This window comes from Apaloderma vittatum, unplaced genomic scaffold, assembly GCF_000703405.1.
Source record: "Apaloderma vittatum isolate BGI_N311 unplaced genomic scaffold, ASM70340v1 scaffold20523, whole genome shotgun sequence".
Classification (NCBI taxonomy): domain Eukaryota; kingdom Metazoa; phylum Chordata; class Aves; order Trogoniformes; family Trogonidae; genus Apaloderma; species Apaloderma vittatum.
The window spans coordinates 1-72,089 of record NW_009708926.1 but is presented as its reverse complement, the minus strand read 5'-3'; the positions used below and the strand labels follow the sequence as shown (position 1 = coordinate 72,089).

The 72,089-nt window shown below is 40.7% G+C and overlaps 1 protein-coding gene across 1 annotated transcript; it reads right to left on the bottom strand.

The window, feature by feature from the left end:
* Positions 1–45,836: 45,836 nt before the first annotated feature.
* Positions 45,837–71,908, bottom strand: RDH10 (retinol dehydrogenase 10 (all-trans); the record flags this gene model as incomplete). The annotated part of the gene is made up of 5 exons (XM_009866744.1): positions 45,837–47,229; positions 50,357–50,488; positions 50,838–50,983; positions 52,281–52,379; positions 71,670–71,908. Coding segments are annotated over 5 exons (740 nt in total), but the record flags the coding sequence as incomplete, so codon positions are not given.
* Positions 71,909–72,089: the final 181 nt, after the last annotated feature.

The following is a 72,089-nucleotide window of genomic DNA, read 5'->3' as shown; positions in this document are numbered from 1 at the left end:
GCTCTCTACCATTATTCTGTTGCCCTTCAGTCACATCCCATGAACGGCCAGGAAAATTCAAATGTTGTCAGAAAAGTTGCAATATAAGTAGTTAGGCTTTCTCCATGGGTATCTTACAGAGAGAAAGACATAGTTCCGTGAAAAAGAAAACGGATCTCATATAAACCTGGAACACGTTAGGGAACTAGCAGATAAAGAGGGACTGTGAGGCAGAGGAAGTTTTGAGGACTTGGGGAAGGAAAGTTGAGCTCTGAGAGCAGCTGGGGGTCCTGGGTGGGAAAGCACTTATGAGCAGCAAAAAGTAGGGGCCTAGGTAGGGGGACACTTGTGAAGAAGTAGAAGCAATAGCGTCTGCTGTAAAGAAATATTCAGAGCTCTGGGATGGATAGTAGGGAGGGCAATACCAGAGGCAGTGAAGTGGCTTGGGAAAGGTGTGAGGCAGATGTGGGGATTGAGGACTTGGTAGTGAGAAGCACGAGTTTTTGAAGAGATTGTCAGCTTCCAGAGCAGGAAAGGTGAGAAACCTAGCAATGAGCAACTGTGTAAAGGGCTGGCTCTTCAGCAGTGCTCACACAAACACCTCAACACCTCTATTTGGAAGATCAAGGATACTGGTACAGTGCTGCTGTCCTGCCAGTTTCCTCCTCTGATATTTGAGTTCAGAAATACAATAAATCTGAGATCTTACTTTCTATATCACATTTCATTGGGATCGGCATGGCTTGAAGAAGAATGAGATGGAGAAATGAGACTGCACCATGTTACAAGCATTAAGATGTTTTTGTTGTGTTGCTATTAAACATCCTTATCATTAAACACCTTGAATCGTATCTTTTATAACTTTCCTATAATTGTTCCATATTTACTTGCCTGACACCCATATAGTATTGATCCATGTTTACAGGCAAAGAGTTAATTTGTTTATATTGTAGAACTTCTTCCCTCATGATCTGTTTCTGTTGAGATAGTGGCCAATATTCCTTCAGAAAGTTCCAAAGCAGTTTTTTTCTGGAAAGCAACACTGGAAGCTGCCCTGTAATTTGTGTGATGTGCCACACAATAGCCAGTTCTATGAGTAAAACAGTAGTAACAGATGTACTCATATTCAGAGCAATTCTAGAATGGTTGCAACAGGGCAGGTTTAGGCTGGACATTAGGAAGAAATTCTTCACAGAAAGAGTGGTCAGACACTGGAACAGACTGCCTAGGGAGGTGGTTGAGTCGCCATCCCTGGATGTGTTCAAGTGTCGTTTAGATGGGGTGTTGGGTGATATGGTTTAGGGGTGACCTTGTAGTGTAGGGTCAATGGTTGGACTTGATGATCCCAAGGGTCTTTTCCAACCTCAATTATTCTATGATTGTATGATTCTATGGAATTAGGAAGTTTGGGTTGGTCTAATTAATCTCTTGATTTGGGGATTTCAGTGACCACTGGTTAAGATCAGACTGTTCTGCATATCATATGATCAACCTGTGATCTAATCTTGAGTGAAACATTGCCTGGCTCTGCTTCTTACCAGCTATGATCAGGGCCTTTTTGTCCAAGTCACTGTGCAAATAAATAACCTGAACAAATAGCTCTTCCACAAAAAGTTCACAACTCACACATCAGACCCGGAAGCTAAGAATGACTATGAAAAGGTAAACAAGGTAGGTTCAAAAACAGATGAGGTAGCAGTTAAATTGTGTAGGAGGAGCAGATGTCTCAACTTCCTTCTCTCCTTGCAGTGCTACGTGGTAATGGTTTTTGGATTACCATATATAAGAAGAAAGGTGATCCTGATAGTTTTGCTAATGTGCGTTAGATAAAATGGATATGAGAAGACAAGAGATTCTTGTGTGTCGTTCCCTACCCATTGAATTTTTCTTCTTGTTGTTGCTAACCCATGACTAAGTAAAATACAACAGAAGCAGTCTTATGCAAGGAAGGATAGGAGCCAAAATCACCCCCCTTAGTCACATGATGAGTAAGTCTTGCATTGAGAAGGACCCCAGGGAGAGGAGGAAAAGAGAAAAATTGGGATGAAGAAATGTAGCAGGTTACTGGAACAAACAGAAAAGTCGAGAGGACAGTAGATGAAACCCCTTGTTGCCACTAGGAGAAATTACTTGGGTTGAACCAACAGTGATTTTGCTGTGCAGTCAAGATCAAGGGTGGAGGGAGGGCTAGTTGGTTACTAGATCTTACAGAGTTGAGATTGCACATCTAAAACTGCGAGGGACACTATGAAGTGGCAGAGAAAGAGTTATCTTATAAAAAAATGCAAATATCTCAAAATGTGAAGAAAACCAGAAGAAATTAGGAAAGGGAGAATTCGTTCACTGGGGAACACAATGGGTGATAAAAGTGAAAGATCCTGTAATGGGGGAAGTTGTTACTGAGATGAAGCTAATGCTCAGCCCGTAGCTGGACCATAGAAAAAGGATAAAAGGAAAGATGCAGGCAGTGGATATTTTAAGACAAAGGGGAAAATTAGGCCAATGGATGGAAAGAAGGAGCAAGTAGAGAGCAGGTTAGCTATCAGATACAGGGGGCCCAGAGCACATGGTAAAGGTATAGTGGATGAGTAAGTAACAGTGATAATCTGAGGTTTACCGAGATGCATTATTTGTTTGGTAGGGTGAAAAGTATAAAACTTCACAGACTAGAAAGATTCCATCTCCATGCATTAAGGGAAGGAGTACCTTGTGCAGCCTTCTGAAGCTTTAGCAGCTAGGCATTACTCTAGACAAATGTGGGATACATGGTCTTTTACTTTAGGGCAGCCTGGCAATTTTGTGTGCTGTTATTCATCTCACCAAAATACACATTGTCTAATAATATTTAAGTTGTATAAACATACCTTTCAAGGGAAGGAGTTGCTGAGAGAATCCAGGCATAGAATTAGTATGAAAGCAAATCTCAGTATTTCATTGCAATGGCAGCAGAATGGGAAGTGAAGGTAGAGACGTGGATTCTTTCTGTCCCAAGGATTAAGAAGAGAGCAACTTCCAATTTTCTAACCAGCAGTCACTGACATGACTCAGTGTGAAGAACAGTGCTGTAGGGCCTGCAGTCAGTCCCAGTGTTTTAGATGTCACCTTAGGTGACAATGTCTGTGAAAAGTGCCTTTTTATATTTCTGTGTGATTAGTTTTGACTGCATCTTTGGTGGAAGTGATTAAAAAGAAAAATCCATTTTTCAGTTCCGCTTTACATTTCACCTTCAAGACAGAAGTGACCTCAACTGTTTTATTGTTCTGGGTATGCTTCCAAAGTCAGCCACCTGGTGTATGAGAGTTTCATAATCAACCTTTGCTAAATTAATTACAAAAAAAATCATTCGTCTTTTACCAAAGCAGTTAGGGGGGAGAGAAGAACAATTCTGAATCCTAAAGCAGGACTCATGAACATGAGAGAGAAGCTGGTCAATAAAGAAAGCACTTGTGCAGAAAAACGCCAGCTGAAAATTGATCCTTCTTCTATTGCTGATGTTTCATAATCATCCTGTGTTGCTCTACCTGTTTATCATATTTCACTACCTATGTACAAGGCATCAGCGGCGTTGTCTGAGATCCAGCCTTGGAGTGTCAGTAGTGTCCTGCTCTTACCCTCCTGCCATTGCTCGTACCTTCTCCAATCATCTACAAGACACAAGTTTGTCCCTAGGAGCTCCGGAAAGCATGGACTCTAGGAAAGCGCATGGGGAAGCTGGAGAGACTTTACAGGCCAGAGAGGCAAGACTCCTAACAGTATAGGATGTTCTTCATGCAGGTGGTGAAGCTTGCATTAACACAAATGGAAATCACTCGTATACCCAGGAAGAAGAAAATATCCCCAAATCCGTGCCCAAGAACAGCAGTTTATCACAGAGCTGTTGTCTACCTGCTCCGCTAGCTCTGGAGCCTAAGTATCTTCAGTATACAGGAAATTATTTAAGTCTAGTATATCAAAATACATGCCTTCCTTCATTTGGTGTTAATAATCTTGCATCAGTGGGGTTTTTGACAACTCATTTTTTCTTTAGGCAGCATTAAGTGCCTTGAAACAGTTTTCAGAACAAGGACTGGATCCAGTGGAAGGGGCTATGAAAGTTGAAAACGGATCACATGAAAAGTAAGTACCATTTAAATCTCCTGCATTCTAATGCCTGTGTGGCGTGGTAGATAAGAAATGTTAATTAAGAGCTTAGCTGCCCTTTTAAACCTGTGCAAAACTATTTCCTCTGGAATTTACGTACAGTTTGTGACAGTTTGAGAGGATAAACAAGATTTCAGGTTTAGCATTGCTGATAATGTTTACTAATGAGCTGTGAGACAGTCAGTCCTCCTATGGAAATCCTAAAGAAAAGGATTTTCTTTTCATTGTATGGATTCTGTGTAAGCAGCATAACATGATTTTTGTCAAATGTGTTGTAACACTTGATACTGCTTGTAAATAAGGACAGCTATCTGCCAATAAGTCCTTATGTCTGCAAGATGAATTTTACCCTAGAGATTTTAAAAGTTAAAACTTCTTTCAGGTTTTAAAAAACTGTTATATAGAATCTTAGCTTTAAGTAGCAGACAACAGAACCAGGTTTCACACTGGATTTGCAATTATTTAAGAAGGTGGTATTGCCTCTCCAGTATAGATTTTTTTTCCAGCTGCTAGTCTGTTTATGTAAGAAGGTAGTCTTGTGTTACTAAATAAAATAGGAAGTAATAGAATAAAAGAAAAAATACTAAAAGTGGCATTTGGAATTTTCAATAGATATATTGTGGCTATTTATAAAGTAATTTAATCAGAACCATTTTTCCATATGATCTCATCAGCGCAGTATTTGAACATAAATATTGTTGTTTCACTTTCAAATGTTACCTTCCCGAGTGACCTTTGAATCTCATGTGCCATCTGGTAATAAACATGTCTTAAAGATGTGCAACCCTGGACCTTACCACTCTTGTTAATGTATTAATCTTTCAGAGAAGTCAAGCATCTGGGAGAGAAAGCAGACAATAAACAGACTAACTCAGGCACCATTGCTCAGGACTGCAAGGATTCAAAGGCTGTCGTCTAGGAGCTTCCCAGCACCCACAGCTGCCACTGCATCCTTATAAACCTGTCAACACGCAATAGGGTGTATGTGTACAAGGAAATGAATGACTAATACCATTATTTGAGTCTTATGTGAAGACAACACTCTTCTAACACAAGAGATAGTATACATGGTACTGTTTACTCAACTGGGGAAAAAAATGAAATTGAACATTTCCCTTAGAACTCAAGATCAGAGCATAACTCAATTGCCCAGGGGCATAAGAAATCTGATCATGTTACTAGAGGTTAAAATAACAACTAATTAAGAAAAAGTGTTAAAAAAGGGAAACTTTAAAATTGATTAATATTGAGGAAAACAAATCAGCATTGGTTCAGTTTTACAATTTTTTCGTAGTGTAGTTTTGAGTTCAGCTTACTGTTTTTTAAATAATGCTTGAATATTTTAAAATTAACCAATGACAGTGCTGTGAGAATTGTAGTTGTTGTCTTCATATACAGTCATACAGCTTATCTTTTTATGCAGACATTATGCATTCTTCATTCTATATGAATATGTATGACTTTAAGATGCACTACTCAGAGTTGTATGCAAACAGAAATTTAAATCATGACAAGTATTTGCTTAACATGGACAGATGTTAGTTATGATCTGTCTCGATATACTCCAGGAAAAAAGCAGATATGGTATTTGATTTTCCTTGCCATAGTCAATTAAAGAGGCGTCTTGCCTCCCCTTCAATTCTGCTCTCTGTTGTGTGAAGCACATCTACACCCCATTCAGTGTGTTGTATCAACCCACCATTTGCATCAGCTGAGTGTTTCTAATCTCTGCATTCGGACCAAGAGCAAAAGGTAGGACTGCAACATTATCAAGCCAAGGATGGAAAACTGTTGATGTAAAGATCATTCTTCTGCGAAAGGAGTGGCGGCATATATAAGACCTGTGGCTGCTCTGTACCAGCATATTTCTTTTAAGTGTGTGGCCAAATGCAGTAAAACCACATCAGTTCATGTGTACAACGACAGTGTTGTCTCTTTCTTTATGATTCACAGGTAGACAACTAAGAGAATGAAGTGGGGAAAAAAAACCCAACCAGTTAACAATCTAACTGACTACCACACTAAAGCCAGCGTTCAACCTGCTTTTCCCCATGTCACCACCTTTAACGAACTGTGTTACACCAGTTGCCCTGGCATTTAAGTCATTTATTTGTCCCAAATACGGATATTTTATTTTATGTAAACCTAATGCAATAAACACATAAAGCTTCCACCAACTGCACAAAAGTCACAACAACATTGCACAAGATTTTAGAAGCATGTGAACCAGGGATCACAACCCAAGTGACTCATGCAAGAAAGCAGACAAACAGCAATGTAAGGAAATGGTGCAAGGTACACTGGCATTGATTCACCTCTGGGACAGGCTTGCAGCATAGCATGCATCATGCTCTTACAGAATCAGTGGTCACTAAAAATTTGGAGTCCTTTTTCCTACTTCATGTTTCTCATGGGCATGATTCACTCTCCCTCCAGCAGATGAGGAGACTTTGTGCTGAAAGTTTGCAGTTTTCTAGGGTCTGACTCCTTAAAAGAGTCAGGAACAAGCTGAACCTTTCAGTTCCCACAGAATTGGGAGTTTTCCAGGGGCATTTGGCACCTGGCAGACTCAAGTTAATCAGGCAGCAGTGTACCAAAATAATTAGCTCTTGCACACCATCTTTCTCAGGGATATGTTACCTGCCCAACTGGCAACTGGAGCAGAAATTCTAATACTCATTCACCTTAGCAGCAAGCTCAGAGAGCTCAGAAACAGGCTCAGTCTGTGCTTTAGTGGTACCTGCCAATATGCAGAATACAAATGTCATTACTGTCACCTCCCATGGAGAGCAAGAACAAAAGGAAGAGGCAAACCATTCCTTGGCAACTCTGTCCTAAGGGCAAGAGGATGAGTTTGCTGGGGAGAATGTGACAAAGAGACTGGCAGTATGGTCTCCCTGGCATTTATATAACCTCTGTGGTGCATTCCTTGTCCCCTCTCTACAGAGAAACCCTTTGTACCAGTTTGCTCAGAAGCTCAAGGTACAGCTTTATCCTCGGTGCAGTTGTCTAAGCACAGCCACAAAAATGTGCCCATGAAATTTCAGATGAGTTGCTTTGTTGCAGGTAGCCTCTGCACTGAGCACCAGGCTTGTTCTGGTGCATGTGAAGAACATTCAGGGTTACCTCACCCTAAATGAGCAAATTGCAACCAAATGCATGGAACAACTGTCTAGGCCCAAGGTGGCTCATTCAGCCCCTCCAGTCAAGACAACAGTAAAGAAAAATCATCTCTAGGAAACTGTTATAATCCCAGGTACTTTTGCTGATCAGAAGCATGCTTGATTCTGACTCTGATATAACACAAGTCAAGTGACTGAGTTTATGTGCTCAGTCTTTTTTCTCAAAACTATAGAAACATGGAGCAGACCGGGGGGAGGAAGGTCATATAGTAGCAGGATTTCTATTTTCCAAATGGAGAATTGACTAATGATTGTAATCATGAATCAGAAAGTTCTGTGCAGTCTGAACACACAGAAGGCAGTTTTATAAGCACCTCCCAAGTGACAAGTTAAAAGTCTCACTTGTAGACACTCCAATGAAGGCTAAGGCAGAGCTTTTCCTGGCATAAATCTAAAGGAGTTCTTGCTCCCTACAGGTACACAGAGACCACCTGTAAATCACACCTGAGAAGTTTCTCATTGAAAATCCTGCAGTATTCACACTTACATATACTGAAATGCACTTTAAATGTAGTTTGGCATTCTCACTAGCAGTCTCCCAAGAGCCCAAGGAAAATTCTTGCATCATAGATGTTGCAGCAAGCTGGTGAACTTGTCTCCAATCTTCGGTCTTCTTGGTTCATGGCTGTTTCTCTTCATTCCTGAGTTGACAGTGTCTGAAAGCTGCTGAGGAGGGCTTAAATTCAATGATTTAAAAATCATTTGCTTTTCTTTCAGTCCCGTTGGAGTGATTTCAGAGGAGGGCCAAAAAGATGATCCAGGGGCTAGAGCACCTCTGCTACGAGGACAGGCTGGGACTGTTCAGTCTTGAAAAGAGAAGACTTCGGGAGGACCTTGTAACTGCCTTCCAGTACCTGAAGGGAACCTACAGGAAGGCTGGCGAGGGACTTTTTACAAGAGTCTCCAGTGACAGGACAAGGGAAAATGGTTTTAAATTGAAAGACAATAGGTTTATATTGGATCTTTGGAAGAAATTATTCAGTCTGAGGGTGGCAACAGTCTGAAATAGATTGCCCAGAGAGGCTGTGGATGTCCTCTCCCTTGAGGTGTTCAAGGCCAGGTTGGAAGAGGCCTTGAGCAATCTAGTCTAGTTAAGCGCATCCCTGCCCATGGCAGGGAGGTTAGATTAGATGATCTCTAAGGTTCCTTCCAACCTAAGACGTTCTGTGATTCTTTTCCTTCAGTAACCTGATGTTTTTCTGATCCTGCTTCCTAAAATTAGGTAAGAGTTTGTAGATGGGGACATGTGGGACAGAGCAAACCTTATATTTAGTTTTGTTTAGTAATTAACTAATGATGGACACTGGAAGACTGGGTTTCTGACAGCAGTTAATATTTGGATTATACCTTCTTTTTCACAGAGACTTTATCAAACTTCTGTTTGCAAAGTACCAAGAACAGTTTAGTTCATTGTTTAACACACATCACACACCTCTCACCCTGGATCTCAGAGCACTTTCAAAGATGATCAAATGCTGTATTTTAGAGATGTGGATCTGAGGTGCAAAACTGATGTTTAGGAAGAAGGTGGGAATGAGGAACAAGGCTTAGGATAGGCAGCCTGCCTGTTTAGCCGACTATTGAGGGCACTGTGGTGAACCCTGTGGTCAACTCTTTAAGGACTTGGAACACAAGCTGTCATCAGTTCTCCACCTATAATATTAATCAGGAGCAATTATGCTGAAGAGGAAGTAGGACCCTCAGATATCCTCTCAGAAAATCTTCTCAACACCTTCTGAATGTCAATGAAATAAGAACTTTCAGAGGAAAAGGCTCATCACTGAGTGGCTTGGGGCATCTAATATGAGTCGAATGAGGAGAATTTGCACAGTAATTTTACATCTGAGTTATCATGTCCAGTTCCTCACTGGCCTCTCAAGAGCTCAACACATGCTGGAAGTGTCTGTTCACACATTGACACATGTAGCACTGATTTCCAGAGGGACGGATGCACTGCTTCCAACAAATGCAAAATGCAGCAGCAAGAATGCTAAAGAGATGCAGAAGAAGGTGCAGATTTCTGTCTCTAGCCGTTACAGCATTCACCTCCCATCACCAGTGGAGGTGAATTTACCCCTCAGCTCAAGCCTCCACTGAATTCAAGAAAGAATTATGCTGGCGTATAATTTCCCCGATCAAAGTCACAGTTGTAGGATTTAAAAGATTTAGTGTTCAGTAGCGGCATTTTTAAAGGGTCTTTGGATAATAAGTAGAGAGGAACCTCAGGAGTGCTTGTTCCTTCTTCCATCTCTCTCCTCTGATGAGTGAGGAAAGGGCTGAGCCACAACAGATTTCAAAAATCAGTAGGGGAGTAGTCGGGCTGAATGACTGCAGGCCTATGGAATCGCCTTCTCCTTGGCCTGAAGTGACAATGAAATCAAATCCTTCCTAAAGCATATGCAAAGCCCTTGATCTCTCTGACAGTACTTTACTATATGTGTTTTACTGGTGGGTTGTTCTCCTCTCTCTGGCCTGCTCCAATTCCCCATGAAAGAGCAGAAAGTTTCCCATTCCTGCAGCAAGAGTCGAGCAAATTTTTAAAGATAGACTTTTTTTTCCATTTAATAGGCAGAGAGTTGCTTTTTTGTTTGTTTATCTCAAAACACAATATAAAGAAAGTATATGTGGTAAAATCTCTTTATCCTCTCTCAGACACATCCAGCATTTCCTCACTCTCAGCTGCACCCCATAAGCAGGTAAGATTTTCTTGGCTGAAGTGAAAATGGCTTTTGCAACCCCTGAGAAAAATCTGCGAAGGAAAGAAGATTATTTTAAGTGATGGCAAAGACAGGAACTGTGTCAGAGCCCTGAATACCACATTGCCTGATGATTTTGTGTGCTCTGGAGAGACATCGTTCTGTGACTATTGGGAATGGATAATGACTGTCATTCACCAGCCCTGAAGCTCAAACATGGCAAGTTATCTGCACTGAGCAATATTGTTTGGTGAGTATTTTTAGTGTAGCTCCCCAAGGACATCTCCAGAAGACCTGGAAGGAGAGAAGCATGTCCTGAGTAACAGCTTGCTCTGTCTTTCCCTCCTAGCAGCCAATGGACCTCAAGCTGAAGGGGTGAGGGACGATCAGGATGAGGCACAGGGAAATGCTGCTTCCCCTCTGGGTATTTGCCTCTCGTGCAGGTCTCTTTCTGTTTGCAGCTGCATTCCTGAGGCATGATATGAGCTGAGCAACTGTGTACGTTGGTAGATGAGATGTGTATGAAGTGTTTTGGTGGTATGATTTCTATTATTCCACATGAACGGCCCTAGCTTTCGTTTTTGATCATACAGCTTGTTATTTGCTTTATGCAGTTAGTCATGGTTGGCTGTGCACCTTTGTGCTTGGTGTTTTAACTCCATAGCACTTCAATACAAAGGAAATTTAAAAAACAATGAAAATGTTTTTAATCTGTTCTTAATTAAATAGAACTCAATAACTGATTTATGAGAAGAGGGAAAGCAAAATGGAGTGGTTACTAACCTGAAAATATAATTTATTTAAGGGCCAAACTTTCTTTTATTTATGACAACTGGGACCTAAGGGAGCCTGAATACCTGTGAAATTTTATCTGACAGCACACAATAAATAGGAGGAAAATTAACCTGGATAAAACAGTTTATGCCTCTCACAACAATATCATTAAAATATCTTTGTGCACATCACCTAAGCCTGTTGTTTACTTTTGTTTCTGCTTGAGAGAGTCCAGTGCAGAGCCACAAAGATGATGAAGGGAGTGGAACATCTCCCTTATGAGGAAAGGCTGAAGGAGCTGGGTCTCTTTAGCTTGGGGAAGAGGAGGCTGAGGGGTAACCTCATTATATTTATAAATATGTCAAGGGGGAGTGTCAGGAGGACAGAGCCAGGTTCTTCTCAGTGATGTCCAATGACAGGACAAGGTGCAATGGGTGCAAGCTGGAACACAGGGGGTTCCAAAAAAATATTAGAAAAAACTTTTTCACTGTGAGGGTGACAGAGCACTGGCACAGGCTGCCCAGGGAGGTTGTGGAGTCTCCTTCTCTGGAGACTTTCAAAATCCATCTGGACGCGTTCCTGTATGACCTACTGCAGGTGATCCTGCTCTGGCAGGGGGGCTGGACTGGATGATCTTTTGAGGTCCCTTCCAGCCCCTGACATTTTGTGATTCTGAGATTCTGTGATTATATGTGCAGCACATGTTTTGTTTTTTGTAATACATTGGTACCTGTTAAAAATCATAGAATCATAGAATGGCCTAGGCTGGAAGGGACCTTAGAGATCATCTAATCCAAAAATGTTCTAATCCAAAATGTTCAAGAGCAATAATAACAAAGTCAACGTAGTCTAATTCCTTCTTTTAAAATGGCCCATTTTTACCCAGTGCCCCACCCCCAATCCACTGTAGTTGAATTGGGCTGGAGACAGATTTGGGTTTTAAAAATGTATTTAAGACATTTAAATATGTTAAGGAAAAAGAAATCAAAATGTGACACCCATCTGTGGTGCAAAATTGAATTACCTATTGCCTAAAATATACATTGTTTTTTTTGAAACTGAAAAACTGAGCTCCATCCAGGCTCTGCTGACAACAGTAGATGTTTGTCCATTGACTTCAATAGAACCTCAGTTTAATCCAGTATTGCACCCCAAAGCCATGTAGCTAGATCAAATGTGCCATAACCCAAGTACTTAGCTTTCTTGCCTTGTATTATCATAAAATGACAATTTATTGCAAACCAGACTTGACCTCCTCCTATATGGAAACAAAATATGAAGAAGTGCAGAAATTTTTACTTGTCAGGGAAGATGTACCAGTCCAAAATGCAGCACAGTAACGATACTCAACCACCTCTTACACACAGCCTTATTAACCAAGTTCCCAGTTGTCATATCACTAGAATTATTTGTGATTGAAATTTCAATTCCAATGGTAGCTTGTAAAGTTGGGAGCGGTTTACAGATGCACTAGAAATAGTTTATGCTGGTGTCTGGTAAGCAGAGACTACAGTTCCCATGTACAATATATAGTAGGACTAAACAATTAAATGAGCACAGAAAAAAAATAGTTCCTCCTAAAAGAAAATTCACCAGGCCTAAGGCTGTGCAGTCAATTTATGCAGCTCACTTCAACAAAGCTACTCTTATTATTGTGAAATATTTGTTGCATGTGATCAACAGAGCTCAGAGAAAGGTGTTGCTACTATTTCAATGTTTCTTCCAACTCATAGACAAAATAACCCAGGGCCAGAATGTTAATAGCACTGACCTAGTTAAAATACACCAGAAAGGATAACATTTTCTGGTGTCTTCCAACAATCTGATCCCTGCTGGGCACAATTACCTCAAATATCACCTTTGGAGTCCTTTTTAAACTCCTTTTGAAAAACCAGCAGATCTGTGAGCCTGTTGTGAAGACCTACGAAAATAAGTGGCTTGCTGAGAAGGAAGGACCCTGTCAAGGCCTTGATGCCCCTATGTACAAAATTTTGCAGCAGATCGTGCAGGCATCTGAAGGTAAGTGCAAGAGACTTCTGTCCATCCCCTGTGCATCAATTTTGCCCCTAACTGCTGCGTTTGCACAAGAGCTGATCCAGAATTTTCCACACAGATTTAAAAAGATTGTGAAAACATTTGTGTTAAACAAAAGTTTGTGCAAAATCAGAGACTTACTAATGTCCATGGGATTTTTTTTGGCTATTTTCTTTTTACTTTTGGTTTGCCAAAAACCCCTCACAAACCCTTCCCAAATAAATCATGGTTTGCTTCCTTTCTGCAAACAGAATTCCTTCTCGTTTTGTTTCAGTTGAAGAATAAACACAAAATTGCAACTTTGCAAAATCTAGAAAAAGGGAGAGTACTGGCGTTTTTTGAATGGAGTTAAACATTTTTTTTTTTCTATTATATCATTATATGTGCATACTTTGCTTAAATTTTTTATCTGTACTTGTGTGTTTCTGTGTATGTGAATGGATTGAAGCTACATATATTTGTGTGTGTGTGTCTGTGTGCATTTATACATATGATCTATCTGCCAATTTGAAAACAGAATGCTATTTTAAAAAGCACCCACATTCTAGGCACACAACTGTTTGAGTACTTTACTTGGGGGAAAACTAGGTATGGAAAAATCTCTGTGCACCTCAGATGTAACACAAAACATCTTCAAGTCCAGAGACAGCCAACTTCTCAAAGCAGAAGATTGCCCATGTAAATCTCTGTTTCTGGATGTGTTCAGAAGCACTTTGATTGTACCCATGTGAAATATTTCCTACTCCAAACATTTTGAGGCTCTGAAGATAGATGCTCCCTTTCTGCTAAGGAGAGGATACCCCATCCTGTAGATGTTCAGGGATTCTTAACAGTTTGGGCAAGATACAAAATACTGGTGAAGGAGGAACTCCTGCCAACAAAAATCTCCTTTTTATTTAGTAGCTAAGGCTGGAAAATAAATTCTTGCTTTGCACCTTGCTTCAGAGGATGTCCTGAGCCACCAGGTTGTGGTCTCTGCTGAAGCAGGGTGCCATCCATCTGTCCAGCTGGTCATCTTCACTTTTGACAGGTCTGTTCAGCATTCACTAAATCAGTGAGAAAGGAAAAGTATTCCTATTACCTGGTGCTTAGGGTACTTGCAGAGTGGGATAGAAGGAGAGTGGTGTTCTGTTTGTTCCTTAAAAAAGTGAAATATCAATATTAGCGTGTTCACTTTTGTAATCTCTGAACCACTGAATATTGTATTATTCTGTACAGAAAGGAATGGTTTCCACGGAGATGCAAGGTAGCCCAGTGACTTCCATGTTTTGGTGGCTAAAGCATTCTTTGAAGGTGGAAAAGTATATTCTACCTGCTAACCAAAGACGTTGTCAGTGCAACAGAAATTCGTAGTAATCTCACCTTGTGCATCTTACAATTCAGTGTGGTCTGCAAAAGAATGTGGAAAATACAGCAGTTGAATATGATGTATTTATGCCACCCTCCTCATAAGAAAACAGAAGTCTTCTGAGAAGGAAACTACCTTCCTTCATGACTTGAGTGATGAGCTTCCCTCTGAGCGACAGGTGATGTAAGCCTGAGAAATGTGTGGCCATGACAGTATCTTTACAGAAAGGCTCATTCTCATGGATTCTTGGAATCGGAAACCATCTATTGCATCTGAAGTAAAGAGAGAACTATGTTCTAATAAATATCTTTGGTTTATTTTCCTTCTTAATCATATTAAAAAAGGGAGTCTTTTGCTTTTGTTTTTAATCCAGAAGTTGTATTATCACATGGAGCTCCAAGCTTCTGTGGCCTCTCAGCTCTGTTTTTGCTTGCATATTCACTTTCTTTGCTTTAATCTTTTATTTTTGTGTTATAACTTGGATCCATTCAAGTTCATTCCATCATATTTTGGAGAGAAAAGAGTACAGCAAAATTTGAGAACAAAATGGGTGAGTGCACCGGAAATAAAATTAGCAGGTTTATTTTATTGTTTAAGACCTTTACCAAGGAACAATTTGTGCAACATTACTGAAAGCCAAAGAAATCTTAACATAAAGAGTCAATAGTTTGATAAAACCCAGACCTCTTGTGTTATGCAATTAAAGGTTAGACAGAGTGATAAGAGCTTTAATTTACCTTTGGGAGATATTCATCAGATTTTGGATTAACTTAAAATATGCTTCCTGTGCATTTCTTGCCAGGTGAAGGTCCTTCAGTGCTTCCTCTGGTGCAGAGGAAGAGAAAACACTTTCCCAAAGTGAGGTGCACTCTACATATGCAGATATGCTATCGGGAGGGTTTTTCCAAACTCCATAATTCTGTGATTTTCCTTTTAGCAGCCAGGAAAGCCAGTGGTACGAATTCCCACATGTGCTAGTTTGATGTGAGTTCTGTTACTATTAATTATTTATACAGCACTGTGCGTGTGCATGGTTCTTTATAGACAAAAGCTAATATCCCCCAAGAGCTTGCAAACCAAATGGCCCAGTGGTGCAAACAGTTCTTTCTGTTTCCTAGGATGTACTACCTGGAATAATCCACTGATGTCAGCGGGCTACGTAGGCACTGTAAGTGCTCTACTGGGTAGGAAGTGTTCGCAGGATTAGGCTGCAGTTAAACCATGAAGGGATCATGGGTGATGAGGGAAGGGAAGGCAAGTGTTCCAGCAATAAGACCATGCTGTTGCTTTAGTTATAATGAAGGTGTTGAGAGGTTAGCGCATTTTTAATTTTTTATGTTATTTGTGATCCTGTTACCAGCTTTATAGGCCACACAGAAGAAGTGAGCTGCTGAGGAGGAAGACTCACGTCGAAAGGGGAGAGAGAGACACAGCCCGTTCTCTGAGGAAGAGGACTCCAGAGGTATGGAGGAATGCGCAAGAAGAGATGCTGACCATATGCTCGGAGAGTCTCCATCCTCTGCTGCAGCTAGCACATGTCTGCTACATCCTTGAGAGTTGTTTTTGCATTTTTTTTTTAATTGAGGGCATTTTCAGAATTTTCCCAGTGCATTTCCAGCTCTTGGCAAGACTCAGGCACATCTGTGACATTTAGCTGATAGCCTCCTTAGTGAAGGGAAGGTTGCCAATGAATCCTTGTGCAACTGTTTATGCTACAAACCAAAGCACACAACTGCCAGTTTCACTCTTACAACACAGAGAGCATTTTTCCTCCTTAATTGAAAGTGTGGAACACAACAGAGATTTTAAATACCGAGAAAACAACGGGCTGAAACAAGTAGTAAGAGAGATATCAAGGATGACAGGCAGTAGGCCCTCTGCCCAGTGAGACACACAGCCAGGGCATGCTCTATTTTTAAAATCAACCTAAATATTTTAGGAAGACTATAAGATTTGGTGGGGCAGGGGAGGGGTTGATCCAGGGCTGTAGGGCACTTCAGAGAAATACAGGGATGCTGCCTTAGCAGTAAAGGCACAGACTAGCTGTGGGGTTGGGATAAGGCCCTAGAGAATGCCAGTGGTACCAGAAAGGGCTGAGTTGCTTGCCTGGTCTCAGTGGAAATCTTTCCTGGGAGGCTTTTTCAGGTGAAGGCTTTTGCACAGAAGTGTGGGATTGTAGCTCTGCGGGCACAAACCCGTGGCACAAATGGCGTGAGCAGCAGACTGGAGCATCAGCACCTCCACCCCACCAAGGGGTGTATAAATGGACCAAGTGGCCGGAGGAAAACCTTGCCTTTGTGGGATAGTGTGTGAGCCTGTAAACTCACTGCAGCTTTGCTTTTCTGACAGCTTCAGGAGTTAAAATCTGAGAGAAAATAATTTTGATTATGAAACTAACAAAGTAATGGAAATTAGCAGGAAAAGTCAAACAGGAGACTAGCTTTCAGCCACTTTCTGCAGCATGGATATTTTGAGTTTTTGGAGTTTTGTGGGAACCAAATGGGTGCCACAATGGTTAAATGAACTGAGAGACACCTCGCCCCTACACTTGGAGGGTGAGGATGACACTTGCACAGAAACAGACGTCACCAACCCTCACTTTTCTGAATCCCCCCTCAACTTAATCCTTCTGTGGTTCGCGAGACTCCTCTCTTTCCTGACTTAGTCTGCGATACGTGACTAAATTCGTTTCCATACATTTTTAAAGTTTTTAAATAATTCTGACAGATCACAAAGAGCACTTGAAGCAAACAGATACGTGTAGGCAGATCCATAGATTATGGAACTAGGATACTCTAAATTTTCTCTGCCCTTCTTGGTGTTCAACCTGTTCCAGACAGTATTACTGTTTTCTCTTACAAGTTTCTCACATTTTTTCACCTGAATCTTTATACTTTATTATCAATATACTTTGAATTCTACATAAAAAGAACTGCTGATGTAAACAGGCAGATCTTCCCAACTGACAAATCTTTTACATATGACAAATCTAAAACTAACCAGGAGATGATCTAGTTCTAAGCTTGTTTTCCTTGCTGTACAGACAGCTTTTGATGTAAGAACCTTGTTTATGTTTATTCAGTGCATCTGACACTTGTGATCAGGCTTTTATTGGTACAAGGTACTCCAAACTGTCAGTCACAGCCAAATGAGACATTGTCCTCACAGATAATTATCATGCCTCTCCCCTCGTAGAGGCATATTTTCAAAGTTGGTTATGACTTCCAGTATGAATGGCGTCACACATACTTTAGCTGTAACGCATGCAAAATAATATTAGATGCACCGTCAAGAAGAGTCATGCTCTCTCCTGCTTGCAGTCAAAGATAGGGCTGATGATTCACAGGACTAAGTAGTCGCTCTTAACACTTGCCAACCCTCAACAGGCAGCTCTCAGTACTATGTAGGTATTTGACATGCTTGAATCAATGCTTAACCAGTCTAGTATTTCATTAGTTGTGACCAGATCTTCTGTAGTGGAGTGGAGGGTCAAGAAAAATTAGAAGAAATGTAGTAGCTCTGAGTGAGGAAGGGAACGGTCCTTCCAACTCAGCAGATGGCTGTAGTGCTCCTGCCAACAGCCCTGGGAGCATCACGGCCCCATTGACACAGCCAGCAGCCAAGGAGAAAATTCACAAGGAATGACTGCCCTCACCTTCTTCCTTCTGACCCTGGAGAATACATGTGACATGGAACATCACCCTAGACCAGGTAGATGCAGACTCTGAGTGTGTTTCAGCTTCTCTTAACATCACTGTCAGACTGTAGCTACAGAATTTTACATTAGCTTTTGTACTGAATTGCCAACAGAAATCCCAGAAGATTTGATCTCAAACATATCCTTAAAGAGGGAATATTCTCTGGATGTAATTTAGCTGCCATTGCCCAAGCAGTTCCATAGATCCCTTTCACCTGTGACATTAAATACATGGCGCAAGCACATGAATGGATTTACATACATGTTCCTATAATTAGCTATGTTATTAAATTCGCTAATAAGTTGTTGGGGTTAAAGGGGTTTGTTTGCCATCTGTTTAAAAAAGTATCTCTCTTTCCACTGAACTCTGGATATAAAAAACCCCAGACATGTGGGCATGACTGCCTTACATACATCACTGGGATTATTTCCCTTGAGTTAACCAAGCATGATTCATATATCAGTAGAATGTTGTGCAAAAATGTGCATAGCATTTTTTCACATAATGTTCCTTTTCCTTCCCATTGTAAATTATGAATCATGTAAACATCATGAATTACAGAGTTTTGTTAGTCTGGAGTTTTTATTTTTTCACTGTGACCCTAAAAACTATGTAATGGAAGAGTAATTATACCAGGCAGTATGGTAAATTCTTCCATGAAAATTAATTTTTAATCCTGCTCTTCTCACTATGTAACCACATAGTCATTTGCTTCAATTCCCCTAGAAAACTTGCAATAACGAAACCACGATTTTAGGGCCCAGATTCACGTACACGCACACACACGTACACATTCCCATTGACTTTGAACAGAAAGGAAAAATTGACACTGGTTAGAAAAGAGATTCATATTAAATTTTTAATCATTACCCTCAGTTATGTGGAAATTGTCTTAGAAATGTGAAAACAAGCTGCATTCTAAATTGATTAGAGTAAGACCCTAATTCACAAACTCTTCAGTAAAGCTCTGTCACTCACTCAGGAGTCCCATGAAAGCTTATGCTGAGAAAGCATGTGAAAACGACAGCATAAAAGAAAAGAAATACCCCAAACTGAAAGATTCCAGAATATGGGAAACCCTCCAGTACAGTAACTGCGCAGTACTCTAAGTTGGTGTTTCTACACAGAGCCTTACTTTTAATGCCATATTTCTTTAGAGTGATGAGCAAGCATTTGTGACATCCAATCAACATTTAGCAACAGTTCCTGCAACACGTGGACCAAGTGTTTTAATAACTTCTTTCAAAAAGTATGTATGATAGCAGTGCAAGAGCATGGTTGAAAACGAGGGAATCTGGATCTGAGAGGTTTTTCCATTTGCCTCAGGCTACCTGGAAGGACATCCAGTTAAGTCAGAGCCAGAGGGAGCCACTCCAATATTACAGTTATGGATTCGGGGTTCATTCCAACACCGTCAAGGATCAAATATAAATGTCGTAAAAAAGCGATACAGAAGGCACAGCATAAACCAAGAGGAGAACGTAAAGGGAAGGCAGCTGTTAGGTATATTGACACGTACAGTCTAGCTTCAGGCTTCCCATAGAGTCATCAGAGAGGGTTAAGCTTTCAGCGTGGGTGCTCTGAGTCACTGCCCGGAGGAGCTCCAGGGGTGATTATTTATACAGCACATTAACCGAATAGGAGTATATAGGAGGTCTAAAGTTCAGGAGCTGAACATGAATACTCCCCAGAAGGTGTGGAGTTTGCATTTCTTTCTATTTGCCACTATCCCCATGGCCCCCGTGAGCTCCTCCAAGCCACATTATAGAAGACCAAGAAACTTTCTTATTTACACCAGCCAAAAACAGCTGCTATCAGTGATCCGAATTTTCTCTGGCTATGACCTCCTCTCTGGCAGTGGTAAAAAACAAGTTGTATGTTGGCTGTTTGTCCCTGCACAGAACAAAGTGGCCAAGATAAACTAGCCGGGTATTCTTTGCCTGCAAGAAAGGAAAGAAAATTAAAACCAAAAAAAGAAACTCCCTACTAAGGACACTCATCCATCTGTTTTTCTTTAGGGATTCTTTAACATTAGCTAAATATCACTTATTTACACCTGAAGAAACTAAATGATCTTGTTCCCATGAACTCTCTTACAAATGCTGTCCTGGCCTGTGATTTATATAAAAGTAGCTGTTCCCTTAATTTTATTCACAATAGCTTCATTCTTACCGTATGAACCTGCTTTGTCAGTATTCGCTTTGATTTATGGAAGATTTCAAACTACCAAAATAACTATCCCTTTTCTTTTCATTAAAGCTAATCCCCACAAAGACACTTTCATCTGCTGATTAGTCATGCTTCAGCGATCCTTGCTAACCAGAGGCTAAGTTATTGATGTGTTAAAGATGTAATCGCAGAGATTCAAGACCACTGAAGAAAATTCAACGTGTTGTTTGACAGTGTCAGAATTTAACAGTGTCTTGCCTAATCGAACCAGCCTGGGTAACATATGATCAGCAGCATAGTCACATCTCTTCAGTGAGGCTACAGGCAAGACAGCCTGTGTTAGAAAGTGTTTCAAGTCTACACAGATATACTGCACTACAGATCATGAAGAAAAGGGGTAGAGATTTCCCAAATACTTCAGAGAATAGGACGCCCACTTCATTCAGCAGGAGCAAACCAAATTCTGACATTTCTCTAAATTGCACCCAGGTTTCTGAGTCAAAAATGCAACACATTTTCCACTGTAACCGGTAATTCTGAAAAAATTACCATCGTGGCTTTTATTTCCCAGGCGTTGTCTCATTTGAGTGTTTGGCTAGAAACTAACTAAGCAAACCCTTCTTGCACTTTTTTGTGCTTAGACAATTCTAATCACTGTGAAGTAAAACTGTCCTCATGGCTCTCACTGTCTCGAAGTGGTTTTAGATTTAGATGATAACAAGCTGATGAACCAGCAACAGTTTCCTATGAATACACAAAGATGATCATCCCAAATGTTTAACTTAATAGATGGACTAAGAAGAATAAGGAGCTCTACAACCTGGCTTAGAGCTAACAGAAGTCTTGAAGACTAATCCACCACCCAGCGGGGCAGGTTGTATTTCTCTTCAGAAAAGGGAATGTGACAAGCCTGAATGTCCATTTCAGCAGTCAGTACTTCTCTAACACAGCTGTGATTAACAGCTGCATGACACACATTTAAGTTTGTCAGAATACATCCTTGTCACAGGTACATCACAACTTCCTCAGTTATATACATATTCATGACTGATGCTTCACTATCCTGATCCTAATAGCTTTGTGCTGTTTAAGAAATGTAAGAAGTGCTTATAATCCTAACTGGCTTTACAGCTGGCACATAGAGGTCTCCAAGTAATAATTAGCTTAAATCTTGTGTAATCACTTTTTGGAGCATAAACATATATTCAGCTGCCATTACCCATAGTTATCCAGCTGTAATAAGATGCACTTCACTCAGGTCTCCATCATCAGTGGATGACTGCAGATTAGTGACAGCAGGAGGTCACCCTGGTTACACAGTTCGCCTGGGCCTGAAAATGGGTTAGCTCTTTGGAGTAACGTGGTGCCTGAACAGACACGTCCTGCTGCGCTGGCTGCCTTCAGGTCTAGGCCAGGTGTGCATTGTGCCAGACTGCATTGTGTCCCCAGACTGAAGGAGATGACAGCATGGAGACCCCTACACAGAAGCTCAAAGGGGGCTCCAACCCAGGTGACACAATCATGCCAAGACAGAAGCTCAGATAGCTCTGTGTCACCACTGTAGTGTCTCTGAAGGAGTCCTTCTGAACCCACTTTGTGCTGCTCCTTTTCCAGCAGCTCTGTTACACAAATAGCCAGGCTCTAACTGGGCTAACTCAGATGCTCGCTTTGTCCCATTTTCAAAACTGATGCTCAGATAAGCCTGCATTCCCTCATCACTCTCTGTGTTGGATGAGCTACAGGCTGCTCCAGGTTTCGACCCTCTGCTCTATAATCTTAACATTACTTACATTTTGGCCTGAATTGGTACAGCCATATGCCATTCCTGTCTTCCATCATCCAATATTAAGTGCTGTTCACTGAGAAACTTGATCCTCATTTCCAGGCTTTACCCCTTCCTTTCATGTCCTATGCTAGAAGACACTGATGATGCTCCTTCTGCTGTGTCCAGCATTGTACTCATAGTACTCCTTTGTATCATTGATTTTTTTTCTATAGAGTTGACATTTCACCCATATTATGTCAGCGTCCCTTGTTTTGCAGCATAAAGTCATCATTTGTCCTTGCTGTTTAGTAAATCTGTGAGCCAGATCAAAATCCCCCTTTCCTCACGGATATTAGACACAGAGCAGTATGTACAGGGTTCGTGGCAGCCAGCTTTCTGCTTTCTTTCTAGCAGCTGCTTCTTCATCTGGTGTATTTCTGGATGGACAGCATCCAGTTCCATGGCAAATACTGCTCTTCTAGGAACATTCTTGGAATCCTCTGGCTGAGCCCAAATCCACAGAGCACATATAAACTGGTCCATTGCTAATTTGTGCTGGAAAGTCCCACTAAATATAGGAACATGTCAGGGACACAGACCTCTCTCCTCCATTTACCTTTTAGCTTTGTCCTGGTCAGCTAAGACTGATGACTGTTCCACACATAAGATTTACTCCATCTAGGCATAAATTATGCCTAGGAGGGGAAGGATGTTAAGCTCTTGACCACAACTGGAGCTAGTCCTGCAGATAGCCTGCTGCATAGTACCCTCTGAGTCCTGCACCAGCCATTTGTTTGGCATTGTTATAGAAAAATAAGTCAAATTTGCCTATCAAGGCTTTACCCTTCAGTGGGGGTTTGTATTATTTGCAGTTGGGATGGTCTGACCTTAGGATGCATAGCAAATGAAAAAAAATAAAATTCCTCCAACACCCAAACTAGATCAAGTCTTCTCTGACTTCTGTCAGCTCCACCAGCCATATTTGTTCTGCAATTGCACACTCAAAGCAAGGGTTTAGTTCCTATTTTCATGCAGTCTAAATGGAAGACAGGAATTGGACTTCCATTTTGAAATACCTTTATTTCTTCACTTTTGGGAAATGATAAATTACTGTGAGCAATTGATCAGATTAAAATGTACAGAATCACTCATAACCTGTATATGTCAAATTCCAAGGCAATTAGGCTATTACTAGTGAAGAAAGACAGCACAGAGGAAAAACATGTTTTCACTGTGACCTGGCAGTTCACTGACTCAGAGACAGCATATCTGTACCAGATCTGTGAAGCAAGCCAGAATATTTCAACCAGCTGGGATGGATAACGCTGACACACACAAGACAGGGCCAATAGCTGTATCTCACAGAGTCAGTAACAGCACTCATTGTAACTAACAGGTATTGTGTTGCTCCAGAGGTTTTGAATGATCCCACTCTAGTTTTATTGTAATGAAAACCAGTCTAGTTTCATCCACATTGACTGCCCATAGACCTCTGATTGCTGCAGGTAGGTAGGGAATCTGATCACATAGGTAATCAGCTTGTATGGCAATTTGAGTGATTCTTCATCCCCACTGCAGGGTCTGGACAATCGTGCATGGACATGGAAAGGATTCCTGTTCATTCTGATACTGAGGTGAACACCCAGCTCCTTCACTGCTACTTTGCAGATCTCCTTGAGAATGAGCAATTGCTTCTTTCCCAAAAGACATCCCATTAATCAGTTTGTGAATGATAATGTATATCCCTTTGCCAGTGGCTTCAATCCTTTCTCTTCTTGTTACCCAAGATGAATTTACAGGTGTCCCAATGAGATCCCATTTCTTGATGACAGTATGACCAGAAAGGCACCTATTAGGTGGCCTTCTGAGTCCTCCTATCTTCTTCTCCTATGTAGCTTCTCTTTATGGTGAATTACCTTGGAGGAGTAGGATCCCTATCCTGTGGCACAGGTGTCACTAGCAATAGCCAAACCTCTTCAGAGTTATACATAAATACAGCCTGAACAGTTAAATGCTTTTGCCTTGCCTTCACACGTGGCCTGGCACACAGCTAGCAACTTCTCTGTGGTGGCACCTGGGAAAGCACACCTGGGGACCCTCAGGCTTAGAGTGATCTTTGCACATTGCAGGCAGGCTAGTTTCTCTGTTGGATGCTTGGGCGTGTTCTTTGTACACCTTCCTTGTTGTGTTTTTTTCTTTGTCTCTTTGGTGTTTCCCACCCACCTCTCCCACCTCCCCCACCTCCATTCCCAAAAGTGTGGAGTTTGTCTCCAGTAGTTTTCTGGTATGTCTCCTGTAGCATTCCAAAGCATGCTGGTTATATGACTAATGAAGTGGGAGTGGGATCAGCAAAAATCACTTCTCTTTTTCTGTCGCCAGTAGCTGTATCTATAGTAGTAACTCAAATTCTGCTAACCTTGAGAGCCAGAGGCATGTTCTAGGTACGTCCATACTCCTGAACTTTCTTGCCCACCAAAGCGTGGAATAGGCATATCTGGCTTACCTAATGGATCTGTTCAGTGGCTTGTGTCATCTCCTGGCACATACCGGGAAAATTTTGGGAAAATTTTAGGAAAATACTCCTTGGAATTAGCGAGAACTGTGCCAGAGATATCAACAACAGTGTAACATAAACATGTTTTGATGCCTGGGAATGTTCTTCGGTGCTATTTAATTTACTAATGTGGGAATAGCCAGCGTGTCCTACACATGCCTCATTTTGTTCTTTACATTAATTAGTCAAAGAAACTTGAACACTTCCTACCCCCATTCTAGTCTAAGAACTCCAAGATTCAAGAAGTAATTACTAAAGGGCAGTAACTCCTGTCTAGTAAAAAAAGTGCTTCTGAACACCACTTCTGTGGGCATTTGTTTTAGCAACACTTGGTCTCATGCACATGCACAGAAAGTGACAATATGTAAGAAAGAATTTGCAAAGAATCTGAGTGACTGCACAGAGATTTTTGTTTGTTTTTCAGGCCATATCCAGCTCTTGGTGATATGGCTGGAAGCTGTGACATTCTGCTCATGTTTGGAAGCCTGTGAGACAGGAATTGTGGGTCTTATCTCTTGTTCATAGTCTTTGGCTATTCACAGCAATGAAATTGTGACTGGCTATTGTGCAGATTTATGGAGAAAGTAAGGGGAATGATACTCATGGTGTGAATGTATCTTTTACTCCAAGATATTCCTTCTCAGGACAAGTACACAGCAATGACTTTGCTCTAGGGAACCTGAATCTGATGTCATACCGCTTATATAATTTCTACTGTAACCTATGAATTCACTGGTGAATTCACACACCTTGAAAAAGGAAAACATCTTACAGGATTTCAAGTGATCATGTTGAAGCCCTGCTGGTGTAAGTGCTACAGGTTAGTGTAAGCCATCTCACTCTTCGGCAGTTCAAACCCTTGAATGGTAGCAGAGGTTTTGTCTGGTGTCTCTTCTCTATTAGTTAGTAGGATAGCTGCAAGCTGTGGTGTTTCTACCTCCTCCACTCTGATTATTGCTTAGAATCAAATGCCAGAATAATTAGTTCATTGCTGGAGAACTTGACACTGCTTTTCTTAGCACATCTCATATCCCATACAAGGCAAAAATTCACAGCTCTGTGTCGAAGTACAGGAGGGCATTCCAGCTGGGACTGGGAAAAAAAAAGCGTTAACATTAGATTATTTCAAACCAATTCATGTACTGCATTTCCTCCACTAGTGTTCCACCACCCACCACCCCAGCTGGCTTCAGATTCCTCCAATGAACATCCCATTGAATACAGAGGACACAAAACACCCACAGTGTACATAAATGTTATGAAATTCAGTTCTTATCTCCATGTCAAAAGGCCCTAGGCTGTGGATCACAAATGTAAATGAGTTCAGCTAAATGCTTTTCCATTTTCGCTTTTGTTTTTACCATGGGGTTTGAAGTGTCACATTCTGTAATATAACTTCCCTTTTATAGTCACAAACAAAATGACATCTGGCCACTTTCAATAATAAACTTGGAGAGGGGACATTTCCTTTCAGCTTGTTGGGCCCCTTTTTAACCTTCAAATTCCTACAAGAGCTAGGGAGAAGGAAAACTTAAAAAAAATAAAATAATCCCCTAATGATTAAACTCACTGAAGAAAAAACTTGCCTTTGAGCACAAGTCCCATTTACTTCACACAGTCTCAAACATCTCGACACGGTTTATGTTTGAGGAGCTGTTTGCTGCTCCCACTCTCGCTCTTGCATCATACAGGAAACCCTTGCAGGAAATGAATGTTCAGTCAGCCTTCTTCTCCCTCAACACCTTGGGCTTACAAATCTAAGGCAAAAAGCATACAAAGAAGAGTTAAGGTGGGGTAAGAGCACCAGAGAGGCAGGCCAGACACCGATAAATCATATACCTTGATTTTCCTGCCTGGCACAATGCTCAGTTTTCTTTCCAGAGATGCTTCTGTCAAATAATATGGGTTTCACTGAGCAGGAAGGTTTCACTGCCTATCCCACACAGGGACTTGTCATCCAGGGTTGTGTAGGCTGAGCCTGTTTTGTGTCTATGTTATCTCAGTGGGCATTTTCAAAGAAATACAAAGAAATAAAATACCTCTCCTCTATTTCACGTGAAAGAGTAGGTTCCTGGCCCTTGATGCATCTCCAGCCTGAATATTCTCATAAGCATAGTGATGTGATACACATCTTTGTCCAAGCAGAAAGAGTGCGTATTTAACCAGACTTGCCCAACTTTTTTTTTTTTTTACCCAGGAGCAGAGAATGGTTGAGGTTATCAAGATGAATAAAAACAGGAGAAGGGATTGTGAATAGGGGAAATCAAAAGCTCTTTTCTTGTTTGGTTCTTAGTCACCAGAAATACCAGACACATCATTCCAAAGATTAGATTGTTCAAACCAAACCATGGCCAGTGGTGCAATGTGTAGTAAGTCTGGAAGAGGCAATTTAGTGACTGCATAAGGAACCACATGGCCTCTTCCTGATGAGCTACAAGAGCTTCTTTCAGAGATGATTCAGGACAAGGGAAAGATTTCCTATGGTTCCTGTAGCCAGGAGAGTGGCACCATCCCTGCCACCACAGCTGTGAAAGTTTCTCTGGAAAATTTTTATTTTCTTTCTGCCAAAAACACATGCTGAAGCTGACTTCTGTAGAAAACATTGAAATGCTAAGTGGAAAAATACCAGTTCTGACTCCATTTCTGCCTGCCTGCCCGGCCAGTTGCCTGCTCAGCTCCTTTCTAGCTCCCTTGGCAGGTGCAGGACTTCGGTCTTGCAAAGTGCTCAGAAAATCACCTTTCGGTATCAAAACACTAGGAAGTGCCACAGTAAGAGTCGCCTGGTTTTGCCAAAGCAAATGAGCAGCTGCTGTCAAAGTAAAGCTCCTGGGAACTTCGGGAACCAAACAGAAATTCAAACTTCTGGACTGTCATCATTACAAGATGGAACAAGAAAATTGTATTTAAAAAAAAGGATATTACACTTTCCCATGAACCCACAGAACAGTAGAAGGCCTTCAAAGTTTCTGTGGAGTGAGAGGTCAGTTTGTGATTTTCCTACTATGGGCCGCAGCAGCCAGGGTGAGTTCACCCACACATGTCTGCCTCCTCGTCAGGCTGCGACCAAGACAGCAGCTTTGCCCTGCCCTTTTGGGGTGCAGCATCTTCCAGGTCTCTTTAAATACAACCCTCTCCTTTAGGGGTAAATTGTGTTCCTCCAGGACTCACTGGGAGCGTATTTCTGCTCAGGAAAATGAAAGTGAACATCCTGTGGTGCATGAAGGAAATTCTCTGCATTGATCCAGAGATGGCGAGCTTTTACCTTTTCGCTAGCATGTGGCCCCTGGGGCTGTACAAGGTGTGAAGACTGTTACAGACTCTCCTGCAACTAGCAGTGTGGCTGTGCTGGTCTGGGAAGTCCTTAATTAATCTGAAACACCCACTGTAAAAGGCAGTGAGCTGGCAGATCTGCTCATGTTAACATCACCAGGTCACATTTCAGCCCTCCTCCTCTCCCATCCTTATCTTGCTATAATCCATTAAGAAGGGAAATTCTCCCTTAAAAAAAAAAAAAGGCAACAAATTCAAATTGCAGGAGTAGCAGAGTCATGTGCTGCAGCAGCTGGGGTGTTTGAGGAACACAACAGCTACCGCAGCTGCATTGTGGGGATCGTAACACCAGGGACAAGTTTATACACAGCGCAGCACGGAAACCTCTGATGCAGTGGATTGCCAGCTTAGTATGCAATGGAATATTACCTGGTAATAGATGAGAGGAAAAATCTGACATGGAGGTTTGCTGCTCCTTTACTGCCCTTGCTTACAAGGTTTGTCTCTTAGCTTGTAACCAGCGACCTGATGCTCTGCCAGAGAGCATCCAGACTGCTTCAGCACCAGCCCCTCAAACGCCATCACTGCCCTGTAGGGGCATACACGTGGCAATAGGAAAGGGGAAGCTGTTTGTAAATATCCATATCCACCTACAGAAAGGCCCACCACAGAAAAAAGCAACAGGGCTGGCAAGCCAACTACCATTGAGAAGCTCAGAAGATCACACTTCAAAACCCCCCTGAGATTTAAATTATTATTATAATAGGCTGTTGTCCTCTTCTGTTGCTTTCTGAGGTTGTGATCTGACACGGCTTATGCTTCTCACACCTTCTCTCTGCTGCAAGGGCTTCTAGGAAAAATAGTGTGGGATATCCCACAATAAGCTACAGCACGTGGCCACACTGACTTCTACGGCAAGACAAATTAAAACATAAATACTGGTTGGAGACAGCTAACTCTAACCCCCTGTCTCTGCCTGAGGACACAGGAGCTCAGGACATGTCACTGAACATGGGTCACTGACTTCAGAGCTTGTGGTTGCATACTGTTCCCATCTCCAGTTCAGAGAGGGTGGTCTGGGAGTCAGCTTATCTTTCTAGTCCATGAGAAGTTCACCCATAGTTTACATTTTCCAATATTTTCATTCTGACTAACAGTGTTATTGAACTCTGAGGACAATCTTTCTTGCTGTGGGTGACCAGGTCCCAGCCTCATCTCTGTCTCTCCCTGCTTGCAGGCTGGTGTCAGAACACTTGCTTTTTCTCTGAAATCCTGAGGTCTAGTGCTCTACACCCTGTCCTGCATTTCCCTGACCTGCTACAAAATCTCTTTCCAAAAGCTATCATTCATCAATTGGTTCCTGATGAGAGTAGTTGATCAAAGAAAAAATGTGGCTTGTACTTGACAGTATCAGAGAACCTCACAGCATATCTGCTGTGAGCACTCACCTTCACAGCAGCTGAGCTAGCTCTAGTCGTGATTAGCTGCAAATAAAGGGCTTGGCTGGGGCTAACAAGTGAGTTGGGGTCCCTGTGAGGGGAAAAGGCTGATCTTATGTGGAGAGTAAATGAACGCGGAGCTAGCCCCAGCATTTCTGAAGCTTCTGAGAAGAGCCCAGAGCAGAGAGAGCACATGGGCACACACATAGTGCTGCCTCTGACCTGCTTACAGCACGTAAGACAGAAATGTTGTCTGGCTCAGAAAGTCTCAGTGCTAGTGCACTGCCTGACTGGAGCAGAAAAGTTTCTGTGTTTATGGTAAAATGACCAAAACCAAGGCCAGATTCTTTTATAATCAAGATCATTTCCTATCCCGCAAGCAGGAAAACAGAGGGCCATTGCAAGAGAGGGAGATTTTATTAAGCGGATTAACATATTAACTAAAAATAAAGATTGAACATATTTGGAATTCTAGGATAATCTTGGTTTTCTGGTGACAATGGAAACCACCCAAGCCTCTCCTCTGCTTTCTGTAGTGCTCAAATTCATACTAGGCAGTTAATTAATGAGTTTATCTATATTGTACATAAAAAAGATATGTCTGTGCCTAGAGCACATGCTGATATTTGGGTCTACATGATCTAGTGATTGACATGTTTTGATTCAGCAAGCATAATGTACTGAATAGTTTACCAGAAGATTTATTTTTAAATAAAACGTTGATCTTTTTTGACTTAATTACTTCACACTTTTTTCTTTTTTTTTTTTCATGCAGTATCTCCCTTTCATTTTTTCCATCCAAACTCATAAACTTGATCTGGGAGGGGATTTTTGAAGTTTCCACTTAACCTGAAATGTCAAACTTCCCTGCCCTCCTGACAGCAGTCCTGGTGCTGTGTGTGAGTTCGGTCAGAACTCAGAGCAATGTGAGTGGTTGAGATATCCCTTGGGGATGATGGTCTCCACCCTGAGCTGTACTCTCTCAGGCTTGGCCAGTTCCAGTCCTGCAGAAAACTCATTTCAGCTGTTTTGGGTACCTACCGATGTGCTGTGACTTATGTGGTGTTCATCGCATGATGTGCAGGCACGAACAGGCTTTTGCTTTTCCTCCTCCTCATGGCTCCTGTTTGGCTTTTTTATGCTGAAAATACATGTTTCACTAAGCAAGCTGAAACATGGATCTCCAGTTGCGCTGAGCTCCTTAGTATGGCCCTCTCATGGTCTCAAAGGCAGCTGGAGGATCACCCCAGGACCTTGGCCTGGGTGATTATCTATGGTTTCCTCTTAGGAGAGTGCCCAGATAGCAAACAGCTCCACAGGGGTACGGTGACTCAGTAACTCAGTGCCTCCACTGCCTGTATTATCTCCCAGTTGTACTAACTAAAGTAACTGATTTATCTTCCTCTCTGTCAGCCCTTGAGGGAGCTTCCAGGAGCATGCACTGTGGGATTGGTGACCAGTTTTACCACTGCAGCTCAAAGTCACAGAGGTTTCAGACTCCTCTTCCCTAATCCATTAGAAAGCACAAGTTGCCCCATGGGGGATTCTTTTTGCTACTCAGCATTGGCACAGACTGGGCGCAGCATGTCTGTTAGCCAGTGAGTGACCATTTGCCTTCATATTGGGGCAGATCTATCCCAAGACTCCTATCTATTCTACCCTCCTGCAACTTAAAATTATTTCTTCTTTCGAGCTGCAAAGGCAGCTGAAAGTTTTCAAGAATTAATGAAAAAAAAAAAAGCCATAACATTCTCCTATAGGAGCCTTCCAATGGGTTTATACACATATGTATGTGTGTACATACACAGGCACACACAGATTGCACCACTTCAGCAGGGGACTTTCTACTTTACATTGTACTCGGGCTAACATTTGCACTTTAATACCAGATATCACTGCAAGACATAATGAGGGTCATTAAATGTATTTATTAGCTTATTAAACTGAACTGCCTTCACTGTTGCAGCTGGCCTGTGTTTTATAGAAACCCCAGCAAATCCCCAAAGTCACACAACAGGAGCCCAACACACTTTAGCTGATGACAGTGTAAATATCAAATTTACTAGGGCTAGCAAGTGGCAAACAGTTCTGGTATGTTATTTAAAAACCTGCCATGAGGCATAGTACGTAATTCTCAACTCATAAGGGTAGAGTTGCTTTGGAAGGATATATGGGAAAAATTTGATAGGTTTTGGTGACATTTTCAGGGGTACAGTTCAGTCGTATGCAGTCAGGAAGCTCTTAGATAGTGGCTGCAGGTCTGATTCAATGGCCATTAAGTGAAAGATTTAAGCTAATGGTTATATAGGTTGGTCTAACATGGGTTTTAATTGTCTACATGAGATAGACATACTTTAATTGCCCTTATCTTTATATGGAAAATAAGTTTATATTTTTAGTTAAGCTCGGGCAGGAAGAGGGAGAGTGGTTGTTGGTTGTCTAAATGGGATGTATCTGTATGGGCTCAGGTAAACACATTTATGGTTTTCAGCTAGGCAACATGTCTTTCTCACAGGCTGTCGTCTGCAATGTAGCTTTATCTCTGATTCTGAAGGCCTGAATGTTTCTTCTTTTGCACTGGAGTTCCTCATAGCTGTGTCTCTTTAGCTTGGAGAAGAGGAGGCTGAGGTGTGACCTCATAAATGTTTATAAATATGTCAAGAGGGAGTGTCAGGAGGATGGAGCCAGGCTCTTCTCAGTGATATCCAATGACAGGACAAGGGGCAATGGGTACAGGCTGGAACATAGGAGTTTCCACAAAAACTTCTTCACTGTGAGGATGACAGAGCACTGGCACAGGCTGCCCAGGGAGGTTGTGGAGTCTCCTTCTCTGGAGACTTTCAAAACCCACCTGGACACGTTTCTGTGGGACCTACTGTAGGTGATCCTGCTCTGGCAGGGGGGCTGGACTGGATGATCTTTTGAGGTCCCTTCCAACACCTGACATTCTGTGATTCTGTGTTTTCAAACATTTGAGGGACTGTGATAACCGACCCTAAGCATGGGTAAATGAAAGTGCAGTGACCACACTGCTCACCACCTCCTTCCAAGGGTTTGGCCGGGAGAAACATTGCTAAGGAGCCCGGCTGCAGCAAAGACTCCTGACTGTGGGGATGGACAGACCAAGCAAAGAGCTCTGCCCCCAGCAGAACCCCAGGAGGGCTGAGCTCAGTCTCCCAGCCCCACGGATGTCGGAAAGGTTGGGATCCTGGAACTACGCCAGGGTCGCACCACCCTTTAACCCTCACTTTCCGGTAGTCCTGCACGTGTGAGGATGATGGGAAAGGCTCCAACCCTCTCAGATATTTCTTGAGCTGTTCCTCCCTGGCAAAGATGAATGGGAAGTCCCCAGAGCGATCGGTAGATGCAGTATCAGCCACACTTCCGGTGGCTCTGCATCACCAAAAAGAAATCAGAAAGTGATTCGTCACAAGGAAATACACTTTGTTTTTAAAAGCTCCTCTTATCCAAACAGCCCACTCAAACCTAGTTGGGAGGAGAATCTCCCAGGGCACTGGATGAGCAATGTAACCAGGTGAAGACAGAAAAGCTGCTCAGCCTCTGTGAGATAGGTGTGACTAAGAATCATGACCTCGCAAAGCCGCCGTCTGCCTTAATAAAAAAAAAATAAATCCTGTGTCTGTTTTCACTCCCATTACATGGAACTCATGAATGGTTTTGCCTCACTTTCCATAAAGCAGAAGGAAAACCCCTGCTGAGTTATTTTTACACTCACTCTATCTCACTGTCCTGCTCTAACACCCACAGTTCTCCCAAAGATACAGTCACTGCTTATTCAGAGTTCAAGTGTGGGGGGACCTTGAGCTGTTCTGGCAAAAGCTTTCCCCTTCCCCCACCACCCCCGCCTGAATCACTGGCAGCAAACATAATGGCAAAGGACGTCACATTCTTCTTACTGTAATTCTGCAAAACAGACTGGGATATTTTCTAAGATTTCTTGTAAAGCTGGGTGCAAGCAAATGCACACATGTGTGTGTACCCAATTGCCAGTAAATCATCTTAAATTCACATGTTGGAAAAATTAATGGCCAATGTGGCTGCTTTCTCATAATTAAGAGTGTGTATTCAAATTATAATTGAAGATTTATTTCTTCAGGCTTTGTTCTTTCAAACTCTTTGTTAAATTTCGTACACAAACAGCACAAAAGTGTATCCCAGATAGCTGAAAGGCATGAATTATGAGTACCCACACCCCTATATATGCATTTTTATAATAGCTTAGACTGACGCGAGCCAGGAAATGCAGAGTTTGGATTTACATGGCCTTAATTCATACCTCTAAACACACACTCCTCTCTCTGTGGGGCTATATTTTAAAAATAGCCAATGGGACTTAACTCCAAATTTATGCACAGTGCTGATTATATCGGCTCTTCCTTTTTCAGTTTTATATTTTACAGCCTTTCTTGTTAATTTTTTTTAAAAAATAATACTTTAGAAAGAAGGATTGGAAAAGGATTACTTAATTTTCTTTAAGACTAATGTTATTTTGGAAGTGCTGGGTTTTTTTTTTTAATATATCTCAAGCATGTGTATATTTTATATGTTTTAATCAACACAGTGAAAACTACTGTAACTAAGTTATCCTAGGACTCAGCAGTTGAGAAATACCGGAATAAATTGTTTGCACAAGTCCATTGCGATGGTTTCCACTTGGGGTCAATCCCCTTTTACTCTGGTGCTTGCCCTTATCAGTTCCCTCTGACCTCGCTGTCCTCCTGGGTCTCTGTCACCCTGGCCAGCCAAGTCCAGTCCTCCAAAACCCTCATCAGATCACGGCCTCTCACCCCTCTTGTCCTGTTTTTCCACCCTGCTCCTAAACTTCTGGCTCATAAAAGCCAGAGCCATCTCCTAGATCTCCTGTCAAAGCATGGTCCTTACCAAAGACTCTGGCACGTCACAGTGGAGGAGAATCGGCTGCAGATCATGCAATTATTTTGCAGGTACACAAATACACCTTCTGTCAGCTGGTCTCCCACACGCTCTCCCTGTCATCTGCCCAGATCAGTAGACGGTATAAATAGTCCCAGCTTGCTGTGAAGGCAAAGGAAGGACATAGAGGCTAAAGACAAGAGGTGAAAGAGAGTTTAAAGCCAGCCTGGCAATATAGGACATTTACTTGAGCTGAACAGCTGGAACACGCCAGACACCCCATGCCTGCACAGACCTGAACGTTCATGTGCAGCAAGTGGGGCTGATGTGCTGCAGAAGAAATTTGTCAGAAAGATGTGGACATCTGTTTGCCTGAGCTGCTCAACGTTTGGAAATTGGAAGATCTCTGGTTCCGCAGAGGAAAAGGCTTACAGGTCTGGTGGGCCTGACTTAGGTAAAAAGCGAGAAATCAAAACTACAAGCCAGTCTCCCCAGACACTTTCCTGGTGCATAAAAATGCACTTGTCCCTTCCCAGCTTGCTTTGCATGTTTATTTGGCCCTTAGGCCAAGAAAAGAAAAAAGAAAACTGGGTCCCTGACAAAGAGTGAGTTTTTCTTCTAGGAAACAAACCTGAAATGATTTGACTGAAGAAGGAAGGAATAATCAAATCTATGCTTTGTATGTGAAAGGGCCTTTCTCACCACACAGCTTCCCACAGCCTTCCTCAGTCGAAGCTGGGCTAGAAGCAAGCAAAGCAGCGCAGTCAGGACCATGGCTGAAAAGTTGCAGGACTTGTCTGGAAAGCAGCTGAATTCTGGTCTTTTCTTCTGTATTTTCCTTTTTAATTCAGGGCCCAGACAGTTTAAAAAATACATTACCAAGGCTCCTCAAAGATGGGCTGCAGTGTCGTGCCCTTTCCTATACTGCCTGCTTTGCTAAATTTGTCCAGAAATGTGATTCTGAGAAAAGCCTGAGGAGACACATTATCCCAAGCAGAGCGCTGGCTGACAGCAACGTGAAGCAAGGAGCAAAAGGACTGTCACCTGCAGCTTGAGATCTCCAGGGAAAGCATAGTTTCTGAATTTTTTGTAAGTAAACATGATTGCCTCAGAGAGACAGCTGACTCCATCTTTGGTTTCCCGTGCAACACCTGCAGCTCCACACATATGGCTAAAGTTTGGGTCAAAAAAAGGGTAACATTAATATAATCAAAAGTAATGTAATGAATTTAACTGACTGAATGGTTTCTAAACAGCCCAAGGTCTTCTGGGCTGTGGACTGCTGGGATTCTGGACCTGAAACTTGTCAGTCTTTTCCAGAAATGCCAGTGGGTGTTAGGAAGGATATTGAATATATCCTCACTGACAGCTTGATTGACCCTCTCTTCCCAAGGAGCTTAGGAAGGCTTCCACCCACATGAAGACATTTCCGGCATCCTCAAAAGATGTGCGTATGGTTTCAGCTCTGGTTCCCTCCCTCTCCCCCATTTCCCGCTGGGGGAAAGGGACCAGTTGCTGAAGAACACAGTCCTGGCATTGCCCACTGTACAGCTGAACACAAATAACAAGCAGGACTCACACCCTGAAAAGAAACATCTCCAAATCATATCCTGAATATTCCTTTAGCTCTATATCACCTTGCTTACTCTGTTCGGTTCCTTAAAATGCATTTTTATGCTTAGCTTTGCTTATGGCATCTTCCAGAGCTCTGCCGGTTCCTCTCCATCAATCTGTTTCTTAGTTTACATCTTTGAATACAGATCTTCTCTATGGCTGAACGGATGTGCCCTCTCCCCCAGCCTCACACCTTCTCACAAATCTTTGAAAAACTGCTGATGATAAAGCAGAGTTTGTTGGTTATTCTCACTGCATTGGCAGGTAAATAAGCCTCAAGGAACAAGGAGATTTCTGCACAGCCTCCCCTCCACCATGCTGTCCAAGCGTACAAAATAACAAAACAAGTACTGCTAGAAAGTCAAGGAAATGAGACACTCTGTGCAAATTCAGGTAAAAGGTTTCTTTAATTGCTTTGTGTGATCAGGAGCACCGGTGAGGTGGAGAAGCCATAGAAGCTGTTTTCTTACTTTTTAGTAGGGGCAGCATCGATTGGCTGGGTTTAATACAGTACCACTTATGACAAGTATATGCAAAACTGCTGCGGGCAGTAGAAAATTACTTGCCACGTGAACAGATTTTATGCAGAATAAACCATGGGGTTTGGATGCAGATTCAGGGTACTGAATGAGAGGAGGCAGGGATGAGAGCTTCCTGGTGCATGTGTGCATGTGTCCGTTCCCAGTACCTCTCTCTACAGAGCCAACAACACAATCTGTATCATTTCAAACTGAAGAAACTCAAGAAAATATTGTCAGAAGCAACTTGCGTGCCCAAGAAATAACAGATTTAAAAGCTAAATTGTATTTTTTTTAATTTTTTGCTTCTAGTCCACTCAAGTTTCATTTGTTTCAAAGGACTTTCCTAAGAAAGAAAAAAAAAAAAACAGAAAGAAAGTAGCCTGAGCAGCAATTTGAGCTTATGCTTTGTGTGGAAGTCTCACACTTAAGCTTGTAAAAGTATTTTGCTTTATCTTTGATTCAAGATGCAAGCTGTTCAGTTCAGTAACAGCTCAGAGCCTACAAGATATCACATGGTTTGCTCCTGTAACCCAGGCACTGAGCTATTTTTATTATCCTGGATTTTTTTTTTGTTTATCTCCCAGTAGAAGAGCTTTTTTAAACTCATTGATATACTTTTTGGGTATTAGCCATTGGGACACTGAGTGCACAGGTGCTCTGAAAGACTTGCAGTATTAGGTTACAGAATAGCTCTGATGTGATCTTTTGAGTTTTAGGTCTGATTGCTAAAAAAAAAAAAAGAAAAAGCAGCAATTGTCTACATTTCATTAGAGCCTTCCATGCAGCAGACCAGCCAGAAGATTTTCTTAATCCTATACCTTTCATTTTGGGACCTTATGTGTAATATCAAACAGATTAAATGAATCACTCCCTGATTCAGCATTTGCAGACTCTTGCCGTTGAAGTTTCCCAGTCAATCCATTCTCTTCCCCCTAGACATAAATAAAGCCAGGAGTGGAAGATTCCCTTCAAGGAAATTTATCTCTTTGACAGTCAAACAGGTGGCGAAGTTAATGCGAAGTCTCAAGAGAACTTGGTTGGTAAGAATGGCCCGGCAATAACTAACCACAATGATTTACAAGGGACTAAATTGCCAGATTAGGCCTTGATAATTTTTCAACTCTTGACTTCATTATTACCTTGTGGATCTGGATCTTACATCACCTCTAGGAATGCCTGGGATCAAATTAAAGTGGAAACACCTGGCTGAAAGTCAGTTCAAACCACAGATTAAAGAAGTAGGGGGCTATTTTCATGTGCTGGATCTGCTTTTCATGCATGGTAGACAGCTATAAAATTCTGTTTTTCTGTGTTTGAGCTTTGTTTTCAAACACCACTTTGCCTTGCGTGTGTGCTTCCTAATAACCACTGCTCTTTGCAAATGTACTCTTTCCTCAGACATCTACAGATTTGACATGTAGAACAGATTTAGTAGCTAAATGAAGTGTCCAAGTGAGGTAAAGTGCAAACTCAAAGACTCAGACCAGAATGAAAATCTGTGGTTTGATCTAACACAGCATGACTATCTAGGGAAGAAGGCAGAGATACTCAAGCAGCAAGGATTTGCAAAGAAGCAACATGATCTAGTAGTTAAGACAACATGCAAACCATTTCTTTTTTAGTAATGTTTGAGATCCAAATAACAGTTTTAACCAGGAATTTATAGCCTGAACAATTCAGTGGAATGTTCAAAGGCACAGCCAGCAATGATTTAATGGCTGGAGACACAGTACCGCTATATAGTGCTGCCTGAGGAGGGTTCCCTGCAAGCCTTTATGCCTTCCTCCCCTTTTCATCCCAGTTGTCCTTCTCCAGCTCTTCTGCTCAGCCGGGGAGATGTAGCCTGAATTGATGGCTGGGTTACCATGAGCCAGGGATGTCAGCACTGGCACAGGTCAGGCGAAGACTTATGACAGAATGGCAGTAGGACCCTTACATGGTACACCAGGTGGAAGGTCAACAGTTTGTCAGAGCAGACTGCTGTCAGGCCATCTAATGAAAAGACAGCTATTTATAAAGGAGAAATCCTTCGGGTTTGTTCTGCTGCTTGCTGGCACACAAGCAGTGGCTATTTCAACAGAGAAAGCTTCCACCTCCCAGTAAGTCCCAGTGATATTAATGAGAGCCTGCCCGGATGACTTCAAGTGACAAATCTGGCCTAACAACCTTGATCCTTGAAGAGCAAGCAGTTCAGATCTGGAGCCATTCCTTGAGGGTACCGCTGCACATGGCGAATAGCACCGGTGGGCACAACATGCCGTTCAGAGATCAGGGTACTTGCGAGACTGGGAAGGGCTTATCTCCATGTTTCAGCAACTGACGTGTTTCTTTGTCCTTTTGAAGGGGTGAAGTTCTCCCATACGTGGTGCCTTTCTGTTTGAAAAGCTGGGTGTGCAAGTAGCTTCAAACTGGGGAGAAGTCAAAGATGTTTGACAGAAACAGTGCCCATGGAGGCACTCGAGCTACCTGCAGACACCGCTCTGCCTGAGGGGTCAGAGATTTATAACACCTGTCCTATGAGGACAGGCTGAGAGAGCTGGGGTTATTCAGTCAGGAGGAGAGAAGGCTCTGGGAAGACCTATATGATAGGGACAAATTTTTTAGCAGGACTGGTTACGATATGGCAAGGGGTAATGGTTTTAAACCAAAAGAGGATTTCGATTAGATATAAGGGAGAAAATTTTTGCAATGAGTATGGTAAAACACTGGAACAGGTTGCCCAGAGAGACGGTAGATGCCCTATCCCTGGAAATATTCAGGTTGGATGGGCTCTGAGCAACCTGATCTGGTTAAAGATGTGCCTTCTCACTGCAGGGGGATTGGACTAGATGACCTATAAAGGTCCCTTCCAACCTAAATCATTCTACGATTCTACGATTCTCACACTCCTTTTCTTCCAGGTGAAATAGGTGTTAGGATATGTGCTGTCTGCCTATGGCCTTGTGTTTGATTTTTCCAGGGCTAGAGGTGCTTTCATAGGGCTGTAGGTGGACAACGCAGCACAACCGCTCGAGGAACAACTTCTCTAGCCCACAAGATTGAACTAGAAAAATCTCCCCCATGCATGGGCTAGCACGCAAGTGTTAACTACCTCTCCTGTTTTGTTGTGGGCACTTGCAACTTCCCAGTGGAGGTCATGAGAGAAGCAAAGGCACAAAGATGATGGCAAATAACTTCCCTTTTCTCCTTGTGAGAATGACACAACAGATGGGGAGCTCTCGCGTTGCCCATGATGTTCAGTTCCTGGACCCCTGGGGTCAGACCAGTCACCCCCAACAGGGAGAGGAGGCGAGGATGCAGCACCTCAGCAGGTGAGAAACCTCAGAGCCCTGACCATAACACTGGAGTTGTCTTCAGGGAATGGGACTCGAGGAAAAATTCCAGACAGTGACAGAACAGGAAGTTACAGCAGCTGTAGGATCTGTGGTTAATGGATTTCCCAGTGGGGCTTTAGCTTTTACTCTGCCTTGCTCCCTCTGGCCCAGAGTGCAGTATTAGTTTCTCTGCTTCCCAGCCATCCCAGTCCCACAAGCCGTTGTGTGTAAGAATTTTCAAGGCAGCAGATTGTGTCTAGAGTCCCCAGTGAGACAATAATTTTAAGTCCAATTCCAAATATTTAGTAACAAAGGCTCAGCTTCCCAAGGTGAATCCCATGAACACTGACAGCATCTCCACATCTGATCATTCAAGTATCAGGAGGAAGGCAAAAATGAAAATATGGGTTTTTTTGAGAAAACAAGAAACTTGGGTCCCACAAGCTCAAGGGCTGTAGAATTTTGTGTGCGTTTTTTTTCTCTTCAATAAAAAGGCTGATGTTCTTATTATACGCTCTAGGTCTTCAGAGGAGAACCTTCACAGTGGACTAAAAATATTTATAATACCAAAAAAGCCAAAGAAAATTAAAAGCTGCTTGTTGGAAACTCTAGGAACACTTACCTCAAAGTCTATTGTACTTGACAATTTCATCTGAAATCTTGTATCTTTTCCAGAAATGAGGAACTTGGGCACAATTTTTCTTTCAGTCCCTGTCCCAGACCAACTTGACCTGGACAGTTGCTTGGTGAAAGTTACTACTGTTTTCTTTCAGTAAAGGAGAAATTAATTGTTTCCTTGAGAAAACACCATCTCACCAACAGCTGTGGCTCAGAAGTGCTCTCGCTATAAATAAGGATTCCATATTAAAATATAGTTCAAATTATTTTTTAAAGTTTACTCCCAAAGCTTCAGAGACTTGCCATTACTGCAGAGAGCTTGGTTTGTTCCCTTACCTAGCAAGGACAATTGCACATCTCCTAATTTCTTCATTTGTTCTAGTTTGCTACATAAAACAAAGGTGTGAAAGAACACTTAACCAGACTGAACTGTTGCTTGAACAAGCTTCATTTTCAGAATCACCGTGGTGTTCCTTAGAAATTCTCAGTTTAGCCCTGGGACTTACAAAGTGCCTGATTTTGCATGTGCTAACAGATGATATATTATGTGAGTCGCGTGTTATTTTTAAATGTCAAAATTGTTAGTTAAACAATTAGAGCAGTGGTCACTTCTGTAAGTTCAGAAATAAAATATAGAGACCAATTGTTTAAATTATTTTTATTCTGAGTCACTGCAAGCAGAGAAAAGCTGGCATTTCTTATCAGGTTGTTTAGATTGTGGAAACAAGTGAGAGATGAGAAAATCCATGTATCAATGTTTTTGCTGTACTGTTCTCTTTTATGATCCCTCCACTGGAAGCCTTGGTCTCATCTGCCTCACACTTATTTCCCACCACTGTGAGCACTTGCTGGACAAGTAGCTGGCAATCCTGAGCATTTCAAGCATTGCAGTTCACAGGCAAGCCCTGTGAAAGCAGAGGCCTCAAGGAAACACTGGTCCCTTGGAGCTGTATCTGCATTAGGGCTCCCACTGGTACTACCAGAAGCAAGGTTGAGCTAGTAGGAGTAACAAGACAAGAACTGGTGATGAAACCTCTGTGCAAACACCCATAAAACAATGAGCACTAGCTTGATTTGGGGGTATTTAAGAGATCTGAATCATACCCTCTCCTCCAATCCTGCTGTCAACATGAAACTCCTCACTTTACATGCTGGAGTTTTAAGTAGCCAGGAGATCATTTCTAAAACATCTGGAAAGGTCACTATTCCTGGCTCTCAGAGTAGCAGGAAAATCTAACATCCTAATCACCCTGGCCTGCTTCCGCCTGCCCATTAACTATTGACGTATGTAAAGACCTAACTTGTATCAAGTAAGGTTTGTTCTAAACAGTGGATCAAAATGTTCATCCCTGTTAAGAAAACGGAACAAGTTTAAGCTAACTTTGCTTATTTGTAGCTTAAGTGGATGCACATCGATGAAAATTTGAAATTACCTTCTAAGAGTTTGTTTAGATGTGACAGTTGATACAGTCAAGAGCACGACAGGCATTCAGAACACACTGGCTAGTCCCGAAGAAGTCCCAGAGCACAGAACTTCTTACCCTGCATTGCTCTCCTTTAAGTCTGGCTGAAACAGTTTCTACTTACTGCAAAGTACAAGGGTACAAACACAGGCACATGCTTAAGCATAGTTATTCCAGAGTAACTTCTGAGCAGGCATGTGTGTAGACAAGCACTAGTAGACAAGCTGAGGACTACGGCTGCCTGCAGCTGCAAGGAGAAGGGAGGGCTGGATGTCAGCACACGAGCAGGACACTGTGCATGCACACGCTCCGTAACAGGAACTGCTAGTGTGCGATATGGAGGGGAGATCCCTAGAGCTGTCTTAGCACCCCATTCTTCCTCTCCCACTAGAAGTCCTTCCCCGGATACAGCTACTAGCTTTCCTAATGGCTCGGCTCTAGCTATTCCCTATGTCTCGCTGTCACAGCAGCTTTTTGTCAACAATTGGATCAGGCAAGAAAGGCTCCAGTTCTCCCAGTGCCACAGACAATGTTTAGGCACATTGTTTACCAAAATCTTTTCAGTCAGGACAAGATAGCATTTTGAAGGCAGTATGGTCAGCCTTTACAGACAGGGATGTGTTTAAAGGTATCGTTTCTTTTTCAAAATACATTGTGGCTGCTTGATTAAGAGCTACAGTTGCTCTGCTTAGGAAGAGGGGAACAAACATCCTGCCAATTTAACTTATGCACAAACACACATGCACACACACAGACACTTGATCCTGACTTCTGCACATTCATCATTTAGCTCAGAAGCTTTTTTTTTGTGGAAGTAATGAATCGCTTGTGTATTGCCAGCATTAAACAAATAGATAAGTATGTAAGCTGGAATGTTATTTCCCAAGTTATTTTAAATATTTGGATTGTCCACTTAAACTATGTTTAAATAAAATTAGTATGAATTTCTTAATTTCTTTGATGGCACGATGAAGCCATACTTTCATCATTACTTTCATCAGAATTTAATGGCCAGGCTGAAACACTACAGGTAATCAGGGTACCAGGGTTTGGGGGTTTATGTAACTACATTTCTAACTTTGTTGGAGACCGTCCCTAGACTTCCCCATTTTTTTTGCAAGAGAGGGGAGTAGCTGTGCAACTGAAGATCTGGAATTTAGGGGCAGGAGCTTCATGACAAAGTAAACCTTAAATTAGGTGCCTTCATCAACCAGTACTGCCTAACCTCCTGTTCTGGGGTTGTTAGAAGACCTATCCATTTGACAGACAGATTTATTTCCTGTTTGTGGGGTACAAACTTGGCAGCAATGGAAAACTGAGCAGAGCCTCAAAACTTCTGTACTTGGAAAATCTGGGTTTAAAACATTAATGGACAGAAACACACTCTAAGGCTAAATACTTACCAGATTACCATTGGTATTATGATCATCTGTTTTTGTTGAACAGATGCTCAGGACTTGTCTACTCAGAGACACAGAGAAAAATTAGAAATCAAATTCAGAAGTGCATGCTTTTATATGCATTAAACTTTGCACAGACGCACACTTTTAGAACCATAGCGGTCTGTAAATTAACCTTTTAATTTATGTGCATTTGCTATATATTTTCCCAAGTTGCTCCTGAAGCCAAGACTCATCAGAGTATGTCTATGCACAAAAGTTATGGCAGACTACGATGGTGTTTGAATGTGAAGAACAATGCTTGCTCCTGAATTATTTATTCATCATGAAGCAGAAGGGTGATTAGCTTACCTCATTTAGAGGTCTTCTGCACAAGTCATTATGATGTAAGCTGAAGTACGCACTTATTGTACGTTAACAATTCTACATGCACCCCGTGAACAGGTCTAGCAAGGCACGGAGAAAAGAACAATTTATACTCTATTGAGCATCTAGGTTATACACTCCAAGCTGCAACCACGCTAATACATAAAATAATCAAAAAGTGCATGGTGCAGGAAACTACTAACATCAAAAGCAAAGATACTCGAAGCCCAAACTTGTCTTATCTCACTTCAGCTACTTAATGAGTACAGCCAGTTTAGAAGTCTGCCAACCCCAGATGCCTTTCAAAGACTAGGGAATGGAAGAGAAGGAATACTCACTTTGAGAACAGCTTAGATTTTAGAGATAAGTTTGTTCCCCTGGACACCTCTAATATGGAGCAGAGGGAAAGTCTAAGTTTATAGGCTCTTATTTAGGTATTTAAAGTTAACGATATTAATTCAGGCTCCACTACCAATTGGGACTGTCCATGTAGGAGATTGGTATAGGAGATACGAATTCAGATTACTCTGCATTTCCTTTCTACACAGTCAAGTTTTTAAGATACGTTAATTCACTTTCATAGCATGAAATGCTACTAACCAGAAACCAGGCTCCCTTTTTTCTTAAAGAATCTGACAATCACAGAATAGCTGAGACTGGGAGAGGCCTCTGGATGTCACCTCGTCCAACCCCACTGCTTAAGCACAGCCACCTAGAGCTGGTTGCCCAGGACTGTGTCCAGATGGATTTTGAATATCTCTAATGATGGAGACTCCACAGGCTCCCTGGGCAGCCTGTGCTCAGTCACCCTCAGTAAAAAAGTGTTTCCTGATGTGCAGAGGGAAGCTCCTGTGTTTCACTTTGTGCCCATTGACTCTTCACCTGACGCTGGGCACCACTGGGAAGAGCCTAGCTCTGCAAAAGGGTTTGTGTGGTCATTCACTTGGGAACTACACAGGCAGAGTCTCAAAGTGTAAGCTGAGGAGTAAGCTACCACAAAGTAAGCCTCATTGTGAACACACTTCTGATATACTAGTTACATTGCAGCAACCACCTGTGCACATACACTTAACGCTGGGAAAAATGTGAGAAATTTTATTTCTCAGAAGGAAAAAGTTCTCTTGCAACGTTTGAGCTTTGGTTTAAACAGAACACATGTAATACATTAAGGTATCATTCCTCCAAGCAAATACAAAAGGTAATGTATGTCATCCAGACATTTTCTATAGCGAAGAAGCAGCCAGTTTCTGTGCTGTGAGGAGCACAGTTAAAACTCACAAAAAAAGCCCAAGTCTGTAAATCAGGTAACTCTTATTTCTCTCCATTGACTGCTAACCCTAGAGCATCACTGAAGATGCACAAAGGGTGTGATTTGTTCTGCTTACTACGAAGTACAGTGTTACAGAATATTCTTCAAACACTTTGCTCACATGACTGTAAGCTTAGCACCATTAAGATATAATGCATTCAGAGAAAATGTTCATCATCTGCCTACCTCATCTGGCTGTTACAGCAAGACAAAGAGAGGAAGATACTGAGAGCCTCCCCACAAGCACTTAAGCAATTCTCACCAGATCTACAAGGTATCTGGTGTCCTTTCTCTATATTTATCTAATTGACTTTTGAATAGGATATTAAAAGTTAAGGGTCTGAACAAGTTTTAGAAACATGCTCACAGTTCAAAAACTGAGATGGATTACAACATTTCTGGAACAGTAGTAAATTCAGAGAAATCACAGGATTAGGATGAAAACATTTATAAAGTAGAACTCTACAAGCCTTGAAACTTGCTTTTTAAGACTGTAGCCATTGTAAATGTGTAGGATGCTTTATAGAAACTTGGTATTAGTAGTCAGCTTCTTATTTTCTATATGCTGTCAGGCTACTAAGTGTCTCGAGTATCAATATCTCAAACTTTAAAAGCTGCTTTTTAGTCCAAGACAGCAATATAGATGGAGACATCTTAGAAAAACAAATCTGCATTAAAATGATGCTATGTAACAGAATGAAATTTGCTGTACTTGCTTTTGGTGACTTTGCTGTTAGAACGTGGGTGTTAATTTGGCCCTGGGGAAGTCATTAAGAGGCTTTTTCAAAAGAGCATGGAATTTGGAGTAAGGGTTAATGTAAACAGTTTCTTGTATTTCAGATTAATTTCTAAACAGGCTTAGTTAACAACTTTTTTTTCCACACAGACATCTATTTTTTTATTTTACATGTACATTATAGATATATATATGCAGTAATAACTATAGCGGTAATGAAGCTACACTTACTTTTTAATTCACTAAAACTTCATCCCCACCATGACATTTTTATGTAGAACTAAATGAAGCTCCACAGAAAATTCAAACAAATACTCTTCAAAAGCTCTTTAGCCAGGTACTTTACTGATGAGTTTAGAAACTAGAGAAAACTGTCAGCTCCCAAAGCCTAATTTTGTAGTACTTACCAACATATTTAGGAGATTGCACTGTAAGCCACATAGCTGACAAAGTGGATACAGTAATTCAGCAATAAATATTTGAACTGTTTTGATACTGAAGAGCTACAGTAGTTTGCATTAGTTTAGTCTATAAATGAAACATTCCAATCACTGTTTTTAAGGAAAAGGTGGCTCACTTTAATAACCACAGGCATTGGTCACTATTTAACGAACATTCTAAAAAAGTAATCACAATTTGTCCAATAGTTGTTTACAAGTGGATGGTATACATTAAGATACAGAGGTAGAAGTTCACTTTTACAATGCTTCACTAATACAGATTACCAAATTCAAGGCACAAAATTGTTTGCTTTACAAAAAATACTGTAAAAATGTCATTTGCTGTTCTACAACGTGAGTACAACTCAAAAAAAATCTTTACACCCTTCCATATTCTGCATGTAGAATTTCATCAGGCACGATTCTATTTTTCCTTTGCTAATAATTGGCATATGATCAGCACTTACATAAACAGTTTGTATCTCGGCTGAGTTGCTTTGTCTTTTAGGCACAAGTCCAGTTACAGAAATTCAATACAACAGCTTCCTCAGAGGGTGGGAGAACTCTGTCGGAAGTAAGAGTGAGGAGGAAGAAAAGAAACATAGTCTATAACAGTAGATTGGTCTCTGAAATACAGAGGGAAACAGAACAGAGTACATTTTGAATCAAGTGACTTGAAAAAAGTCAGTTTAACTCATTGATTGCATTCCTAGAAAACCAGATGCCCAGTACAAGTTTGCTCTGAGACTGACACATTCGCTTGCCTTTGAATCGGCAGAGATGTACTAACTTCTTTTTATCTTTGTTTAAATAGAACACACATGATTGCTACAAAAGAGAATTATACCACAATTTGGCCATGTGTCCTTTTGAGAGCTTGAGTGAGCAAGTGAAGAGATGCATTTGAAAACCATTCTTGGATTTGCTAAGAGGTCATGAGCAATAGCTTAACTCACAAGATTCCTCTTCCCCTTCCCAAATAACAGAGGGGAAAAAACAATTTCTGAAACACTGCATCTTCTAGTTGGAGACAGCTCTCATAAGTCTTGGCAGGCTGAGGAAGAGATATCACACAGTGCAACCCTACAAGTAGTATGATTAGTTTACTGTACATACAGTGATATCCTAAATGACAATGGTGGCAGCTACATTGTAAATCCACTTTGCTTACCTATCACATCTTCCAAGTACTCTAGTCAGTTTTATTTACAGTATATAAAAAACCTCACTGATTTTTAGAGTTCCATACACAGGTTTAGGACCCAAGAGAATGCCACAGTTAAGATGTTGACGTTTGCATCTGCTAGACGCATGTGCACTTCACAATTCAGTCACGTAACATTATCGTATTCACCTATAAGTGTTAGTCCATCTAAAACAGTGTTAAATTCCATTTTTTGCTTCATTGTTGTTTGTAGCCTGCTTCCTCTGAGCGATGAAAGGATACATACACTTGTCTGCTCCCAAAAATCGGTACATGCATACAACCGCTTCAAAAGGCAGAATACTGTGAAAAAGAGGTTATAAAGCTGTTAGAAGACAGCATAAAACAAAACCTCTACTTCCACAAGGTATTTGGTCTCCTTAAAAGCAACGTAACAGCTATTGGAGAGGTTTCTCAAGGGACTTAAAGGAATTTTATTTCACAAGGATATTTACAGAGAGAATTGGAATTATAGAGTCCAAACCACACAGACAAGGACAAAGAAGGAACATACTTATTCACATGGCTCCAGCTTAGACCAGATTTTCTGCTGCTTCTTCATGACCAATGTAATAACTTGTTTCAAAGATGTGGCAGAGGGTGGAGTGAGAAAGAGGGGTGGCAAGGGCATCACAGAAGCCCTGCTAAAAGCATCTGTACAAAGTCAGTCGGCAAAGGTCATCAGATATTCAAGGTGTTCTTTAATGTAGGATTAGTGTTAGTTAACATCATTCTTTGATCACTAGATGTCTGAAAATCTTGACTTGTATTCTAAACTCAATCATCCATCCTCAAAAAGAGAGGTCCAAAGTAAAGAGCTCAATTTCCTTTCTCCTCCTTCAGATAAAATTCCAAGAGGTGACTATGAGATAGATACCTGGCTACAGACCCTCTCCTTCCCATATCCGCAAAATATTACTTCTCTTTCAAGTGGCCTACTCAGGGGCTGTAGTGAAGGACTAAGACGGGATTTTCTCAGCCTCTGGAAATAGTAGCAGGCACTCATTCAGTGAAAAGCAGTGCACAAGATGTACCTGTTAGAAGTAACGAGCACTGAAACACTAATGACCACTGAAGCACTGAGAAATAGATGTCACTGGTACGGTTGTCCTCACTGCCACTAGTACTGCTTGTGCAGTAGTGAATGTAGGGCCTTTGATCTACGTGCCACCGCCTGGGGCATGAATTATGCAGAAGCTTTGATCTCCCTGTTGGAAGCTGAAGTGTTGAACCACGACAACCCAAAGGGCCTTTGATGTGACCGTTGCTGCAAAGGCACTGCTTGTGCAGAAAGCATTGAAGCACCCTCTGAGCTTGTGGCTGAAGAAGGCAGTTCTGAAAGATGCTGACAGTGGCCTTGATTTGTTGGCAGGAGACAAATACATACTCTCTTCCAGGAAAGAGGTGAGCGGTGAAGGGTCATTTAGACTTTGATGAGCCTGTCCACCATGACAGACTTGAGGCAGAGGAGAATCACTGCCTTGCAAGTTAACTAAAAATCACCAAGAATCTCAGTTTCAATCATCCCTTGCAGAAGGAAAATAAGACAGTGCTATATTTCAAAGGTTCCTCCTACACACTAGTTTTGAAACAAAAACACAGACAGCTGTGAAGCTGTTCTCTGTAAACTAGAATGCGAGTGATGTTGCATCAGTGGAATTGAACCAACTCCTGTATTACCCCACATCACTGAAATGTCAGCCTGGCTACAGATTAAAGAGTTCTCATAAAAAAAAAACTGTACTGTGACAGACAGAGAAAAGGAGGTAATTCCTTTAAATAGCCCTTCCTCCAAACTTAAGACTCAAAGTTTGCTCTGAATGCTCAGATTTTCAGATTCTCTGCCATATCCGTGCAAGTCCTACAGAACTACCAAGGGGAAATCATGCATGATCAATCTGATAGTTTTTTATGATATCATAACTGGCTGGTTAGATGAGGACAGAGCAGTGAATGTCACCTACCTTGACTTCAGCAAGGCTTTTGACACTGTCTCCCATAACATCCTCATTAGAAAACTCGGGAAATAGACAGTAAGGTGGATTGAGAACTGGTTGAGTGACAGAGCCCAGAGGGCTGTAATCAGTGGTGCAGGGTCAAGTTGGAGGCCTGTAACCAGTGGTGTTCCCCAGGGGTCAGTACTGGGTCTGATCTTATTTAACATATTCATTAACGATGGGGATGAGGGGACAGAGTGTATCCTCAGCAAGATAATACAAAACCGGGAGGAGTGGCTGACAGGGCTGTGCTGCCCTCCAGCATGATCTGGACAGGCTGGAGTGCTGGGCAGAGAGGAACTTAATGAGGTCCAACAAGCACAAATGTAGGATCCTGCACCTGAGCAGGAACAATCCCATGCACTGATAAAATTTAGGGGTAGACCTGCTGGAAAACAGCGCTGAGGAGCAGGATCTTGGAGTCCTGGCATACAATAAGTTAACCACAAACCAGCAATGTGCCCTTGTTGCCAAGAAGGCCAATGGTATCCTAGGGTGCATTAAGAAGAGCGTGGCCAGTAGGTCAAGGGAGGTCATTCTGCCCCTCTACTCTGCCCTGGTGAGGCCACATCTGGAATACTGTGTCCAGTTCTGGGCTCCCCACTTCAAGAGAGACAGGGTACTACTGGAAAGAGCCCACCAGAGGGCAATGAAGATGACTGGGGGACTGGGATGTCTCTCATATGAGGAAAGGTTGATAAAGCTGGTGCTATTTAGTCTGAAGACTGAGAAGATACCTTATCAATGTCGATAAATATCTAAAGGGTGGGTGTTCGTAGAATGGCGTTAGGCTCTCTTCAGTAGTACCCAGTAACAGGACAAGGGGCTACAGGCACAAGATGGAACACAGGAAGTTCCATCTAAATATAAGGAAAAACTTTACTGTGAAGGTGACAGAGCACTGGCACAGGCTGCCCAGGGGGTTGTGGAGTCTCCTTCCTCAGAGACTTTCAAGACCTGCCTGGATGCTGTCCTGCGTCATGTGCTCTAGGCAAGGCAGTTGGACTAGATAATCTCTACAGGTCCCTGTCAACTTCAACAGTTCTGTGATTCTGCAGGCAGAGACTCCTACACACTGGTTCTAGAGACAAAATAGCTAGAGGTTCCTTTGCTGGAAGCTGCCTCATGCTCCTTTCCTAAGGAAGAACCTAAACCATGGAAATAAGTCTACTAAAAAGAAAATAGGAATCTAAGTAGGATAAAAGATACCAGGAGGGTAAAACAAGGATGCATAATACATGGGATTTCAGTTTTATGGAACTTTCCAAGCAAGCAATCTATACTCATGCTAGCCAAGAAACTTGTGAATTCTAACAAAACAGCACTTACTGCCTCTGTGGGTGGAGGGTGTTTATAACCAGAAAGTGGAACTGCTCATGTATTCTACTAGTATTCTGTAGATTGTATTGCCAAACTGGCACTTCATCTCTTACCTTTTCATGAAGGTGACCATATACATGAGGCGAGGTGTGCAGATCATTGGCTGATCTGTAAGGATAGCTCTCATAGCCTGCTTCACACAGTATTCTGGTTTCAAGGGTGGAAGGAAAGGCTCAATTTCTTTTCTGAAATATGTGATTAAGACAGATTAATCAGATACATAAAGGACCATAGACTTCAATGGCGTGTTCATTAACTCACTTTCTTTGGAATGCCTCAGCAAGGACAATGACTTCAATCTTTTTGTATTCACTGTTAAGTTATAAAGACTACACTGGAGCTCAAAACTTGTATTGCCTAAGCACAAAAGGACAGAAGATACTCCAATGAATTCAGAAAGTCTCTCTTCCAAATCGAACACTACCATACATGAAAGCAGATAAGATAAAAATGTTTTTATAACTGTTAACAGTTTAGTTACCTTCAAGTACTTTTATGATGTTACAAACAGAGCAGAAAGAGAATTTTACTCACCTGATCCTGCACCCTCTAAACATTCCTGTGTCTACAAGGTAAGGGCAGACTAAAGTTGTTTTGATTCCATCCTTTTCAGCAGCCTTCAATTCATGGCTCAAAGACTCATGGAAACCTACAGCTCCGAATTTGCTGGCACAATAATCCTGTGTTGGTAATGAATGAAGAGGGAGGGGGGAAAAAAACAAGTTAAAAAGGACAAATATTTTGGCTTTGAATATGAATTCGTATAACTGAGGTGATTCTGCAGATTTTCAAAGCAACAACAAAAGACACCCACTGAATAGAGCATCACATCAACTCATTTATCACTTTAGAGACAATTAGTACAGAATCATGAAAGCAGGAAAGCTGACTGTAGGAGGATTCAAGTTTTTGAAGCTGGCAGGCTCACATGGCAAGTTACTCCAATTACCTGTTTGCTCAATATTCAATGTCACAACAAAGGACCAAGATACCCAATACTAATTTGGGTCAGATTTGAAAAAGCTTGGAGATTTGGCAGTGCATAGGTGTAAAAATCTCAAATACTTTACTTCTAAGGTTAGTTTCAGCAGAAGGTATAATGGAGATTTGAATGTATTAATTTTCAGAAAAGGATATAACTTGTATATATCATAATAACACTAAGTTCAGCAAGATTAAAAAATAACTGCACGGAGAGCAACAGCATTTGAGTCTTCCATTGAATATGTCCACCTCTGCTGATGGTCACACCTACAGTCTAGGAAATTTGCAGTTTTCTCAAGACAGTAAATACTCTAAAAAACACCTTAAGATACATTAATTTTTGTTATGAAACACTGCAGTTTAAGGTCCTGGACTGAGCCTTACCTATATGCAATGAAGCCTGTGCTTATGGAGTAATATAGCCATTATTCTGTTAGACACATTAATTCATTTTCACTAACTGAATGCTTTTTACTCACACTTGCATTTGTGGTAATGACTCAAAAAACAAGATAACAGGCTCTAATCTTAACCTAGTTTTACGTACCAAAAGTCTCACAAACTGGTGTTCTCAAACAGCTGCTAACAACTAGACAACCTAATGCTTATAACCGGGAGACTAATAAAGCAGGTGAGCCATATATTCTGGAAAGAAGGCTGACAGCCATTTCCTCAGAGAAACAGAAAACATTATTTTTGAAATTTTTGCCTTTGTCCTCAGGCAAAACACTGATGATGTTGACAGGAGTAGATACGTAGGCACTTGTCAGGTTCCTAAATTTCTCAGGTAATTCAAAGATCATTTAGCATTCTGAAATCCTAGGCTTTCACTCTAAGTGTTAAGTTCACCTGCAAAGTAGGTGATACAGTACTCAGCACCATAGCTTCCAAGCAGCTTTGAAGATTTGACTTTATTTTCTCTACCTGATAATACAAAAAAGCTTATCCTACACAAGAAGTGTCAAATTTGTTGTTAATTATAGTCTAACAAACCTCCACTCCAGCAGTACTGAACAATCCCAGTGAACTTGCAACTGTCACGATGTGTCCATGATTCATTTCCAGCATCTTGGGAAGGAACGCTTTAGTGGTCTACAAAATAATAACAATAAAAAAATCCAAAATAAAAAAAAATACTACACTAGTGATAATTTTTCAAAACCCACTATCTCATTTTATTATCAAGAATTTAGAAGGACAATCACCATACAGGTTTCGAACTTGAGTTTGTCAAAAGCGCTAACAGAAAACCTACAGCTTGTTTGTGAATTCAGACATTAAGAACTGTATCTCCAGAAATCCTAAGGTTAGAGGATCAAGTGAGCTCAAACATGTTTATTTTTCTGTAAGAGACTAGTTATCAGAAAGAGATAATTTGACCCTAAAATGGAAGTAACTTTAAGACAGAAAAAGGAATGCAAAGTGTTTAATTACACCATCCAGAAAGTCTGTGCTAAGAACAGTGTTGATTATCAGTTCTAATTATTTACAGCGCATTTCATAAGTTAGACACAGCTAGTTCTATCCAATGACTTATCTTAGGCATGTTACATTAAAAGAAATACTAGAGGCCGAGTTTTTGCTGATGCTACTTTTTACATATAATACAGCAAATACCTGCTAGTCTAAATTACTTCCCATCTTTACTAGCATCCATAAGCACTGATCTAAATAAAAAGGCAATATACATTTCTATTACCAAATCTTTATTTAAGAGTTTCAAAATAAAAGAAAATAAACCAAAAGCAAGTCTCAAGATGAAATTTTGATTCCAACCTCTGATTTTTCTGCTTCGACTATAGGAAAGCTTGCTTCTATTTAAAAACTTAAGTCAGAGTTAACACATCAAAAAAATTAAAATTTAAGCAATAAATTGAAGGCATTTGCTAGAAGATCACCCCTGCTAGAACACCTATCTTTGTCATATCTGTTTTCTGAACCTGAATCAACACTTTTAGCTAAGCATTAATCAGAGGACCATAGATGCTAAAAATAAATATCAATGAAGTAGTAAAATGGTACATGTTATGATTTACTTTAGATTTTAGGTTGTCAGTGTACTATATGCAAGATCACTTTTAAATTGCCAAAGAACTTCAGACAAACATGCCTAGTTAATATATAGATCTGTCAATGGCAGAGCTATTATTCTATTCTAATTCACTCAGTACCACAAATGTTTAATCCTCCCAGAAACTCGGTCTTCCCATGTAATTTGGATCCACACAGAGCATGCAAAAACCCCCTCAGTATTTGCTGCTCACTTAATTGCTGGTCTGAGTCAAGTCAGCTGCATTCTTAAAAAGATGTGCGAGCTACAGCTGAATCCATCTAATTCCATTCTTATGCTGTCTGCATTTTCCAATCACAGACGTCAGGACAGTTTTGCTCTAATGATTTTCACATGTTCTTGTACAACATTTTTGCCTGCAGGTGTTAAATGACTAATCCAGATCTCCTAACACCATACAAAAGAGTGTTTTCACTGGACAGCTGGCAGATGATAGAAGATTAACAGACCTCCTGACTCCTTGCCTTTTCTACCATTGATTCATACAACTCCCAGATTCTGTCGCAAGTGCATAATGAAGCTAATTATAAAAATTAATCTGAGAGCAAGTTGCCTTATATTTGTTTCCTTCCTCATGGCAGGGATCTCTAAACCTCTTATATAGAGCCTCAGAGAGGAATTTAGTTTGTTGTTAAACTAATCTGTGCCAGGCACACAAAGTTTCAGCCTCTCTTCCCATGCTGCATGGCAACAAAGCCCAGTCATCGCAGGACAGCACTGTCTGAAAAGGTAAGAGGCTTCGCTTGGACGGTACTGAAGTTTTACAGTGCAGTATTTGTCCATGCACTGTCTTATGCACCCCAACACCGACAGTGCATACACTCGCCCTGATTCTCTGTGCTGTCCCCATAGGAGATCCATGCTCCCAACTCAGTCCTGCTAACAATTTACTCCTCTCTGGAGCATTAGTCAGCTCCATCAGCAGTTTCCACTTATGTCTCAGTTATCTGTCCGCATCACATCGGAATGACTGATTGCCACCTCGCACTGCTAGAAAGCTTGATAAGGCAGACTGAAGTTCTGGCTGCAAACCACAGCAACTACAAAAAATGAAGGGGCACTTGCCGTGGAGTTTCTCTTGGAGGAGAGAAAGAAGTGGCAATAGATTTATTTTTTTCCCCTAACACTTTGAAGGCACGAATCAATGTTTTCTTCCAAGAGAAAAACAATAGACAAGTGCACCAAGCTTTGTTGGACTGACTTTTTAATGATATTTACTGTGGCACTGCCTTTTTTTTCCCCCCACCGAATATTATAAACTATAACTAGGTGTCTATAAGAGTCTATATTTACAGCTGAAGAGAATTTCAACAGATGTACATATAGAGAGATATGGGAAATAATCAGAACAACTGCAGGGCAGTAAATTTCAGAAAGCCAACTCAACTATGCCACTCTCCTTCAAAGCATAAAGATTACAAAGACTGAGTTTTCAGAGCTTGTGGCTAAAGTCAGCCATTTTCACCTGAGGGAAAATTGGCACCCAACAAATAAACCCTGTTCAGAAGAGTTCTGGGTGACGTCTTCAGCAATTGAAGTGCATACTGGACAACTCCCAGCAGCAGACCTGCAGTCACTTCATGTAAGTCATCTCTTAAAATGCCATTTATGGCCACACAGGAAAAAAAAAAACACAGCTCCTCTGAAGACAATAGCACTTCATGGAAAACTTTGCACGAGACCTCAGTGTTCTGAAACAGCCTGTCCAGAACAGGCCCCTGTACTTTGTCATGGGACACTATCCTGCACATCCACTTAAAACCTGAAGCTGACGCAGTCTATAAAGGTAGCACAACTATCATATGTAGAAAACTCAGCAGTCAACTATCAACATCTCAGCTAAATAGATGTCAGAGAAAGTCATCCTGGTTGCTGCCATCCTCCAGCCATCTGCAACAGCTGGGAGTCAGTACTTGAAAACAAGCCCTGTCAGAGGGAGACACACCCTATGGGGGAACACATTTCCAGTCTCAGAGTAAAGGCTTGCCCACTGCTCCTCCCAGCCTCCTCTTGCTGGGAAAAACAATCCCAAAGTGAAGTTATTCTCTTTTGTGGCATAAGCAATCCCCAAATAAATCAGTAAGACTGAGCTTTTGGCATAGCGCAATTCCTTGATCAAAGCAGCTTCCTCCATACTCTGGTCCCCAGTTTTTCTGCCTGTTACATAAACCAGATCAACCTAGTTTCTTGTTTCTAGTTTCTTTCAGCTTCAGCTACATCTGCCTACCAGACCTGAAGTCTTCTGTGTGTTTCATGTGCTGCTGAGAAACTAGTCAAGAGTTTGACCAGTTTGAGGCAAGATGCCTTCTGGGTGGCCTTCCCATCTGGAGTTTGTCTGAACAGGTAGTGCAGCCCACACCAGTCTTCTGAGGCAATGCATGAACATGCTAATCCTCCATCAAAAAAAAAAAAACACGTTATAAGGTACCAAGCAAGAAGTGTGTTCTGTCCATGGCATTAGAGACCCCCAAAATAATTCAAATCAGCTCAAGTGATTTAAACTATCTGCCTTCCGGTTTGATCCTTTAGATTTCAGTTTTACCTCTCACAGCTGCAGAAGACATGTAACCAAAACATTTAAGTACTTAAAGTCAGAGCTGAGTCTTTTATTAATGACAAACATAACACACTTTTCAACACTGAGGAGAAATCAGCAAGTAGAATATAGTGGATGAAAGGAATTGTATTGTGATGCATCAAGGAAGTTATAGTGTTCAACATAAAGAAATTTAAGCATGCTCTTCACTCAGAATTAGCTTTTTCTTTCATTCATTTTAGAAAAAAATAAAAACCCCAAAAGCACAGTACAAACACGCATTTTCTAACCTGCAGTAGTTTAGATATAGCAACTAAGTTGCTAGTTTAGATATAGCAACAGAGAACAGAGCTCTTTTTTTATAGAAAGTTTAACCTAGAATTTTTGGAGCCTAGAGATCAATTCCTAGTCTTCTAAGCATTTTCCTCTATGCTTCTGAATATACCAGTAAGAACAAACTATTCCCAGTAGCTGTAACCAAACATCTATTTCACACACACACAGCTTTAATGACTTATTTCTCACAAGTGTGAAACTGAACAAGCATTTACATGTCACTTCATAGCTTTCGTAATCTGTTCTCAACATTTTGGTTTACGGCAAATTAACTTCTAACAGTCTAGTGCTTCTTTCCTCCCCTTCCCCAAATTCTTTAGTTCCATTCTTAATGAAACAAAACTCAAAAGATTGTGCAACACAAAGAGCAGCACAGCTGCAATGTCAGGACAAATTAGTCTAAATACAGCAAATGAGAATATGAAGAAATACTGTTTGGGAAAGTGATTTTTTTAATTAAATTTTTGATTAATTATTCTTAAAAAAGAAAGCAAGAATCAACAGAAAACAATGTTAGCTGTATGCAACTCAAGACAATAGATACTGAATGCATAAAGCACAAAGTGGAAAAGTACATACTACCTCATGTTTATATCAAGGAAAGAAATAAAGCAGGTACCAAAACAGAAAAGTTCTTTAAGGTTCTATTTTTCAATACAGCAACTTTTTTCATACCTCCTGCCTTCTGTCAATGTTCAACAGCCTTTTAAAACTATTTTGATGGTGTAAACAAGTTGCTTTACTGCAAGACAGAAATTTCTTTATGACAAAAGAATAGTTAATTTTCCATACAGCCCCTTCAGGTAAGGAAGATGGAGTATAGTTGTTTTTCTGGAGTTGACCAAAGCAGGTGAATTTTTACACTGTACAGCGTATAGTGGTCTAACAGATGAGACATAGCTATTCCTCACTGCCAGGACAGCTGTGTAAGACTGCAAACAAGCACAACATTTGGGTAAATGTATTGTTTCATCTTTGTGTTAAACACTATTCGGCCAGTCCCAAGAAGCAAAACTGCTGTGATTAGCCAAGGACTCATCCAGATGACTCTGGGGACTAAGGTACCAGAGATAGTAACAGCCTGTTGCCATGTGTGTTAGTTAATTGATAACTATCATGAAGCAATGGGGGCCAGTGACAAGAAAAATGTTGTTCCAAGTTTTTGACTTAAACACATGTTAAGATTTTTCTCTCCCCCTCAGCACGGACACTCAGCCTTCTTTTTTTCCTCATTCTTCTTCACAGACCACAGGAACACAAACCACAGGTTCTCCTATTCACGTGCAGGACAGCAGGTTGCCACTCACTCCACAGAATGGAATACACACTCTTCCACATGTCCAAATTTCTCTTTCCATGTGAATGAAAATCTGGAAGAAGAGCACCTCTAACTCTTCCGCAGGCAAGCTGTGGCAGCCTTGCCTTAAAGCGTATTTGTCCAAACTGGGTAGTATAGCACTAAGGCACTACTGTACATTAAAAGGCAGAGGTGCCTGAAAGGCAGAAAAAACCCATGGCAGGCTTATCAGTAAATATACTGATGTTATTTTCAGGTACAGTCATGCAGCCCAGCTTATTCCAGAAGACAACTATTTAAAATAAATTTTATAAACACAGGGTAAAACTTCACTTCAAGATCACAGTGAAGGCCACACTGCTAAATAGTTTTAGAAGCCACCTTGAAAGCATAACCTAGGATCATGTAACTCTCAAAGAAGCATTTATTCAAGTTAGAAGCTATATTATGCAAAATGCCTTCTCACACAACCAAGCATGCAGTTACAAGCCTGGATTTAACCATTTATTTTCCTTCTAGCTTTTTTATTTGGTTTCAGTGAGAACTGAAAATACCTGCTTGTCGTTTGCACTATTATCTCAATCATTTTTCCCATATCATCTCCACAACCTTCTTAAATTCCATTATACAAGCATCTCCAAAATATTAGGTTAAGGTGAAATCAGTAACTCTAAGACTACACAAAAATACCAGGCACCACATTAAAAACTAGAGAGACCACACAGCACAAAAGACATAGCTCTGCCAGTAACAGGCTAGACAGAAGTCTGCAACTACTGTTGACCTTGCTAACATAAGGGACTAAAGCTGTACTTTAAAGGACCTCAGATGCCTCTGCTAACTGTTTTCAAGAAGCGCTGGCCCCCTTCTGGATAATTAGCCACTGTCTAGGTAAATATTTGAATAGCTGTGGAAATTAGTACTATTTTTGATCTTCCGTTTCTATTCTGAAGAAGTGTTAATGAAAAATAGGCCAGAATTACTCATACTTCCTCAACTAATGAATTAAAAAAAAAGAACATCACACATTTATCTCTCAATTCTTGATGGGTCTACACAAATCTCAGAGCAAAAAGAATCAGAAGATAAACAAGACATCCTCAAGACAAGCTTCTATGTACATCTGTACTAAAAGCATGAAGAGAAGCTAGTCAGGGATTACCCTCAAGTGTGTCTTGAACAAGCCCTGTGTTCAAAACAACAAAAAAAAGCTAGACTTTCCAACATTTCATCTCAAAAGGAGTCCCTTAGTTATTTAGCTGCTGGCAGGCAACACAACCTTCAATTTCTCACTAAAGCTTTATTTGTCCTTCACATAAAACCCCACTGTTTTGGGGCCATGGGGATTCCTTTAATATTGAACTGCAACAGCAGTTAATGCTTAACATACATGCACAGTAATAATGTTACAGTTGCCTTGCAACCAGAAGCTCATGAAAGAACAAGATAGACTTAAACAGAAGTCTATAACAATGATGAGTAACAAGGAAAGCAAAGCCACTCCCCTACACCTCCCCAATACTTTGAATATCCTACATTTGTGGACAGAAACTACAGATAAGATCTACCCAGGTAATCAGGTGAAGGTAACAAAATAAGGTAAATACTCCAAATAATTAAGTCACAATGAAAAGCTACATCAGTTAATTTAAAATTGTATTTGATTTACAGAAGAATAAACATCTTTCTTCCTCTCTCCCACTCTGCATGAAATACTGTTTTGAAGTGTATGAAGTCTTAGCTTCATAAAACCATGTTATTTGAAGTATTTAATTCATTATTAATTCTTGTTAGTAATTAACATTCCTGTTTTCTCCATTCTCATGACTGATCCGTACAAATAAAATCTCCTGCTTCCCAAAACACATATTTAATCACCTGCGAAGCATCAAAATTGTACAAAAGGAGGTTAAGTCTTATTTGCTGAAGTTTGTAAGCAGTAAGAAACATCTGTCATGCCATTCGCTAAAGAAGTATGCTACAGTCCACATTTACACAACTACCTTGTTTAAGCATTTGTAGAATTTAAAGTCCAGTTTCAAAATCTCTTCAGTTTTCAAAGCCAATAGTTAACCACTGTTTCTTGTGAAGGATTCAGTTACTGCAGTGGTTCCTCTTACATGGAGACAACTCATGTTGAGTATATCAGAAGAATGCTGAAACTGAATTAAGTAGTTTCCTTAATCAGAACTTAGTGCCACAGAGCTGTTTACAATGGGGAAGCAGTAAAGATAAGGTAAGTAATGCTATTTAAAAAAAAAAAAGAAATCACAGGAAACTAATACCACTAGTTATCTCTAGAATTAATCATTGATTTCCACTCTTTACTACTAGAACCAATTATGCCATGCCTAGAGCAACTGAACATTGCCTGGCTAAATTGCCGTTTGTATAGTTTGTTAACAAGGCTTAGTTTAAAAAGGGTTGTGTCTACAGAGAGTGGCATATGAAAAGTGCTTAGGGAAGGACATTGCAATAGAAACTTTTGTTACTGTTGCCTTATCACATCACTACATTGCCTCCTCCTCCCCTTTCTTTTAAGGGCTTCATTTCCTGTGATCTTACCCCAAACTGGGTAACTACAACTGGAGTAGAAAACAGCTGTGTTCTCCCTCTCATCTAAAGGGTAGGTTAAGTACTGAAGAATGCTACCTAAAGAATACATCTGCTTCAGAAACTTACTTCTTGAGAGTCAAGGTGGAAAACTTAACATTACCTATGGTTTATGGTGGTCTGCTGCTAACTGAATTCCCATCTCTCTCACATCAAGCTTTTCATCACTCCCCCGCTACTGCATCACATTAGATTTTGAGTGCACCTTTACCTAGGGCAGGTCTTTAGGTGCTTATCACACAGCCAAAGGTGGCACTGACTTCTCTGTAAGAACATTTCACTTCTGTTTTGAGAGGCCACTACTTCATGTGCTTCTTAATGCATGAAGTAGCTCAGGCATTTAAGCTGAATTACGCTTGTTACTTCTATACCAGCAAGTGGAAGTGATGGGACTGGTAGTCAGCCTCTATTTTTCTGCTCCTGAGAACTTTTATGTTCTTCCTTCCTGAGAGGAAACAGATTTTAGATTTACATGATTTTAAAAGTATTTCCACCCTCAAGTGTCAGGCCTGTCCTGTAAAGTATCTGATATTTCTAATGACTATACACCACCAGTCATTTCTGTGAAAGCATCTTGCTGCCTTTAAGGGACATGCTTGTATATATACCACCATAAATGCACACCAGCTTGCCTATTTTAATCTGTACTTGCAGACAGCACTTATCACTTTGCTAATCTGTAACTGCTTCATAGATATGTAGCAGTATATATCATTGTTTAAATCATTGACTTTATATTTAGACCTCTTCCCTCCAGGGTTTGCAAATCTTTGATTTCATAGAATTGTTTAGGTTGGAAAAGACCTTTAAGATCATCAAGTTCAACCATTTCATATGGCTATGAAAAATGAAGCACATTCTCACAGGTTGCCCAAGAGAGGCTGTGCACATTTCCATCTTTGGAGATACTCAAAAGTTGTTTGGACATGGTCCTGGGCCACTGGCTTTAGGTGGCTTTGCCTGAGCAGGGGGGTTGAACCTGATGATTTCCAGAGGTCCCTTCCAACCTGTCACCATTCTGTGATTCTCTGAACTTACATATATATCAACTCCCTGCTCAAGAGCCTGTTTCTGTTCCTCTCACAGAGGAAGAGGTTCATAAGCCATCAGAGACTTTGCCCTTTTGGTTCCCATGTTGAATCACAGAATCATTAAGGTTGAAAAAAGACCTCTAAGATCATTAAAGTCCAACCATCAACACAACACTACCATAACCACTAAACCATGCCCCAAAGAGCCACATCTACACATTTTCTGAACATCTCCAGGGAGAGTGACTCCACCACTTCCCTGGGCAGCCTGCTCATGAGTACTTCACAAGTTTATGCCTCATCACCCTTCCTCTCATTCTATCACCAGTCATTTAATTAACTGGAAAGGATGCCAATTCCTCTGCCATATTTCTCCTGTACTTCCTCTAGATGATCTCTTGCCTGTAATAAAATACCCTGCTCTGTCTGAAAAAGTGGCTGTTCTACTTCCATCTCTCCTTCTCCTTCGGTCTCAAGTGCTTTCAGCCGAAAACAGCATCCAATGAAGCAGTGCAGAGTACTTAAGATTAATTTCTTGTGGCATTAACATTTTCAGCTGAGTCCAGAACATACACACACCACATTGTTTTAAAACTAATTACGTCCACTACCAGATATTAGTTGCCCTCCAGTAACTACTCTTCACTCGCTTGCCAGCTTCTTACCGGTATTCTGAGCCCTCACAGACAATTCTGTCCACTTTGAATTTTAATGGCTCTTAAAGCTCAGTCAGAGCAATCACACTGGATTTTCAGCAGCTATCCATTAACAGAGGAAAGGACAGTATCTCTGTTTAAGCAGCGCACACATGTAGAATTGTTGCCCATGATGTTTGTTGTGGATTTCAACTGCCAAACTAAAAGCTGAGCGGTAGGTAAGATGGCATGGTAAGAGGGTTGTTGGAGGCCTACCTATGTGTTTATCCTGCATTACACTGCAAAACAAGATATAAGTCTGGACTGCAACAGAAGCTGGGAACTAATGTATACATGCAGACTTCTCCAGTCAGCATAAATTTAAGGCATGACCAAGCATGAGAACTGAAGCTTTCAAAGTACTCATGCTCAAAAGCTGACCTCTTCCCTCCTGCCCAAAGGCATCTTACTAGACAAGCTGATATTTACCCTCCACTAATATTAATCTTATTATTTTCTCAGTCTATCATAGCTACCAAACCACAATTACTATTCAATTTAAAACAAGTATTACGCAGTTGGCAGCAGTCACTGAAAATTAACATGTGAATCCTGCTCAGATCCACCATGTCAGCATTTGAGCTTTCCACATACCCAGAACTAACACAAAGCTCCAACATGGCTATGACTGCTCAGTTACACTCCTGTAAATTCAGGAACTTAAGTTAAAATCCCAATAGGTAGGACTACTAACCTCGTATTTTTTTTCAGGCAGATCTGTCAGTAATGACGACCAAACTTGCATTTATTCAAATATCAATGTTGACATTACTGTTTGCTGATCAAGTGATATAAGAAGTTAAAACTTGGCTACTCCTTTGCACAAGAGCTGGTTTAAGCTCTGTAGAAGTCGGGAAGACTAGAAATTCTGCTTTGTTTATATACTGACAAATGGCCACGTCAAAGGATTTGTAGTGTTTCAGAGCTATGTTGACATTAGTGTAACAAACACATTAGTCCCTCACCTTCATTAGCACAAGTTTGCAGCAAATGTCCAACCATTTGGAGAGCAGTTATTTATTGCCAGCTATTTGATAATCTTGACAAAAATGAAAACATGCCCCTATGAGTCAGTGAAAAATCCACACAACAAATTAATTTTACAACTATTAGATAAGAGCTCAGAGTATTCTGTTCAGTGAACAAGAATACAATCCAACTTTTAAATACACATTTTTCTCCAGCTTGCCATAAGCTTAGTCATCCTCTGGAATATTTAGCAACACTTAGTATTTCAGTCTGCATGCATCCAAAAAATTACTAGAAAACAGTACTGTTAGAACTACTTACAGAAAATATGAAGTCATCATTCATGTTTTACAATTTATGTAAGAGACTTTTCAAGAAGTCATTAAACAGGAAGACTGCCTCACATTTTATTGATATCTTACAGCCAGTACCTCCATAGGACTGCAATTGCTATAGTACTTGCTTGCAAATGAATTTTACTCCTCCTTTCCAACTCAGTCACTAAATCTTTGTTTTGAATCAATTACTTTTTATAAAGTGATTATGCCAAAATTGAGTATCTCACAAGAGGAACAAGACTAGAAAGAAAGTTCTCCTTTCCATGTAAGAATCTTACTTAGTGGAAATAGAAAAATAAAGATATTTTACTTGAATGAAAATTTAGCTTCAAAGTTTGATGAGGAAACAGTAAGATCATAGAATTCTCCAATTCACTACAAAGTATCTCACTGAATAAGAAGTAACATTTTTAAAATACACAGAGATTAGAGCTTTTAAAAACCACAGTGTTTGTGTCATACTTCTCCTCATCTTTCCAAAAAAAGGGCTGTGAAGAAAATAGTCTTAACAGGTAAACTTTTGCTGCATAAGCCAGTCTAAAATGACCATAAAACTCCTATTCTAGAAAATCTCCCTAAGAATTACATTTCATTAAATGGCAGCAAAGGTCCTATTCCTCCTCATCCTTTCCCCAACACGCTGGCTAGTCCAAGTCTGAAATGTTAACAAGGTGATTCTAGTCTCCAGACAGAAAAACTAAATTGGCCAAGAAAATGAACAGCTTTCCTCCTCCTTGCCTTCAAGCCAGCTGAGCTGGCTCACCCAAGGAAAGATGAATACCAAACGCAGCGCAAAGTAAGTGCAAGGGGTGGTCCCATGCAACAGCTTGCCACCGCTAAGCTGCCTTGTAGTTTAATCCTAAGTCAACAGACATTTTGGACAAGTTACTTTTAAGTATATGCTCAAGCACTTACCCAAACTAGTGCTGAAAGGGGAGTGCTCAAGAAGCTGTCACACAAGTTCAAACAGATGGCAGAAGTGACCAGGACACATTTAGGTGCAGAATTCAACAGCCAAACAAACTTGAATTTCAAAAGGTTCACACCAAGTCAGCCACCTCAGCTCTGCAGCTGTTCCAGTATTCCTTGGCCTACCATGCCCTTCCATCCCAGTTGTGATAACTTACTCTGTCAAGTGTTAATTTGACTGGCATATAAATCATTACACTAATATAATTATTTACAAGAAAAGAGTGTTCATTCAGAAGTGTAGGTGCAGATGTAAATTTCCCTCCCATTTGTGATATATCTTCTTTCAAACTAAACCCTTGGAAACTGAGATTCTACCACTCTCTAAGCCTATGCCTACTCAGCTACACTGGAACTGCATTTTGAAAGACTTTTGCTTTTTTTAATAGACTAAGAAGCCTAAGATCACAAAGCATACAGCATCACAGATAAACAAGCTTCAGTTTGCCACTGCAGAAAGACCTCTACCATTTCTCATAAAAGACAGACAAGAATCATTAACTCAGTATTACTAGCAGCACAAATAGGCAGAAAACCTTAAACATTAAGGGAGCAAAGTTTATCATATGAGAATGATGCTTTGGCTTTTACATACAGAGGACTGTAGAAAGGTTTTGTACTAGAGATATATAACAAAAAAAATCTTCCCCCGCCAAAAAAAAACCCCCAGAAGTGAAATCAAAGCATGAAACTCATTGGGGAAGAATAATACTTCACAGCTGATAAAGCTAAAAGTAGAAAACATTTTAAAAGTGCAGTGCTAAAATGGCAGGGATGGTGCTAGAAAATGTAACATTTATCTTTCCTCAACCTGTCCAGTCAGAGTAATTGACGACACCGAGAGCTACAGAAAAGGATTGCTCACCCACACAGATCAGTTAAGACAGGCCTCAGGCAGTGATGCAAACACTAGGTTAGCAGGACACTGACCCACCTCATAATTAGGATGGCTTTTCTTCACAGTTGAGCATATGAACACTCCTGCCTTCTAGAAGTCTGCTATAGTCAGTCATTAGAGAAAGTTAGTAACATAATGACACCTCAGTAACTTAGTTACTTTTTATAAAATAAAAGCAAATGTTACTTGCAGACAGAAGAAACAGGAACTCCATTGCTCTCTTAACCTCCACAGGATGACAAAAGCATACACAATCTTTTAGACCGAGTATTTCACTCAACAGTAAAATGCCACTCTCTCCACTTCTAGCAAGGTTAGACAGTACGCTGGCAAGTACTATCGCTCCATGCAAGGTGTTCCTTCCCCATATCCTCAGTAAGTAACAGTATAATATCAGACCAAAGTCAATACAGAAGTTGCTGCTTATTCAGCTGACCTACCTCATCCCACAAGGAGCAGAAATTTAATCACCACCCTGATCGCTCATCCAGGATCATTTCTTCAAAGCTGAAATCCTGCAAGCATTCATTTGGTTCACTGACATGTCTCCGACGCTCAGAAAATTCACAGGAGACTGAAGACTGAGATTATCCAAAGTGCTTTACCTCTGCAAGCTATACTACAACTCCAGCATTTAGATGGCTGTAGAAATGCAAGCCACTAATAACTGATTATTATTCCAAATAGCTTGAAAAATCTTGGCATGATCTCTTCAGGACAACTTTCCTTTTCTTATTGGAACTTTCACATTGCTTTTTCTGTGAAATATATCACTGTTTTTACCTAAACTCTTCAAGCTTCATATATCTTAGTGCATGGAAGTAACTGGTTGATCACACCTTTAACTGGTTTATCACACCTTACGGTACCATCTTGAACATCAGTTTAAAGGCAGCAAACAATCCTAGGGTCACAATTTGAGAATCTCTATTTTCTGTTGTTTGAGGGTGAAAATCCATGTACCTTTCAAATGGCGCAGCAAATTAACTTCCAAAGTATGTCCAACAGAAACTGTCACATAATCTCAGGCATAATTGAAGCAGTTTAGGGAAAGCATTCTGAAGGGTCATTTCAGATTTTTAACTGACTGGGATGAAAATCATTATTAAAGAGAAGGGAAGGAAATGCATGAATTCAGCTGCTGTTTGAACAGAAAAGGTCAGCATTCTCCAGCATGCAAGGTTGATGCTCTAGCATAGAAAGTATTCACAGGAAGGCTGGTGTTGTGAATAACACTTTTGAAGCATTGCTAATTAAAGAAGTAAAAAGTGCTCTAAGCTCTTTTGTTCAGACTCCTTGATAGGCAACTATTCATTTATCAGGGAGATACAATAGACAACTGAAAACCACAACTGAATAGCCTGAATTGACCTCAAGGACTAGAGTTGAGTTACTTGTGGAACTACAACTCAATGGGCAGTGGTCTGGAATCCCAATTATAGGAATCATATGAATTTAAGCACCTATACAAGGCAAATGAAGGGGTGCTTTTTTTAAGACTAACACCAACCTACCATCCCATCACAAGATGCTTAATTATGCTTGCTGACTCTTTAGATGAGTACCTTGTCTGGAGAGTCATTTTCATCCTCACTCATGCCTCCTCTGAAACTGATACAAGATCCCTTCTACAGCCAAAGCTTCGACATCCGAGTACCTGAACTAAACGGTTTGGGTTGGTGCGCCCTCCAAAAAAGGATCAGAAAAGTGAAAAACTTCCAAGGGCTTTTTTGAAAATGAGCACTACAACTAAAACATGACTATGAGACTAGATCACAGATACACACAGACTGCAAAATACAAGTTACAAAATTAAAGATTGCATGCTGGTGACAACTGTGCTTGACACAGTGCTAGGCAAGCTCCTGGTAGATCAGAAAGTAAATCTGCGAGGAAAGCTCTGAGCCAGTAGTCTTGGGCCTGCTCAAGCTCCAGAAATATACATCCACCTATTTATTTCCTAAGACTTCTGTTACATACATTCCCTTATTAAACAGGAAAGTGCAGTTTTCTAGAGCACGCATCTGGAAGATAGTATTTCCTCAGTTGATAGATTCCCTCTATTTTCTTGAGAAATGAACCCAAGAACATATGAAATGCAGAACCATACCAAAGCACTTACAAGTTTTAAGTACAGCTAATATGACTATTTCCTTAGCTAAGAGAATGACTGCTTTTTCCTTCATATTCACTACCCAGCATGCTACCACAGTATATGAAACACATGTGCTGTCCAGGGTAATTTACTAGTGGCATATAATTAGAAGCATTTTGCAAGGGAAGAGTTAGTTTTGACGACACTTTTTGGATCACATGCATATGTTTTGCTTGAACTTGATCCAACTAATTTTTCAAAGACAAAAAGTCAAGAACATGTAGATTAAAATTTGTAAGCAACCTCATGCATCTTGGGATACATTATCATGAAATAATAAAAAAATAAATCAATTAAAGCAGCTAAATCGACTCGCCCAAAATCTTAAATATAGCTAACTGGCCTGTTAGCAAAATGTTGTGTTTACACTTGATCACAGATACTAGAATCCTAGAGATGAAAGCAAAAAAACTGCCACAAGACTCAGCACAGTATAGTTTCAAATAATATAATGTAAGCTGCTTTTTGTTATGCAGAAGACTCAGTGTGAACACTAAATGTAATACTTCCATACTAAGTTAAGCTACAGGCATACCTAAGCTTTATTTAATACTGGGGAGTTCAAAGAGACTAGAATAGCAGTACATAAGTATTGATACATTATAGATAACTATAAGCTACTATTATTTCCTAAGGATTTAGTAATCCTGTCAGTCTATTTAGACTGACAACTACAGCAGCTGCATATATAGGTATTTGATTTAGTGACTGAATTAACTTTCTTTCCAAGGTATATTTAAGTTTTAAACAATTTATAAACGCCTTAATTGCTTGAGTAGTATTTTCTTCTTTACTCCCTATTTAGCTCTTCCTGTGTTACTGTCAGCCCATCTAAAAGATTTGGTCAACCCCTGCCAAAGACAAATATACCTGCATAACATCAAAAATCTAGAAGTCTGTAAGAGAATGAACATAACTACTCCAATTAAGCCAGAAGTACTCAAGTGTTCAAACGTAGTCCCTGACTTATGTGGTTTATTTATTTATTTAATAAAATATGACAGAGCTGGAGCTGAATGCTTTTGCTTCCCCCTTTTGGTAAGCTGAAGAGAACTCCTCTAGGAGGAGAGAGCTTTAAGCTGAAAGTTTTGGAGGATCCACTTGACAGGGAAATGCAGATCACTGTTCTCTCAGAGGTGAATGCTGAAGACCTGCTGTACAGAAGAACCCTCATGTCACAGAACTTCACGGACCCTGATAATCACCTTGCCTCTGCCCCTCCAGAAATACCACTTAACCACCAAATCTAGAAGGATTTCCCAGGTACTATACTGATGTATAATATTAATACCTACTTACCCAGTAATAGCATTATTCTTCCAGAAAAAAAAGTTAGCGTAGTTATAAGAATCTCAAACTGTCCCAAAACAGGACTTTGCACAGTAGTTTTATCAAACACAGTCCCACAATCTAGGACACAGAATTCTGATACTTCACTTAGGTTTCATTGTAAAACCACACAATAGAAAAATTGTTATTCCTCTATTTGCTTAAAATCAATTAAGCAACAGCTTTATCTCATACTGGGATTTAACATTTTTCAAATCTGACTCCCGACATATCACAGGAAGATATTTTCCTAGTCTGTAGAAGTTCAGCTCCAGTAATTGGCAAGTGCAGCCAAATAAGTCATTACTCTTGCAACAGACTGGCAGGCAAGATAGGGTTACACTCCTGCTACAGTTTTATGCATCTGCAAATTACAGCAAACCAGAGCTGGCTTGTTTCAAACCAGGAATGGATTTTGTCCCTATGTTTTCAATATCAGAAGCATTCAAGTTATCACAGCATGAAATAACAGGTTTTTAATACTGCAGTGGATTTTATGCTGTGGAAATTGCTACATGATGCAGTGGTGACATGTTTATATAGAACACTCATAGGAAGGATTATACAAATCATGAATGTCAGCAAAATCAAAAGCATCTGTTGAGGCTGTGGCATGCTGCTAAGGCTCTCTTGACTGCCAGCTTGTGATAGGTACACAGTCCAGCTGGAGTCACAACAGCAAAACAGTGACAGACTTTCATGTCACTGCCTACTGCAGAAGTTGGGCAGCCTTCAGATCATAGCAGCTAACATGAAGCAAGCTCGGATCACCTGCACTCTGCACAGACAACAGGCAATCAATCTTATATCAAATGTTTAGAGAGGGCAGTATTAGAGTCCCACTTTAGGTTTTTATATTAGAAGCACACGGAGCCTTGATTAACAATCAAGGGATGAGGAAGAATTTCTTTTGTCATGCATTAAAAAAAAAAAACACAACACAAAACAAACCCCCAAACCCCCAGCAAAAGTCCCAGAAGTACAGACATTTAACTACTGAAACAATATTACATGGAAGATCCATGTCTTTATAAAATCCATTTACAGCTTTTTGGATGAAACACCCTTCAAGAATAGTTAAAAGCCTACATAATGCTCCAGAGTATTAGCTTTGCTTTTGGACCACCAGTTTAGCTGACATGAAAAAGACTAGCTGTGTAAGACTTCACACATCTAGACACATTGTTTCATTTAAGTCAGCATTGACTTGCATCAAGAAAGTTGGCTTCAAATCAGCTGATTCAGATAATATCTTACGAATTAAGCACTATTACTTTTAAGAGAAGTCCACCCACTGTTGGTCAAGCCAATCTTTTCTGGAATCATGAAGGGGAAGACAAGGAAAAAAGCTTTGTCAACAACAAAGGAAAAACGAGAAAAAGCAAAGCAGGACACAGGATCTGCCAGAAGCGTACACATGAACAGATCCTCAATTAAACATAAAGGGTGTTGACTGCTCCTAAGAAGCTTAAGCCAAAATCTCAAGTTGCACAGTTCAGATCTAACTATACCTTTTTAGATTAAAAAATAAATAAATTTTAAAGTTACTCCGCTGTAACATTTAGAGATCAAGGAAAATGTTATGGAAACCAAATAATAGCAATACTAGACCCTAAGTTTAGTTTTCTATTACCCTAAGAGATTCAGAGCACACAGAGGGTGCTTTAAAAAGGTCTCAGAAACAATGTTATAAATAAGTGTATGACTTAGGCCTGAAGGAAGAACAGCTGGAGCATTTAGGATCCTCCCATATTTTAATTCACGGTGATGTCATAATTTAGAGTTCTTGGAAACTCTGTCAATTCTGCATTTAAACCACATCAGTAAGTCTTAAATCTAGTGCACATAAACTGGTGCTCATGCAAATGGATAAGTTTTATGAAGGGGAACATGCAGAGCTCTTAGTTGTAATAAGTCTTATGAGCATTCTCAAAACCTTTCAAATTGCCTTCAGATATACTTTCAGCATTTAAGAGTTTCGAAACATACTCATGTACACTGAAGTTTAAGCACTCTCTCTGCAAGCTTTACAATACATTGAAAAAAGAGTGTTCTGCCATTAAGAGTGTTCACAGCACAGATCTGAAGAGGCTTCTTCAGGGTTATGAAACGGCATTTCACTTCCATGTTAAAAGAGTAAAGTTTGGGAGGGCCTTTTAAGTTTTGAAGATGAGGCATTTTACAAAATTTTACTACAGTCCAGCCAAAGAAGGCTTAAGTTGAAGTATATTTCAAATTGCTTAATTCTTTGATTGTTATGCAAGTGTATTTCATAACCTTATTTGAAGGACCAAAGAACAGTTTTAACACTAACAATGGGCTCAGTCTGATAGCTAATGCTAACCCAAGTGTGCATCATGCCCTCCTTCGACACTCCAATTTATGTAACTCCACACTACCGTGGGCCTGAAAATAAACCACACAGGAAAACAAGGTTTAGACAGACAAAAAGAGTAAGATCACATAGCTCATTCTCCTTGATTAGCAGCTGCTAGTTATGGAAACAATATCACCCCAGAAACCACATTAAAGATTTTCTTACTTCTACTGGCAGCCCTGAGAGAATGCTATGAGGACAAATACACAGGATTCCTGAAAAAGTGTTCTTGGCTTGATTTCTTGAGAAATCTTTTTCTCTTTTCCTCCCAGCCTTCAAAAGGAACAATTTGCCTTCAAGGCAATTCAAACAACATTTCCAACAGGGGTTTTAAGTATTTTCTCCAGAAATATGCAAGTTTGCTATTGTAGCCATCATTAAAACAGCATCTTAAAGCTGCTAACATGCTGGTAGAAGACTATGGGAGGAAGGCTGAGAAGCCATTCGTTAACAGTAACCACCTTTAAGCAGATCCAGAAGTTATGCTTGCAAAGGATTTCATATGTAGGGCTACAGAAAAGGGCACACGACTTGGAACTCTGAATTCTAGGAGAATATAGCTGATTTATGCGTATTTGTTAATACTTTAAATACCCACCGTTGCTGTTAAACAGAGCAGTAAGTTAAAAATAAGAAACGTCCAAGGCAGCGAGCTTGCAAATTAAAAGGAGCAAGTGCAAAACTTAAGGACACAGAAGTTGAGCAACAGCAGTTAATTTCCCAAAATTAACTGACAAAAAAGGGCGGCAGAAAGGAGTTTATAATTACCCAGAAGTGTGCGTGACAGTTGACCATCATGGTCCTCTCAATAAGCTCATCAGGACACTCCAGAAGATGGTGCCCGGAGACCACACCAGCATTGTTAACCAGGACGGACACCTCACCAACCTCCTTGCGGACCCTCTCAGCTGTCGAGTAGACATTTTCTCTTTTGCCCACATCACAGGTGTACGTGTAAACCTGCAAGTTGCAAGGGGGCAGCGCATCTTTTTCTCCATCTCCAGCTACTAAGACAAAAGAACAGGGTGGGGAGGATAAAGTTCTTACTTGTATTTAGACATTCAAACAGCCGAGGGGAAAGAGCTACAGCGTTACGGTAAATGTTCTATTTACTTTGGTGTCACCGCAGCACACAAGGACTCTATTTACAGTCTATTTACTGTTGCTGCCGAAGCGTCTTAAGGAAAG